At 39.2% G+C, this 60948-nt stretch overlaps 1 protein-coding gene across 3 annotated transcripts; it reads left to right on the top strand.

Moving 5' to 3' along the window:
• Positions 1-357: 357 nt before the first annotated feature.
• Positions 358-31797, top strand: C12H2orf73 (chromosome 12 C2orf73 homolog). Of its 3 annotated transcripts, none has more exons than XM_054476366.1 (6): positions 358-511; positions 4320-4527; positions 13191-13344; positions 28386-28501; positions 29616-29684; positions 31522-31797. In XM_054476366.1, the coding sequence occupies exons 1-6, from the start codon at positions 486-488 to the stop codon at positions 31684-31686; spliced, it is 738 nt and encodes a 245-aa protein (XP_054332341.1). In that variant the 5' UTR covers positions 358-485; the 3' UTR covers positions 31687-31797. The 3 variants fall into 3 exon arrangements, with proteins under 3 accessions (XP_054332341.1, XP_063505453.1, XP_054332342.1); XM_054476367.1 differs by having other exon boundaries at positions 400-511; positions 31274-31791; XM_063649383.1 differs by having other exon boundaries at positions 29616-31791.
• The last annotated feature ends 29151 nt before the right edge of the window (positions 31798-60948 follow it).

Here is a 60948-nt window from a genome sequence, read left to right as displayed (position 1 = left end):
GGGAAAACAAGTATCCTTCCCGCCGGCCCACACTTTTGCAGCCAGCTTGGGCGACCGTGGCAGCGCCTTGACGACGACCTGCCGGGCTCCGGAGGGCGAGCGCGGCGGAGACGCGAGCAGCCCTTCCCCTATCCTCAAGGACCAAATCGGTCCTGATAAATACCCCTCCTGGCCCTACAGTGGGAAGGGCAAGTTCAAACGCAGGGCGTCGAGCCCACACGCCTAGAGACCCGGCCAGCCACCCCCGCCCTCCTCGCCGCGCAGTCGCGCACGGTAAGCGACAGTCCAGCACCAACCCGGCTTACTGCACCTGCGCACTCCAAGAGTGCCCCCCGCCCCCGCTCCACGCCCCTTTCCGAGGCCGAGCCCCCGTCGCTTAGCAACGTGCGAGTTACAGTCGCCGAGCTTTGCGCGCCCTTTTCCTGGCGGGGCTGCGTCCCTGTTCTTCCCAGGAGGCTCCTCGCTGCCTGGTGCCGCAGAGGCCCATGGAGGGAAAGGAAGATAAGCATCAGTAAGTGCTGGGGTTTGGTGTCTTATTTCCCCTTCCAAAAACTATTTTCCTCCTTCAGGGGGAGGCCGGGGTCCAGCATGGACAGTCCAGGCCAAGCTCAGACAGCCCCCTTGCTTCTCTGATTTCCGGTTGGCTGAGAGCTTACAACAATAATTTTTAAAACGCACCGTTTACTGAGCACATACTGTGTGTCCGGGACTTGACTTACATTACCGGGTCTAAAATTCTTGAAGTCATCCACTCCTTCTCACAATTATTAGCAGATTCTGTAGGCTTTACCTTTAAAATTATCCAGAATCTACCACTGTTCATCACTTTCAGTAGTGTCCCCACCCAGTCCCAAGTACCAGCTTCTTTTGCCGGGATGCTGCAACAGCCCTCCAGTTGGTGGCTTGGCTTTTCCCTTACCCCTCTGCAGTCTCCTCGACACAGAAGTCAGAGCAGTCCGTTTCCAGCCCAGGTTAGATCGCCGTTCTCCATCCGACATCGTAGAGTAAAAGCCAAGGCACCTCCAATGGCCTATGGAGTCTACACAACACGCCCCTTCCCGTTTCTTGCCTCCCTCTGACAGGACTCTGCTATAGCAAACAGGCCTTTCTGCTATCATCTGCAGTGATAAAGACCGGCATCAGCAGCACCTGGTTGTTAGGAATGCAAATTTTGGGGACTTCCCACCCCTGAGACACACTGAATCAGAAACTGTGGCTGGGGCTCGATAATCTGGCCTCAACCAAGGCATCCAGGTGATTCTGACGTACCTTAAATTGAGACTATTAATCAAGGTAGTACATACAGCTAGTTAGGAATGATGTGGAGCCAGAGATACCTTCTTCCAAAGCCTGTATTTTTGTCCCTGGAACAATGGTTCTCACACTTGAATGTGCATAAGAATCAGCGAAACAGCTGATTAAAACACGTTCCTGGGAACCACCCCAGAGATTCTGAGTTTGCAGTGCTTACTAAAAACAAGTAAACAAAAAACTAGGTACATAAAGGAAATGGGACCCATAAATTTGTATTTCTAACAAGGTCACAGTTGATGCCAATGCTGTTACTCCAGTGCCCATACTTTTAGAAGCAGTGCACTAAGGATGGTTACACTTCTGCTGGGAAGCTTTGACAGTTACAGTTCACTCTGCTAGAATGCTTTTCCCACAAATATCCACTTAGCTCTCTCCTCCCCTCTTTTTTCATTGCCACCTTCACAATGCAGCCTCCACCCTACCTGAAAATGCAAACCTACCTCCCACATACATACACTACCTTTTCCCATTCTCTATTTTATTATTGTCCTTAGCACTTAACAGACTATGTAATTTACTTTTTCATCCGCCTTTCCCCATTAGAATGTAAGCTCTATGAGGGCAGGAATTTTTGTTTTGTCACTGCTTTATCATCAGTGCCTCTAACAGCACCTGGCACGCAACTCAATAAATATCTGTTGAAACAATGAATTATTCAATGTTATTCTCATATCTCTTACAATAGGTATTGTTCCTATCATGCAAATGAGACAAAGGCTTAGATATGGCAGAACTGGGATTTCAGTCCCTATCTGACTCACTTCAGAGCCCATCAGTGTTTTTATCTGTGCTTTTCTTCTGGCAAGAGATTGCTGGAGTCATATATTTCACACTTATTTATCAACCCATAGGCATTCATACCACAAGTGCTTAATCAAATGAATTTAACTATATGAGCAAATAGCCCCAGTCCTTTCCTTCAAGGACTTGATCACGACAAGTGTATATTGTTGGGTGATAACTATGAGAAACAGGTGGAAAAAACTGATGCCAGAAGCCTACAATAATAAATTAATTGACCCCAAAGACTCTACCTTTAAATAAATAATTGTATCTCTGGAAAAGTAATAGAAAAAGGTTTAGAAGTTTTTTACACTTTACCAGTAATCAGTTTTTCCAAATCCTTTGCAGAAAGTAATTTTTGGGAAGTAGGAAACTAGAATCCAGGGATTCTGAATGTTGTTTTTATGTGTACTGGAGGGGTGGTTGAGGGTATTCAAACAAAGCCGGAGTAAACAACTCCAGCAGATTCACCAGAAATATGTAAATATTATAATGGCAGTCCATTTACTTTGGATGAACAGGACACTTTTCCTGATGTTGGGCACATGGTGAATTCAACAATCTACACCTTTATGGAACTTATTGACTAGTAAAGGATATTTGTAGTGCTTACTAAAAACAAACAAAAAACTAGGTACATAAAAAACTGTGGTGTTAATAAAAGAAATGAACAAAGTACTAAAATAGTGAACACATGTGGTAGAGGAAGGAAATCTAGGAAAAGCTGCTGAGGAGATGGTTTTAAGCTGAGACCTAAATATCCTGAGCCAGCTGTGCTGGGAGCTGGGGAAGAGCTGTCCAGGCAGAGGGAACAGCATGTGCAGGTGCCGTGAGGGAAAAGAGATTGATGTGTCCCTGGAACTGACAGAAGGCAGTCTGGTTGGAGGGTCTTGAGGGAGGTCGAATAGATTCACTGGGGCAAGTCACACAGGACCTTAGAGCTACAATTAGGAGGCAGTATTTTATTGTAAATGAATGGAAAACTACTTGAGGGTTTTAATTGAAAAATGATGTGGGCCAGGCACAGTGGTTTACCCCTGTAATCCCACCACTTTGGGAGGCCAAGGCTGGCGGATCAACTGAGGTCAGGAGTTAAAGACCACCCTGGCCAACATGGCGAAACCCCATCTCTACTAAAAAAAAATACAAAAATTAGCCGGGCATGGTGGTGCATGCCTGTAACTCCAGCTACTCAGGAGGCCGAGGCAGGAGAATCACTTGAACCTGGGAGGCAGAGGTTGCAGTGAGCGGAGATAGCGCCACTGCACTCCTGCCTGGGACAGAGTAAGACTCCGTCTCAAAAAGGAAAAAAAGAAAAATGATGCGGTAGAAGAGATGGACCTGGCATTTGTTTGAAGGAAGGCAGGTGTTATACCTTAAGGGCTGTGTATAAGGTTAAACGGTGCTACCTGCTTTCTGTGAATTTGGAGTTTCATTGACTCACCTGCTGTGGGATCACGGCTTTGATTTTAAAAGCTTCTAGGTAAAAAGTATTCAAATTCATATGTTTCATTCTTTATTTTTCAAGTATGTGAATTTTAAAAATACTGCCTTTTATAATTTCAATTTCTCCTTATTTGAAAGGGGAAAAATCTGATAAGCTGTTCTTCCTATACATTTTTAAAATATTTTATTTTAGTAATTTTCATATTTGTAACAGAGTACTTATTAGAGGCAAAAAATGAAGAGATTTATTTTGACTGCCACATAGTGTTCTTTTCTTGAAAAGATAAATAATGGTGCTCCTTTGGTAGCTTTAAGTTTGCCAGACAAACTTTTAAAATTAATTGGTTTATCCTTGTCCAGATAGCTGTTTACTAGGTAAATGGGAGAATAAAGCCATTCTCTTGGTAATAAAACTTTTAAAGAAGATGAGTTAACTATAGCGTGTAACTTATCCACACACGTAAGTACTGCAAACATGATATGGAAGCATAATCCAATCACCACTCTTTCTTTACTCCAAGCAAATAAGAGTTGGTGCACTGCACTGGTATATTATAATGAGTAATCATTATTAACACAAAGCCCTTTATCGCTTATATGATTTAGAATTAGAAAATGGCCTCCTAAATTTTAATAGCACAAACGCTTATAACTATTAATACAGCCTAAATTGTCTTGACTGATGTTTGTAATATATTTAAATCTTATTTTACGTAATTTTGACTCAATATTTTAATGGTTACTGGGGTAAATGGTTTACTATTTATGTTTTTCAGACAGCATAAAATAGAGGATGCTGCTATAGCATATGTAACTGAAAATGAAGAAATTAAACACGAAAAAAAACCTGGAAAAAGCATACATCATTCAAAACCACGTGTTGGAAGAGGACGTATATATTATGCTAAATTCATTAACACAAATGCAAGAACATACAATGAACCAGTTCCCTACATAGATCCCAAAAAAGGGCCAGAAATACAGGTTGGACAGATGTTCATTGTATACAAATAGAGATTTAGATTCAGACGCTGTTTTGCAGAATAATTTGGTCACAGACTATAAAGGATGAGACATATCTCAGAGTAGTACTTATCATAATCCAATAGTTAAAAGCAGTAACCTGAAACTATTTTGGCAGCTGACTTTTACATATAAACAATACAGATACAGGGAGGGAATCTAAGTAATTGTTTCCCTAGATTGGGTCAGATTATTGCCACAAAGTAGTGCTTTGGGGTTACTAAAGAAATTTCATGTATTTATGATACATATTCTAATATAAAAATGTCCCATGATACTCAGTAATTCACATACCTTCTGTAAAATAATAATCATTTATTGAAATCATATGAAGTTCTAGGAATGAGCTAAGTGTTTTATATAAATTATATTCTTAATCTCTACAACAATTTCTATGAAGTCTTATTGGAAATAGTTTACAAATAACACATATTCCTTTGAGGTTAATTAAAATATCTGAGATTAAGTAATAAGCAAATGTCACAGTCATATTTCTGACCCAGAGCTGTTGGTTTAGCCAAACCACACTTCACTGACTATCCCATACTAAAAATATTCCATTATCTTTTTTATAAAGTCGGGTTTGTTGCGGTACAATTTATTGTATTAGTTTCCTATTGCTGATGTTACAAATTTTCACAAACTTGAAAGCTGATTTAAAGCAGCACATATTTATTATCTAGCTTAGAAGTCCAAAATCCGTCTCACTGGCTGTTGCCAGGCCTAGTTCTTTCTGTAGGCTCTAAGGGTGGATCGGTTTCCTTGCCTTTCCCAGCTTCTAGAGACTGCCCATGTTCCTTGGTTTATGGCACCTTTTTCTTTGAAGCCAGCAACACAGCATCTTCAAATCTTTCTCTGACCCACTCTCCTGACTCTCTCTCATAAGGACCCTTGTGATTAGATTGCACCCACCCAGATAATTCAGGATAATCTCCACATCTCAAGATCCTTAATCACATCTGCAAAGTCCCTTTGCTATGCAAGGTAACATTCACAGATTTGGGGCTTAAATCACAAACATCTTTAGGGATAGAGAGAGGGAGCATTATTCTACCTACCCTTACACAGTAAATTAGTTACCCTTGTAGTGCATAATTCTCTGAATTTTGGCAAAGGTGTAGTCATGTTACTCCATCACAATCAAGCTATGAATCATTTCTAACACCCTCAAAAGTTCCCATATGCCCTTTTGTGGTCATTCCCTTCCTCTACTCCAACAGCCACTGATCTGTTTTCCATAGTTTTGCCCTTTCCAGAAAGTCATGTTAATGGAATTACACAGTATGTAGCTTATTGAACCAGTCTTTCAGAATAAGGCATCTGGGATTTGTCCATGTTGCTGCAGCATGTCACTAGTTCATTCCATTTTGTTGCTGCTACACACTTGCCATGTGACTTTGGGCAAGTCACACTAAGCTTCAATTTCCTTTTTTATATAAGGATAGTAAATGTCCCTCTCATAGGGTTTTTATGAGAATTAAAATATTTTTGTCAGTTACTGTGCTAGACACTAGAGACACAGCAGTGAACAAAGTAAATGGGGGAAAAAATCCTGTCCTTACAGAGCTTACATTTTAGTGAGGGAATAGATCAAACAAGAAAGCTGTATTGGAATGTTACATGGTAGTAAGGGCGGCATGCAAGACAGGATAAGGACTGCTGCAGGCAGAGCTGCAATTTTAAATTGGTGGTCAGAGAAGGCTTCACTGAGTGACATTTGAGTGAAGACCTGAGGGAGAGTGAGGGAGTGAGCATGTAGGAACCTGGCAGAAGAGCATTCATAATGCACAAAGGAAGCACTCACTAAATATTAGCTCTTAGGAGCAGCAGAATCCTAGTCTACTGCTCTCTGCACAGTGATGGGGACTCATTTGCAGCTGAGAGCAGGATTCTATGAGAGAAGACCTAGTACAGTGCTGAGCCAGGCAAGTGTTCAACAGATGGGATTCAAAATATGTCACAACAAAGGTAATAATTTCTCATGTAGGTTTTTTTCCAGCATATTTGGAAAAGGAAATGTGTACCATCTAAATGGTCTCAGACCACTGTGCCAATGTCAGCCTCCTCCTACTCCACTTCTTTCCTCATCCCTCTGTGTATTAGGTATAGTGATTTAACATTTAGATGGAGATTGCTTTTTGTGAGCTCTCTTCGTACTGATAACATCTATTCTTGTCATGGACAGCACACCATGACTGAATGTGAGATCTTCTTGGGGCAGGAATTCCTGTGGTTAAATGTTCTTTAATTTCATGAACTAAACCCCTTTAAGGGCCATATTGAGGGTACTTCATTTTGTACACTTGCTTATGCTCTCATACCAATTATTTCAGAAAGAAATCAATTGTTATTGTTAGACCAGACCTACACTGGGGAAATTAATTTGGTACCAAAATCCAGATTAGTGAAGTTCTTATATTTCTTACAAAGGCTCATGGATGACTCTGAGCTCTAGTTCAGGGTTGAATTTAAAACTGTTCACTGAACTCATCCTTACATTGGCGATACTAAGAAAAAGAAGCTGGTTTGAGAATAGAAATATGAAACATAAAAGTTTAAAAACTTAATCCCAACTAATTTTCTGTTACTCTTACTCTGTAGGTATGTTGGAAAAAAAATGAACAAAGATGTTAAGAGCTGCTATCATCAAGACTAGGTGACAGAGTAGTAGCAGAATCATTATTAGCGCTGGACCTTTAAGAGATGGTGAAAGTGAGTTTGAGATGAAATAAGAGCTCAGATAAGGGAAGCTGTCAGTGAATATGAATGAGGAGAGTTACAGAGAAAGACTGAAGATACATCACTGAGTTACAAGCATGTCTGATTTGGGTGTGGCAGGAAGGGAGTGTGTATATTTTAAAAACATAGCCTGGGCAACATGGTGAGACCCCATTTATACAAAAAAATAAAAAAAAATAGCTGGGTATAATGGTGTACGCCTGTGGTCCCAGCTACTTGAGAGGCTGAGGCAGGAAGATTGCTTGCACCTGGGAGGTCAAGGCTGCAGTGAGCTATGTTCATGCCATTGCACTCCAGCCTGAGTGACAGAGTGAGACCCTGCTCAAAAAGAAATAAAATTGGCTGGGCACAGTGGCTCACACCTGTAATCTCAACACTTTGGAAGGCCAAGGCAGGTGGGTAACTTGAGCCCAGGAGTTTGAAACCTGCCTGGGCAACATAGTGAGCTCTACAAAAATAAATAAATAGCCAGGTGTGGTGGCAAGCCTCCATAGTCCCAGCTACTTAGGAGGCTGAGGCAGGAGGACGGCTTGAGCTCAGGAGTTCAAGGCTGCAGTGAGCAATGATCGTGCCACTGCACTCCAGCCTGAGCAACAGAGCAAGACCCCATCTCTAAAAACAAATTTTAAAATAATAAAATAAAAAACAAAAACAATGAACTTAAATGTACTCATTTCTAACTATCCAAGGAATAATGAAGAATGTATATTTCACATATTTGTAAACTGTTCCTTTAAGATGACAGGTTTCTTTTTAAAGGTTAGCTTGGTTAAGAAAAAAACTGGTTGACGGTAATGCTGTCTTTATAATAAGAGTAAAGAAAATAAACCTGCCTAAATATTTTAAATGACACCTGTTGTTTTATGTGTTTTGCTAAGATAATATCTTTAGGATGCAACACGAGATTGGTTGGTTTTATTTATTTACAAGATTTTTAAGATTTCGTACATTTCTACCTAGGAACATAAAATTGGGGATGCTAGAAAAAGAAGTTGTTTTAGCTCAGTCACTTCCAAAGAAAACTGGTTTGATTGTCTTATATTTTTGGCTGGGTGCGGTGGCTCATGCCTGCTATCCCAGCACTTTGGGAGGCTGAGGTGGGCGGATCATGAGGTCAGGAGTTCGAGACAAGCCTGGCTGGCATGGTGAGACCCCATCTCTACTAAAAATACAAAAAATTAGCTGGGCATGGTGGTGCGTGCCTATAGTCCTAGCTATCTGGGAGGCTGAGGCAGGAGAATTGCTTGAACCTGGCAGGCAGAGGTTTCAGTGAGCCAAGATCATGCCGCTGGACTCCAGCCTGGTGACAGAATGAGACTCTGTCTCAAGAAAAAATAAAATAAAATAAAATATTTTTAAATATTGGTACTTTAAAAGAGATTATACTAGGTTGGTATTCTCAAAAGTTTAATTTTCAGAGCACTGACCCTTGCCTACATGCTTAACAAAATAAATTTGCAAAGTCAAATATGTTTTGGAAAAGCTGTATTTTTATAAACCCTTCTCAGAGCTTCACAATTCACATTGGTATATAAAGGTTCTGAGAAATCTTGTGATAAACTTATTTAACTTTGCTTTTCTCACTATTTCCCAAAGTTATTTAACTGTGGACACCTCCTTTGTATAACACCTATTAATATGCTGGAGAACTATTGTTCCACAAAACACAATTTTGGAATTTTTTAATGGGGGGGTACATTATGAACTGCTTAAAAACAGATTTTTTTAAAGCACTCATAGCATCTATAGCAAAATAGAGATGAATTTAGGTGCAGTGTAACCAATGTGACCTTAACTGCCCTAGTGTTTGTGATAGTACTTCAATTTTTTAAAGCCACTGAGCTCTACCAACAAAATGCGATTGTTTATGTGCAGGTTTTGTCAAAAGCCCACATTTCCTTGGGAATCCACAAAGTATGATTTTATGTTCCACAGATGACCACCACCAGCCATCTTGGCTAGGCCACTGTGGCTGTGGAGCTTGGCTTATGACCTCTTGCATTCACTTAACTGGTTTCTCTAGGATACTTCACTTGTTTTTTACTACTTCTCCTCTGAGGATTCTCCCTTAATTTCTCAAAGAATGGAAAATAGGTAATCTTTACTAAAACATCTCTGAGAGCTTAGGGATACTAGGAGTATAACATAGAGACTGCCTTACACTGGCTTCCAAATGTGACTAAGGGACCCACAGTGCAACTGCCATTGGCCTTCCCAGAGCTGCAGGTTAGAAGGAGCCCCGTCATCTGGAATCTCCAGGCAACTCCTGACCATGGAGCCCAGTGACTATCATCCTGGGGCAGGAAAGAAGACAGTCCTTAAGACTGGTAGGGATAACTCCTCTCTGGGTCCAAAGTTTGAATTAGGCAAAACTCCCTCTACAATCTGCAAGATATGGTCTGTTCCCCAGAGCCTAGACAAAGCCATCACGCTAGGTAACTTCCCAGCTTATTTTGTCATAAATAACTGTGTTAACCCCCCACAATCCAATGTAAGTGATGGTACACAGAACAGTAAATTTTTTGTTAGTCTTTCCCTTCAGTATGATATAAAGACGAGCCTCCATCTATGTCTTTCCTTAATCTCATAATCTTTTATGAGTAAATGCTTGGACCAAAAAGGCATGCACATGTTGCATGGGCACAGAAGCACTTTCACTCTTCCAGGAACAAACCAAACTTTTTAGGCATAAGGAAGACTATCCAGAAACATGAAAGATAACCTTTTTTTTGGACTGTAAGATTTCACTCAGCTAAAGTGAAGATGTATCCAATTTATAACACTCATCAGAACACTTTCACAAACTGCAGAGCCTTAAAGTCACCAATTACATTTTAGGAAAAACTGTTCTCTATTTCCTTTATGTTTGTGAAACAAAGACTATTTTGGTAAAATTCTCAGGTTAAAAGAAGTTTGCTCAAAAGATGAAATTATCTCTCTGCTTTAAGGCTAGCTTTGCATTATGCTTTTAAGAAAAAAATATAGCCAGGCATGGTGGTGGCTCATGCCTATAGTCCCTGCTACTCAGGAGGCTAAGGTGGGAGAATCACCTGAGTCTGGGAATTTGAGGCTGCAGTGAGTTGTAATCGCACCACTACGCTCCAGCTTGGGTGATGGAGTGAGACCCTGGCTCAAAAAAATAATAATAACAAATAATAATAATTAAAGTCCATCAGCCATTTCATAGTGGTTCGCTTATCCCAGAGTCATTTTTCCGGTAACTTGGGTATTAGCAAAATAAGTTTTTGATCAACAAAAGTAGATGAAATGAAGTGTTTGTGTATGCTTTACAATCTTATCATAGAAGAACTTTCTCAGGATATTTACTGCTATGGTTTGAATGTTTGTCCCCTCCAAACTCATGTTGAAATGTAATTTCCATTGTAACTGTATTAAAAGGTGGGACCCTTAAGGGGTGATTAGGTCATGAAAGCTCCACCCTCATGAATGAAATGAATGCCATTATAAAAGGGCAAGTTTTGTCCCCTGTTGCCCCTTTTTGCTCTTCTGCCTTCCACCATGTGAAGATGCAGTGTTCAAGGTGCCATCTTAGAATCATAATTACCAAACCTGCCAGTGCCTTGATCTTGGACTTCCCAGCCTCCAGAACTGTGAGCCAGTAAATTTCTGATCCTTATAAATTACCCAGTCTAAGGTATTCTGTTATAGCAGCACAAAACAGACTAAGATGTGCACTTACAGCCTCTATTTTCACTTCTTAAATAATTTCATTTGGTTTGTACTTAGCTGGTTTTGCATTCCACAGCAGGTTTGATACAGCAGTGTGGCACAGAAATTAGAGGTGTGCACAAAGAGGTTGGGGTTTGAATTGTGGCAGTGCAGCAGTCTGCTGGTGATATATCTTGGGGAAGTTACTTCATCTCCTGGCAGTTTTCTCATCTGTAAAGTGGGTGTGCCTGCCTCATAGAATTGTGATGAGCATAAGTAAGACAAGACCTATAAATCCTGGACCTTGGGGCATAATAAGCACTCTTATAATTGTGAAGTGGAGTGGAGAAGAGCTGCCAGAAGCAGGCGCTCTGACAACAGTAAGATGTGACTATTTCCAGCCAGATAGTGAGAAGACACCATCTGTTTAGTAATCTGTTCTAGAATTTTCCTAGGATCTACATCAAGTAGTCTTAATTTTTTAAATTCACCTTTTAGCCCATTCTGAAAAATGAAGCATTAGCCAATCTATTCTCCAAAATCCCCTAGTTCCTAAATTTCTGTGATCTCTGCAGAAATTACCCCAGTTACAATTACCAATTATTCCATTACTCCTGCTTACAATTTGTCATTGGCCTAAAAACTGGCACTCTTATAAAGTGACAAAGTGAAGTCCAACTCTCTCATCAGCTCTTCAGGGCTTAGTTCTTTGGTACGTGTTCATCCCATCTTTTTCAAGTTAACTGTAATTTTCCTTAACAACCTCAAGTTGAATAGTTCTGACTTTCCTGAACAAGATTCTTCTCTCCAAACTGTTAGCCAGAACACAAAAGATAACCTGTTTTGGGGCTGTAGGATTTCACTCAGCTATGAACAATTTTTTCTAGAAAACATTATTTTTGCTGCCTTTGACAATTGTATAAATTATCAATTTGTAAAATTTTATAAATTTATAAATGTCTTCTAAGTTTCTTGACAATCTTCTGACAAGCTGACTCCATTAATTATTTTTTAAATCTAATGTTGTATATGTCTTTTATACATGCCTGTCTTTTTAAAAACTAAGCTAATTTGAGAGCTGACTCCCTATGCAGCCACATAGGTTTTTTTTTTTTTAAAGAAACATCTCCCTTTTTGCATCAGTGTAGCCTCAATTATATTGTCAGTATTTTACCTATTAGAATTGCATATTTATCCCCCTTGAATCATAGTTTAGAAGTCTTTGGCTATGGAACCATAGTTGATTTTCAAAAGGCAGACTTGCTTCCTTATAGCCCACGGTAGGTGTTTGATTATACCGAAAGTTACTTTCATACCCTCACTGTATTCCAGGAACTCTTAGGTGTCATAGGGTTTCTCAAGCGTTTTCTTACTACCACCTAATCAACCAGTTTTAAAATATTTGGTCAGAATTAATTTGAGTCACAGTTCCCCCTCTCTACTCTCTCAACTTCCAAGAAATCAAATTGTCATACAGCTAATGAAGAATCTCAGTTTTCCCTTTCTTGTGTACTTAGGTTTTAGTACCAAAATTCAGTAACATTAGAGAGATTTCCCCTTAGAACAAAGTTTATCAAACTGAGTCATTAGTGAATTAAAAATCAATGAGTTGCAGTCAGCAATGTGAAATGAAATAGGAAAGCAATAAAATAGAATAGAAAAATAGCTAAGCACACTGCATATAGTAAAAGTAAGTATTTTGTGAAACTTTTGTTTCAGTTTTATGTATGTGTAGCATTGTGTGCTCTTGTATGACATAAAATGTATTTCATGGTGCAGGCTAGGGACTAAAACCTCTGAAAACCACCATTTTTAGATGATAATACATTATTTGTATTGTCATAATGAAAAGTTTAGAACATAATTTTTTAAATTAAATATTTTATACATACACATGTACATATATAATAAAATCATAGTATAAAACAAATACAGCTATTTTGCTGATTTTTACCACTTCATTTGTTGATAGAAGGAAGGTAGCTTAAGAATTCAGCAGCTGTATTTTAGCTAAAAATTTATGACAACTCATTTTTCAGTGCCTTCAAAGAAATACATTTTTTGTGAAAAGATATTTCTAGATTTCAGAACTCCACATTAGTACTCGGATATCCACTAACTTGTTAAATTGAATTATGAATATCCGTAGACATCAAGCAATACATGAAAATACCCTACAGTATCCAACATTGTGTTTCCAATTATTTTCTATAAAGGGTGACTGGTGGTCACATGGTAAAGCACTGGAACCTGTCTTCCTACCACCTTATGACTCTAAGAGCACCCAGAGGAGTGACTTCCAAAAACCATCGTGTCCACTGGTTTTGCCAGTCAAACACAGCAAGACGCAAAAGCCTTCTTGTGGAATAGGTAAGGTTTTGCAGTGGTAAAAACCTTTTTTGTTATCTCAAATTATTGCTACCAAAACTAAGATGTATTAGATGTCCAGACATCTCCTGAAAATAATTACTTCTCTACAGAAGTTGAAAATACACATACAGCAAATACAGCCCTTGGGAAGTTTGTTATTTCTTCCTAGTGGACAGTTTGTCTCCAAACACAGTTAATATGACATAATGAAAATTGTACTGATCATTAATAACACCAGCCTCAAAGTCAGAAACTTAGTAGCATCCTGCTCATTGTTGTTGCCATCACATTTTAATAGTTATAACTATTGTCACTTCAAGGAAGATAGTTGATGAAGAGGGCTATTAGATAATCTGTAACAATGACCTGTCCTTTAGAAAGATAATAAAGTTTCCACTTCTGGTTCAGGATAGTAGACCGAGCACACATATCTAAATTCCCTGCCTTCCAAGACCCTATTACTATAAATAGTAGCAAAGCAATAAACTCTTAAGAGTGAAGAGAATAGAAGGAAGAACTTTCTGGAATGCAGCAAAGACTAGAAGCCTATTGATAGATAAAAGAGAATAAAGAAGCAATATCTATAAGGAGATGCAGCAAAGAAGAGACAATCTGCCTGGCCAAAGCCCTGACTGAGCTGCACGCCGAGCCAGCAGGCATAGTGGAAGGCAAAAATGAAAAGTGGGTAGGAGAGAGACAGAGAGTTACTTCAAAGCCTGTCCCTTAAATAAAGGCTCCACTCATGAGCACTCCACCCTATCCCAACATTAAGACTACTAGAGCCCAGTGTCTTAGCCAGATGTCAACTACCACACCAGTTATTTCGGTAAATCAAGCTGATCCCCCCGTCCCCTTCTTATGAATGGACAACCAAAGATTAGAATTATGCCAATTAAAAAAAAGATTTGGAGGATAAAGGCAGGGAAATATCACACAGCATAAAACAAAAGAACAAAAGCTTGGAAAATGAGAAGGAAAGCAAAACAGAAGATCTGTTTGGGAAATCCAACTTTTCTGGAGCTCCAGAAAAGAGTAAAAATGGAGGTAGATAATTAGCAAAACATAACATTTATTGAGCACATACTATTCGCCAGGCACTTTATGGAACTTTCTAAATATTAACTCATTTAATTCCCACATGAACTCTATGCAATATAATAGTGTAGTAATACTATTAATATTCTTATTTTTCAGATAAGAAAGTGTAGGGAGGCAAAATTTTACCTCTACCCTTTTAGTGTTTTTGGCTGGGGTTGAGAATTAAATTGACACAAAGATCAACAGGAGAAAAGCATACAAATTTATTTAATACAAGTTTTACATAGCAGGGGAGCCTTCATAAGGAAATGAAGACCCTAAGACACAGAAAGAACACATATACTAAATTGGACAAAGAGTGGTACATTGTAAAAATGAGACAAGGCAAAGGAGTTTGGGCTAGGGTAATTGGGTAGAGAAATGACTAGGCAGATAAGGGTGAGTTTAACAAGGTTTACTTGTCAGATTTCCCCTCACCTCAAATTCCTGTGCTTGGTAAGAATAATGCTTTCCTTCTGGTATAGGGAGGATATCTTTTACATAGGAATTTCATCTGCTTTTGAGAAAGAGAAGGAAGGTCAAACTGTTTTTCTTGCATCTGCTGTTTTTCAAGTGCCTTTAACTCAATATAGTCAATATGCCAGAGTGGCATTTTAGAGTAGCATGTTCTGAACTCCTTTGAAAGCAAGAATGGAGTTGAAATAACGTGCCCAAGGCTACAGTGAATAATTGGCATTTGCACCCAGCTAGCCTGACTCCAGTACATATACTCATAACCAGTACTGTATAGTACTCTACACAACATCTAAAATAATAACAAAGTTTCCCTACATAAAATGCATTAAAAGGGTCTACTGAGTGCTTCTAAGTATGAAGGAGAAAAAGATGCACACCCTACATATCATTACAAAATTGCAAAACAATTATCATCAACAGAAGATTCTAAAAGTTTCCATAAAGGGATAGAAAAATAAGTCACCATCTAAGAAATAAGTATCAACATGGAATCAGGCAGCACTGATGCAAGAGTACAATGGAGTTAATATCTTCAAAGTTCTCAGGGGAAATACTTTTTGACCTAGAAAAGGGAATTTATTTGGCACGGATACTAAACCATTTTTTTTCAAGTGGCACTGGGCATTACACCCACTGAGAAGGAAATGAAGTCCTGGCACAACATTTCACCCTTAAATGAACAAAATGTATATAATTATGTAATACTATGCATGCTGTTTAGTAGTTTTCAACTTTTAGGCTCAATCTATAGACACAAGTTTAAATATGGTTACAGAACAGAATGTATCTTAGCAGCTTTAATAAGAAAAGTAAGTGCACAACTGATAGAAGATGAGAAGCAGAAGAGAATAAGGGTGCTAACATCATTATTTGCGATATAGGTAATCAATTGATACTATCCAGTGGGGGTGAAACAAGGAATAGATGTTTAAGGTGGAAGGTCAAAGGAACCACTCTAAAAACCAAATTTCTCTAACCCTGGCTTATTTACTGAGCTTCAAGTTCACGTATCCAAACACCTACTTAACATCTCCTTTTGGATAGCTAGTCACCTTTTCAAACTTGATATGGCTGGAAGAGAATGTTTCATTTCCCCCATCCAAACATCCTCCACGAGTCTTCTCCATCTCAGTGAATGCCACCTCCACTCTCCCACCAGGTGCTCAAGTTTTGATAAGCTAGAAGGCATTATGAAACTCTCTCATTTCACTCCCCGCCCCCACATTCAGTCCATCAGCAAATTGTGACACCTCTATCTCCAAAATAGACCCCAAATCTATTCCTTTCCATCTTCACTGTAACCAATGCAGTACATTGGTTCCTTTCTTCCTTTCTTCTTTCTCCATATGTGTTTTCTGCATCATTGTCAAAGGATCTTTTTAAAAACACAAATGATAGTCTCCTCCTTTAGATTCTCCAGTTACTTCTCACTGTTCATAGAATAAATTTCAAATTCCTCACTATGGCCTACAAGGCCCTTTTTGATCTGTCAAATTTACCTACATCATCTTCTATTGCTCATAACATGAGGATTTAGAGACAGAGAATATAACTCAGACCAAGGAAGTAGAGATACTCTCTGAAAGTTAGGCTTGTTTCCAAACCAGATTTATGTCTATGTACTTGTTACTGTATTTCCATATTTTAATTACATATTCTCGTAAATTAAAATCTGAATAAGAAAACAAAACAGTTGTTTCTATAAAACATTCAAAATTGAATGTACAGACTTGATAAAAGGTCAATTGCTAACTTTAAAAAATGCTAATTAGGTATAGGCAAAATAACTAAGAGGTGTTGGACTGAATTTTTAAAATCTTGAAGGATTCTGCATTCATTTTGCTTGAAATTTGTCTTTACGTTTTCATTCTGTGTGAAAGAAATAGAAACTGGAAATGATGCATTAGAAGCGTGGTTTGTACAAGAAACACGAAGTGGAATTCCAGTCAGTGGACACCTCCTCAAAGAAAATGGCTTGGCGTGCCAATAAAAATGTGATGAACTGGTTAAAATATGTATCTACATATGGCATATGATTTTTTGCTTTAACTTTCTTTGGTAGCCAACCAGTCCCTTCCATATAACGAGCAGTTACGGTACTTCAGCTACTCAAGTTGAAGGGATGTAGAAGAGTAGTGAAAGATGATACTGGAGAGATGGGCTTTGTTCTGGGTTCATAAGGCAGTCATTTCATAAGGGATCCTCCAAACTCAGGGTCTGTACATCTACTTAATTTGCCCGGAGAGAAATCCTCCAAACCTCTGCCTAGGATGGAGGACAGAAAATGCAGGAGTCCCTTAAGCAGTCCTCTGCAACGTCACCTTGTCCCCCTGCCCCACGCTCCCTGCCTCAGAGGTATCTGATGCCTCCCGATTCTGAGGCACTCCTGGAATGCTGTGGCATTAGTTGGTTTAATTTTTACCCCATTCCCTTCCCCCATAGCACTTAACTTCCAGTTTTCTGCAGTTTACTTGAGTCTATTGCTACTTATCCATCTGTTTTCCATCTTCCAAATTTGTTAAAATCTTCACCCTCATTTAGTTCTTTTCTTCCTTAAGGACGTAAGCCCTCTTAAATTTCTGTAGTGTGATTGTACTGGGGCTTGGGGAAGGAATGGGGGAAATGCACATTGAATTTGCCATGTTTAACTGGAAATCACAGCAACTTTGTCACCATCAACACTTCTTTTATAATATTGGTTCAGTATTAAACTTAGTATTATGTGAACTTGAACCCATTAAATTTAATCATCCTGTTTTGCTCAATTTCTGAAGTGAGAATAATTCCTACTTTGCAGGATTGTTCTGAGAAACAACACATAAAGTGCCTAACACAGTGTTTGCTACATAGTAGACAATAAATGGTAACTGTTTCTGTTGTCAATTATTGCATTGTACTAGGTTATGTGTTGATTTGAAATTTAGCTTGAGAACCTGGCATGACTCTCTCTGTTCTTTTATTGGTATTTCTTTTTCTCCCTCTGTTCTTTTGTTGGTATTTCTCATGGCTAAGTTCATTATTGTATCCTAGGGTCTAGTACAATGCCCAGATTCAATAAATATTTATTAGTTAAATGATAATTATACATTCTTCAATAGATTAAAGTCATAATGTAATTTAAAGTAACATATACTACACAATATAGGCCTGCAATTTATTCATATTTCAGGTATTTGGATATTAGATGAAAATGATTTTTAAAAAACAAAATATTTTAATGTAACATTTAAAAATATGTATATAAACTAGTCTATATGTGCCAGGTTTTTTACTATAAGCATATGAACATGCACATAAATATGCACTAATACCAATTAAAAGTCATCTCATAGTCATTCTGTTCCATCAGCCCACTTAATTACGCCTGGACTTTGGCATTTCAGCAATGTTATCTTGTGCTGACAATTCAAAGTGCCCTTTATGTCTTCTACCACACACAATTTCCTGGCTGCCATCCACAGTCAGTTAACAAATGGCTATGCGCCATCATATTTGAGTCTCTGTAAGAATAAGTGTTCACATTTGGTTTTATATAATAAAACTTTATAAATTGGAAAGCCTAATCTAATATGTGAAGGGGGTATTTCGTACTTAAATAAAACCTTGCTGATTATCAACAACTTGATATTTCAATGTTCTTTTGAATTGCAAATTCAGATATAGTGGTAAAATTAATTTTCTAAAATAGGTTTTAGTTTGTGTTGCTTCTTTTGCACCAAAATGTAACAACAATTTTTTGCTACAGTTATGCTTTTTTCTTTTTACTGTATTTTGAAAATCTATACTATTATTTTTATACTAATAGTCTTTATATGTAAGATCAGAATACTGAGAAGAGTGGGATTTAAGAGAAAAATATTACTGATGAATGATCTTTAAGCAGACACAAAGAGTTAAGAAAAGAACATTTCTCAAAGTAAAACTGCTAAGTTCTCACCAATATAAGAAGCAAATTGTATGTTTGAATAAATCCTGGCTTTGTTGATAAAATATAAGGTTAGATAGCAACTTGTTTAGAAAATTCTAATTTTAATTAGATCAAGTTTCCAAGAAACAAGAGAGTGGATTTCAAACATTCTTCATGGACTTTGCCTTATTTTTTGCAGTTCTCATCTAACAAGGCTTCTTTCAAGTAATTACTTTGGGTACAATTTGAATTCTTAAGTAGAGTAACCACTAACAATCTGAATATCTTCTTTGATGTTTTCTTGTTTAGATATTCCTCACTATTATGGGCTTCTGTAAATGTCTCATATGCTTGTATAAATGAACATAGTTGTTATGTCTAATTTTAATAGGTGTAATGTCTGAATAAGGAATTTCCCTTTATAATTTATTAACTCAGATTCCTTTCTCCCCCCTTTATTTCCATGATGAAAAAGAATTTTTTTTTTTTTTTTTTTTTTTGAGACGGAGTCTCGCTCTGTTGCCCAGGCTGGAATGCAAGTGGCGTGATCTCGGCTCACTGCAACCTCTGCCTCCCAGGTTCAAGAGATTCTCCTGCCTCAGCCTCCTGAGTAGCTGGGATTACAGGCATCCACCACCATGCCCGGCTAATTTTTTAAAAATATTTTTTAGTAGAGACAGGGTTTCACCAAGTTGGCCAGGCTACTCTTGAACTCCTGACCTCAGGTGATCCACCTGCCTTGGCCTCCCAAAGTGCTAGGATTACAGGCGTGAGCCACCGTGCCCAGCCAGAGAATTATTTTTAAAGTTATTATTTGTGACACTGTGGGAGGTTTTAGATTACTATTTAAAAGATTCATTTTAATTGATTTAATTGACTTCCTTCTGAAATATGTGTTTTAGTTATTTGCATAACAAGCTACATCAAATTTAATTGCTTAAAACAACAATCATCTTATTAGCTTAATCTTCTGCAATCTTGGCTGAGTTCAGCTGGGTAGTTCTTGGTCTGGTCAGTGATGGTCACTTGTGTGGCCACATTCACTTGGCAGATGGACTGAGGACTGGACTCAGCTGGGATGCAGGAATGACTGGGCCTCCCCTTCTCCATGTGGTCACTCCACGTGGTTTCTCCAGCAGGGTAGCTGGACTTCTTACTCCCAAGAATGCAAAAACAGAAGCTATAACGCTTTCTTGAAGTTTATGGCTAGTACTGGCATAGTGTTACCTCTGTCATATCCTGTTGGTTAAAGCTAATCATAAGACCAGCCCACATTTACGGAGGCGGGGACTATTCAAGGATTTGAATACTGGGAGGCCAGATTCATTGGGGCCACCAATTTAACAGACTACCACAATACCCTTCAAAAGTCATTTAAATGAGAGTTTAGGAGTAGCCAACTCTTCACCTTTCATTGTCTGAAAATGTCTTTAAGTTGCCCACACTCTTTAATGAATGAAAGCATAGCTAAATGCAGAATTCTGGGTTCACAATTAATTACCCTTTACACACTTTGAAGATATTACTCCACTGTCTCCTGGATTTTATTGTTATGTCAAGTCTGCAGGCAGTTCAAATTCTTTGAGGGTCATCTGTTTCAGTATAAGATTTTTAATTTCAAAGAAAGCCTTTCTATATAAAAGGAATTCATAGTTACTTATGATTTGAATATTCCAGTTTGAACATTATAAATTTGAAAAATATGTTTCCTTAAGTCTTTAATTTTTAAATATTGTATAAAATAAGAATAGCATCTTTCACTTGTTTGACATTTAACTCAAGTTGAACAAACGAAATATACCTTAACAATGACTCATTTACGAAACATAGTCAATTAACTTCTGTTAGCATTTTAAATTGTAAGTTTGTTGATTTAATTATGTTCTGTTTTCCAGAACTACCATTCAACCAGCTATCCCATTACTGGGTATATACCCAAAGGAATATAAATAAAGACACATGCATGCATATGTTCATTGCAGCACTATTCACAATAGCAAAGACATGGAATCAACCTAAATGCCCATCAACTGTAGACTGCTTAAAGAAAATGTGGCACATATACACCGTGGAACACTATGCAGCCATAAAAAGGAATGAGATCTGGTCCTTTGCAGGAACATGGGTGGAGCTGGAGGCCATTATCCTTAGCAAACTAATGCAGGAACAAAAAACCAAATACCACTTGTTCTTATAAATGGGAGCTAAATGAGGAAAACACATGAACACAAGGTAACAACAGACACTAGGGCCTGTTGGATGGTGGAGGGAGGGAGGAGGGAGAGAATCAGGAAAAATAACTAATGGGTACTAGGCTTAACACCTGGGTGATAGAATAATCTGTACAACAAACCCCCATGAGACAAGCTTACCTATATATAACAAACTTGCACATGTACCCCTGAACTTAAAATGAAACTTTAAAAAATAATAGTTATTATATTGTTTTCTTCTCAAATATTTAAACATCTTTACAAGAAAAACTTAAAGCTTTGACAATCAAAACATTTCCAAATCCTTAAATAATTTCTATAAATTCAATAAATTAAACCTAATAAATCTTATAAAACCTAATAAACCTTGTGGCTACTGTGGGCTTACTACCTATGGGGCAGCCCTGTTCCACAAGGAGAAGAAAAAAAAACCTAATAAATCTTGCAAAACCTTGTAAATCTAATAAATTCAGATATCTTAAATATTTTAATACTGTTTATAAACTTAATCAGATTTCCCTAAAATTGTCAGCACAACACTAGTATTTGATCAAAATTTTTTTGACAATGTACTAAATAACAAATTACAGGTTTAATTTTCTTTGCTTTCTCATCTCTATATTTAATCCCAAAGCTTCCCAGAATTCAAAAGATTTACCAACCATCTACTTTAGTAGTGTGTAAATCCCAGAATATTGGTTTTGAGTATTAGTAAAGCATTAAATTTGTTTTATATTGGTTTTGAAAAGAAGCTACTCTGTAACCAGTCTTTACTTGTTACACTATAAGAAAAATTGTCTGATATGCTATTTGTATTTAATCTGATCCATGGCTAGGTATTATTGTGATTATTACAGACAGTGTTAACTGACAAACAAAAATTGTATGTATCTATACAAAACATCATTACATGATGTTTTGAAATACACATTGTGAAGTGGTTAATTAAGATGTTTATTACCTTACATACATTATTTTTGTGGTGAGAACACTTAAAATCTATTATTTTAGCAATTTTCAAGAGTACAATACATTAACTATAGTTACCTTGTTGCACATTCATCCCTCAGTATCCAGGGGATTGGTTTCAGGACCCCTGTGGATACCAAAATCCACAGATGTTCAAGTTCCTTATATAAAGTAGTGTAGTATTTGCATATAACCTATGCACATCTTCCCATATACTTTAATCTGTAGATTACTTAGAATACTTACTACAGTGTAAATGCCATGCAAATAGTTGTTATTGTGTTTTTTATTTGTATTATTTTTGTTGTTTATTTTTCTGAAAAGTTTCAATCCATAGTTGGTTGAATATGTGGATACAGAACCTATGGATAGAGAGCACCAACTGTACTTTATATCTTTTAAACTTACTGTTCCTTTCTAACTGAAATTTCGACTCCTTTGACCAACAAAATCTCCCCAGTTCTGCTCCCTCCAGAGGGCTTTTAATGATGACAGATTTTGCTTTATGCAGTTCACTTACTAAAACATCAGTATAACTTAAATTCATCTTATGTAGATCTGCTTGCAGTAGGTAGATGTAAACTCTGTTGTCTGAGGATTTTTCAGGTGTGGAAATTGCTGTCATCTGATTTTAACCCAATAGAAAGCGTAGCATATACATTTCCAGTTTGGGGCAGCTTATTTGCCCCAACTGTTACTGTCACCTTAGGCAGCTGTAATGTTAAACAACTGTCCCTGATTGTTATGGATGAATACGTGGTCGTGGGGTGAGGCAGGGCCAGGGTGGCAGGGGTGCATAATTCACTTTTAGGGCTCTGAGTCATGTCTATAAAGACGAATCCTGCAAGCCAGGTTAAATAATGACAGTTCTGTGAGTTGGTATTTGTGAGACACTCCAAACCCCTTCCGCTTCTTCCAGTAGTTGATAGGCTTCTGGTTTTCATCATAATTGCAGGGTTCTTGGTTTTCAAGGCTTCTGCAGAGGAGAGATTGGGAGTGGGGGGAGGGGGAAACTGCATGAGTTAAAATGTCATCAAACTTGCTTTTATTTTGAAGATTAAGCCATTTTTCTTGAATAAATGCTCCTTAGATTATTGCATGCCTTTGGTTAATTTCCAGAGTTCTAAAGAAGTTGATTTTGATGACTTTTGCCAGTGTATTCATTGCTTTTGTGGAGGAGCAGCTTTTTCAAAGGTCCTTAACTCTGAAATTACCACTGATGTTCTGTCCCATTAGTTTCCATGTTACAAATATCTCCTTCCAATCTGCCATCTCTATTAGCTTTGCCCATGGTGTCTTTCATCGAGCAGTTCTCCTATGTTTTTTAATATAATCAAGTTTTTACCTTATGGGTTGTGTACTGGCCATTTTAAGAAGGGTTTTTCCTACCCTTAGGTAAAGAACGTTTTCTCCTACACTTTCTTATCTTGATTTTATACTTTTACCTTCCATAACTAAGTCTTTAATCTTAGAGTCCACCATGCGCGCACTATTAAATAGGGAATCAATTCCCCTTTCCAGCATGGAGTGAACCGCTTTTCTGAATACCATTTATAAAATAATCTGCACTTTTCCCGTTTACTTATAGGACCTCCTTAATTTTATGTTAAGTTTCCATATATAAATGAGTTTGTCTGCAAGCTCTCTGTTATGTTACTTAGGTTAATTTTCAGTTCTTGGATCAGTACCAAAATATTGTAATTATATGGATTTTTAGCTGGTCTTAATATCTGATATGGAAAGTCTCAATTATTCACCCTTCCTTCAGAGCTGATTTATGGGATTTATTTTTCTATTTAAACATTGAAAGGTATGACATTCCTGAAAATATCCAGCTAGAATTTTGATTGGATTGTGGTGACATTATATATTAAGAAAAAGTCACCATTATAATAAAATACTATCATCCTATTCAAGAGCATAGAATGTCTATTCAGTTCTACTTTTAGGTCTTTAACAGAATTTAAATTTTTTCTCTATAGAGATCTTGTGAATGCTTTTTTAATTTCTCGAAACTTCATACTATATAGTTTCTGTTTCTACTAAGAATATATGTTATTTTTCATTATATCTTCTAGTAGGTTATCACTGTTGTAGAGAAATGCTCTTGATTTTTGATTTTTATACATTTATCCAATGTCTGTTTACTTTGCCATACTCTTATTCTCATAATTAATGGACTCTTGTTGTTTTTCTATTCAGGTAATTATATTACCTACAATTACTTTTTTTTTGCTCCTTTGTAATCATTGTACTACTCTTTTATATAGTACTCACCAGAGTCTCCATTAATGTTAAACAATAGAATTTTAGTTCTGAGTTTTTATGGGTATAATACTTAGAATTTTCTGTTCTTTAATCCTTATCTTTTTCAGGTAACAAAAATTTTTGTTATTTTCTTCCTTATATCTCAGACATCCTCTTTGATTTATTTCTAGTCTTGAATTGTTCGTCTAGTTTTTCAAAGTAGGTCTGTTTTGGGGGGAAATCATCTGAGGCCTTCCTTTCCTTCCCGTATTTTTGAAATTTTGGCTTCACAGTTAAATGAAAATTTGGTTGGATATAAAAACTCTAGGCTTAAAGTGCTTTTCCTTTTAATATTAAAAAAAAATTATCTTGTGTCCAATGTTGCTATTGAGAAATTTGATATTAACCTGTTGTTACTCCTTCATAATTTACCTCTTTGAAAGCATTTATAATTTTTCTTTATCCCAGATGATGTTAAATTTCTCTATTAAATGTCTTAGATGCGAGTTTTTCCTTTATCTGTACTGCAAGATCGAGAGGAGAGAAGCCCAGCTAGGGTGTAAAATTTAAGGAGGCACTCCCAGGGTCATCCAAGTGCCTCCTTAAAGTTTTGCATCCTTTGTGCCTCATTGCCTCATTTTTCTCCTGCCCCTGCTACCTGTTTGGTATTCTGTGAGCTCTTTCAATCTGAGGTGTTTGATCTTTCTTTAATTCTTGGATACATATCATCGTCATTTTCTCAAATATTTCCTTCCCTTCCCTCTATTTCTTCTTAGTTCTGGTGTTGATACTTCCACCTTCCATGTCTCTGAGCTTTTCTTTATTTCTTTATCCTTTCCTGCTGCCTTCTGGGACAGCTTCTCAGTCTGATTTTCTAGTTCATGATTCTTGTTGTCTAGACCATGTATTTTTTTGTTTCAACTGTTATATTTTTTATTTCTAACATTTTTTGTTATTCCTTTTTATGACCTGTTCTTGTTCATATTAACAATACCTTGTTCTGGATCTTTGAGGATATTTGTTATGCTTATTTTAAATTCTTGGTATATTGGTTCTGATAATTCTGCTTCACACAGTATATGTTTTAAAATTTTCTTTTATGGTCAAATTTATGGTAGATCATATTCCCCTAGGGGAATCAGTAGGCCTGTGCAGGCAAAGGCTGAAGACCAGGGTCTGGTTTGTGTGTCTCCCACTAAATTTAAGGAAAGAAAATGAGGCTCAGGCTGGAGAGCTTCTCGTACCACAAAACCTATTTTGACCATTGTTAATTACTGTCACTCTACTAGGCTGGTCATGTAGTCAGGAATCCACCCTACCACCCTTAAACTGTTAAAAAAAAAAAAAAGGCATCATTGAGATAAGTCAGTATCTTGATGTTTTTAATTCACCAGCATTGACAGTTGCTGGGGGAATGTTGGAGGAAGAAATGCCCAAGGGGGCAACATGTACCCATTTTCATCAGCTCGTTATCCTGGAGGAACTTCTGTGCTCTTCTGATATTACTGTGTTGACAACAACTGGCTAGGCAGTTGCTGCCAGTTTCTGTGGCCCTGGGCAAGCATGATCTTCCCAAGGCAATGTGAGGGAAAGTCAAGAGCAGATTTTAAAAGCTCTCCCCCAACTTATTCTCTCTTGGCTACATCTGACCTTCCTACCCTCCAGTCCAAATTGCCACCAACCCTTCGTACCAGTTCACTAAAGCCTTTGGGTTTCTCACAGTTTTTTTGATAGCTCCGTTTCCTGCTTCCTTTTCCCTTCCATGGTTTCCGCTTTTGTCAGGATACAAAAGAACTGGCCCTTTGCTAACTTTGAAGACTCCATAATTTGACCCTAGCATCCTAGAGACTTCACAAACACTGCCCTTAATTTTCACAATTCCAAAAGCAAATTATTGTTTTCTTCATTTTAGAGAGGAGGAAACAGAATTTCAATGAAGTTCAGTGATTTTTTTCAAAGTCACACAACTAGGAAATGTGGTAAAGCCAGAATTTGAAAACATGTCTATTTTATTCCCAAATGCATGCTTTGAATACTTCATTAGCACCACCTAATTAATGCCTAAATTTAGAGCCGCTTCATTCTGTCTATCCACAAAGTTATGAAACTGTGTCCGAACATACTAATGTTCTGTGAGCTGGACGATGGTATTCATAAAAAAAATGGTCATCTTTTCCCACTTGTTAGAAAAAAAATATAAATTACGGATAGAATTTTCTCAGTGTCATGCTTATTAAATCTTTGCGCTACTGTTTTCTGTTTTCTAGCGAGTTCTAAAAGAAAGGTAATGATTAAGTAGAAAATGAGTTTTGAGCAGTTGATTGCAATTAGAAATCAAGAAAATGTTAACAGTTAACTTTTTTTATACTGCTAACTGGGAAAAGATTGCCATTTTGTATCATGTAATGTATAAGTATTTGAATATTAATCATTCTTGCTAATAAAATTAGTTTATAACAATGTCTGAATATCAAAGTGAATTCATGAATCCTTAATAAGTGTAAATTTACTAACATTTTTTCTTATGTATTCCTCTAATTTTAAAGGTGTGATTTTTAAAAGTTAAATTTTATTTTTTAATAGTTAATATATGCATATGGCACAAAATTCAAATGGTACAAAAAGATATACAGTGAAAACTGAATCCACTTCTCCCCACCTCTGTCCTCCAGTCACCCAGTTCTCTTTCCCTACAGTCACCACTGTTACCAGTTTGTTACATAGCATTTCATAGATATGTTAGTTGTACATAAACTCTTACGTACTTTTTTTTCTTTTTTTTGAGACAGAGTCTTGCTCTATCACCCAGGCTGGGGTGCAGTGGCGTGATTTTGGCTCACTGGAACCTCCGCCTCCCAGGTTCAAGTGATTCTCCAGCCTCACCCTCCTGAGTAGCTGGGACTATAGGCGTTCACCACCACGCCCGGCTAATTTTTTTTTTTTTTTTTTGTATTTTTAGTAGAGACGGGGTTTTCACCATGTTGGCCAGGATGGTCTCGATCTCTTGACCTTGTGATCTGCCCGCCTTGGCCTCCCAAAGTGCTGGGATTGCAGGCGTGGGCCACTGCGCCCGGACACATACATATTTTTTAAGGGAGAAATTTTTGTCCTTGATAGAATTTTACTTCACTCAACTTTTTTTATTGCCAGCAACAGTACTGAAAGTTGCTCTGATTCTTTAAATAAGCTTCTCTGCTGAAAGTAAAACTGAGTTTTAAAAATTATTTAAGATGTTAAACATACATGGAGCAGAGACCAATATAATGAACTCATATACTCATCACCCAGATTGAAAAATTATTTAAAAGTGATTTTTAAAGGATTTCATACTCTTGCTAATTTTTCAGAACTCCTGTTATCGGGCAAAATGAAAAGAATTATGTGTTCAACTACAACTGCAGCAGCCCTAGAGTCTTCCAGTGGATTCCATTAGTGCTAGCTTCGGCATACAATTTCCACTCCGTGGCCATAGCCACTGGCCAAACTATAGATTCAACATAGAATTTCTCATACTCTTTCTAGTAGTGAAAAGTTAACAAATTATAGTTATGCTTTCCCTAAAACGTATTGGTATCTGTGTAAAAAGCATATCTAACAATTTTTTTTTTTTCTTAATGAGACAAGATCTCTCTTTCGCCTAGGCTGAAGCACAGTGGTGCAGTCATGGCTCACTGCAGCCTTGAACTTTTGAGCTCAAGCGATCCTCCCACCTTAGCCTTCCGAATAGCTGGGATTATAGGCACATGCCACCATGCCTGGCTTATTTTTTGTAGAGATGGAGTTTCACCATGTTCCCCAGGCTAGTCCTCAAACTCCTGGGCTCAAGCAATCCTCCTGTCTTGGCCTCCCAGGGCATGCTGGGATTACAGGAATGAGCCACCATGCCTGACCATATTGTTGTATTAATATTAATTTTAGTTTTAAAAATTACTAATAATTCCACACATGGGGCTAATTTGGTTATTTTGATTTGGCTCTTTTCATGAAGAAAGAATGGTGAATCCATTCTATTTATTATTTAGATGTGTGTAAATAATCTTGCATACTTCAAGAATTTAGTTTTGTTACCATATTTTAGATTATTAATACTGATTATATGTCCATAAACAAATCTAATTTTTTGACCTGACTTCACAAAATCTTTTTTTTAGTACCACTTGCCTCTCCTGGTACATCAGCAGAACTTCAAAACAATTTTATAGAATACATCTCTTTTACACATCAATATGACGCCAGAAAAACTCCGAATGAGCCTCTCCAGGGAAAGGTGAGGCAGTATTTAGAATTATTTAATACTTTAAGAAAGAGTAGATTTGTAGAACTTTAAGCCTTTTCAAGTCATAATTATCTTTCTAAATGTCTATTTAAACAAACTACTTCAGTTATTAATAGGATAGAATCTTAGCCACATACCATAGTAAAATGTAAGGAATAATACTATCCTGGTATGGTGGTGCCACCTGTAGTCCCAGCTACTCAGGTGGGTGAGGCGGGAGGGTTGCTTGAGCCCAGGAGTTCGAGGCTGCAGTGAGCCGTAATTGCACCACTGCATTCCAGCCTGGGTGACACAATGAAACCTCATCTCAATCAATCAATCCAAACATAATAATTTGAATCAGTCTTTGGAATTTGGTCTACTTAAATTATTGAAATAATTTGTGTAAAATAATATCAAAGCATACTGGGTACAGTGACTTGACGCCTGTAGTTCCAGCTACTCTGGAAGCTGAGGTTGGAGGATCACTTGAGTTTGAGACCAGCCTGGGCAACATAGCAAGGCCCATTTCTAATAATAATAATAATAGTAATAATATCAAAGCAGTTTGACAAATGTTTTGATATGCTTAATACATGTGTGTGGCAGGGAGATGCATATAAGGTTTATGAAGAGAAATAGAAATCTAATTGTCAATTATTGGATTTTTTTCCAACTATAGATGTTTGCTTTCATATTTTATTATCACTTAGCTTTTCATTAGCATTAATAGGCATTTGGGATGCAATCATAAATTCTTAGGTCTATGAACTGTAGTTTTTGTTGTATCCATAGCAATCTTTAGAGCAAGAAATGAAGTTTGATGTGAATAGTCTTAAACAGTCCAAATGATAAAAAAGTTGAGAATGGGAGATGAGCTGCTACTTCTTTGACTTTCTGCTTTTTTCCTTCCTGTTCATTTTCTGATGCACCCTATTTTATAATTTAAAAGGTTCACCCATATATGGTGGTGTCTAGTTTGGGACTGAGGTGACACCAATGAAGAGGCAGAGAAGCGCCTGCATCACTGACTAGGACTTGAGCTAACCCACAAACTCAGTTCACAGCTGCATCTTCCAGCAATCTGCATTCTCCTGGTTAATGTCGACTTTGTTTTCTTTTCCAGAGACACGGAGCTTTTGTACAGAGAGAGATAAAACCAGGGAGTAGGCCAACAGTTCCTAAAGGAACAGAGGTATTACTGAATGCTCCAGGGTCACATTCATCAGAACAGTCCAAAAAAACAGAGAAAGGAAACTCAGCGGAAAGCAGAATGATCTCACCAGGTCTCTGCCAACAAAATTCCCAAGAGCTGTTAGAGCCTAAAACTCACTTATCAGAAACAGACGTCAGACAGGCAGCCAAGGCATGCCCCAGCAGTCCTGAGAGCAGAGAAAAGACGGCAGGCGCCACTCAAACAACTGTAGGAGATGCTCTTTTCACTAGGCACAAGCCTTTAAATCCACCAGTTAAAAAATCAGAATAAATTACCTTCTTCAGGTAAAAATCTAATCCCTGGAATATAGGGAAATTTCACAATCATCATCTTGGCCCTTACATTTACTTTTCTGTTATCAGTAACTTCAGAACATACAATTTATGTAAATAGAAAAAGAGAAAAAAGACAATTAAAATACAACCAAATGTTATTAATAAGAGTGGTCTCCAATAAGTGGAGTGAGACATTATTTCTATGTCACATTCTTTATAAACACAACTTTGTTTTGCACAACAAATGATCGTAATTAACAAATATAATAAGACTTAGAAGACAGGCCCTGTTCGACATGAGTGACAGCTTTGGAATCAAACAAACTAGAGTTGGAATGTTGGCTTCACTTCATTCCTTGAGCTGTGTGACCTTGGGTAAGTAACTTAACCTCTCTAGACTTCAGTTTTCTCAACTGTAAAATTAGGAAAATAGCAACTTCGTAAGATTATTGAGGATGTGATTATGCACATTGATCAGTAAGTGGTCAATGTAATCATATCATCACTGCTACTATAATTCAATTTTCAATTTAAGGATAATGTTCTCTTATATATTTAATTTTTCCTCATTATTCTAAAACTTAGAACTCCTCCATATAAAATTAAAAGTGTGAAAATCTAAAAATACCTCTGCCAGTACAAGATGCACAGACACATACACACTTAATTCAAAGACGTAAGGGTACTTAGAATATTGAAGTATTTTCTAAATTGTTTTCTATTTTACTCAGATCATTTCTAGCACCAACTCAACCTTTGCTTTTTGGATGAGTTTGGTAAGGATTAATTCTACTTCCAATTTGGTGTGTTTGGTGTGCCACAATATATCTATTACAAGATATGTTATATTGCATACAAGTGGAAGTAGGTGGAGTATTCCTCTGTGATAAAGAGTATTTACAAATTTCCATGGGGAAATATCAGCTGCTCACTATTATCTGCAGTATTGATAAGACTACAGCTATATCTTTATCCCTTTATTCTCCATTAAAGAAATTGTGATAAACTGCAAAATAATGAATGTCATTATATTTTTTTGTGTTGGGGACTTCTAGTTCTTGCCACATGTATATCTCCAATATATATCTTGGAGATCTTTCCTTGTCAACACATGTAGGCAACCTTGTTATTTTAATAGCTCCATAGTCTTCAATAGCATAGGTATACTACTATAAAATTGGAAAAATAAGAATGCAAGTTTTGGTATGAGGGCAGGGAAGGGAGAGGTTGTTAGCATGTTTGGAAAAAGATCTTAAAGCCTAGGGTCTTGAATTTTTATCCTCATTGGAACAGGGATGGAACCTTATGTCCTCCAAAGTAGAAAGATAGAATTGAAATCTGCATAAAGCTAGAACTCTCGAATGGCTGGCCTGTCAGTGCAAGGCAGACTCCACTCCACTCATATAACCAGAAGATAGCAAGAAAATTTGCCTCTGCCTGGAGCTATGGATAGTGAATAAACTCCTTGTGAAAAAGTAAAACCCCAAGCTTGTACCACGCTCCAGTTAGGAATATGAATTTACATGTAAGACTTCTCTTAGGACACAAAACGAAAAAATCCTCTAGTGATGCCACCGAAGGGCCTGACAAAAGCAAATGCAAACCCTCCCTGGAGAGAGTTTCATGATCAACACAAAAAAGGAATCCCTGCTAAAGATAGTCACCAACAAAAATTACAAATCACACCAAGAAGAAAACCAAACTGAGCAAGAGTCTGCAGTACAAAAGAATGACTATAATTTCAGAACTGGAGATAAAAGAATTAAAACATGTAACTTCAAAACTGGAGATAAAAGAATTAAAATACTTTCAATTTGAAGATCCTTGGTTTTTTTCCACCTTAGAAAATTTTATTATGTTGCCTTTTCTGTTATTTCCATCCCTTCCATTCTTTCTCTTCCCTCTTTCTGGAACAGCTATTAGCTAAATGTTTGAACACTTGGATCTATTGTCTATGTCTCTCATTATCTGTCTGTGTGTGTATGTGTGGTTTTTTGTTTTGAGACAGTCTCTCCAGAGCCAGGCTGGAGTGCAGTGGCTTGATCTCGGCTCACTGCAATTTCCACCTCCCAGGTTCAAGCGATCCTCCAGCCTCAGCCTCCCACGTGCTGGGATTACAGGTGTGCACCACCACACCTGGATAATTTTTGTATTTTTAGTATAGGCAGGGTTTTGCCATGTTAGCCAGGCTGTTCTCAAACTCCTGAGCTCAATCGATCTGCCTACCTCAGCCTCCCACAGTGCTGAGATTACAGGCATGAGCCACTGTGCATGGCTCTCATCTTTCTCATGGTACTTCGCCACTAAGTAATGCAAGAATTCCCTGACACTTTCTACTAATTTGCTTTTCAGCCTTGTCCATTGGTATGCCAGTCCATTTATTGAAACTTAATATGTGACCATCTATTAAACTTAGTATATATTTAATGTCCAATCGATACATGTTTCATCAATACATAAGACTCTTGCTCTCTTATGGATATGATCATCTCTCCTAGGATATTGTAGTTATGCTTAAAATGTTTTGTTTGCTCTCTCAATTCTATTAACTTTTGTTTGTTGAGTGTGAAACTCGCACCTGGGTATTGTACTTTTTCCCAAATGCTTCATGTCTCTTAATTGTCTACTCTTCTTTCATTATATGGTTTCCAGGTTACTATCAGTTTCCGTTGACTATAGCCTGACTTTGGGACAGGTTTGGGATGTAGACAGGAGCTGAACATGATTTGTCTGATGAGCGCTTTGGTCTTCCTGGGGGTCAGTAGCTACTTGGGCATTACCCTGCTTCTCCAGCCCCAGTGTATGATTTGATTCATGCCACAGTTACCCTGGCTTAACATAGCAGGGAAACAGAAAGGGAATGACTGGTTTGCTGCTCCACATGTAGTTCCCTAATTTTTCAAATTGATAAATGGCCCAGGGCCTCTTCTACCTCTTCATATTCATTGACTCTAGGCTTGTAGTCCTATCAGACCTACCATCAGGTCATCTCTACACAGGTTAGGCTTTTGTTTCCTTTAGTTTTGTTCTTCTAAACTTGATTTCTTTGGTAATCTCTTTCAAAATTTATTTTAAAATTTTGTTTTCTGATCATAAGTTTTCCTGTTTTCTAACTCTATTAAAATGGATTTCATTATCTATATTTACCTACATTTTATGGACTTTAGAGGGCAACAGGGAGTGGCTGTGTATGATCAGTCCACCATCTTGAGTCAATCTCTAATTTTCTTTCTAAATCATTTGCAAACTTAGTACTTTAACCATTAGGAAATAACACATTATCTGCAACAGACCTCATAGTTGACTGACAAATGTCACTGAGGATTGACACAGTCCTTGTGCCCCACATAATTTAGAGGAGAATGGTCTGGGATCATAAGCCCAGTGAGTGGTTCCTACCACAGGCTAGGTTGGTTCTCAATGTTTTCAAACATAAGGGCATCTTTTCTGCATTAAGATAAAAAGTTTATGGTTCCTCACAATGACTGAAAGTCATTGAAATTTCAGTATCCATTGTGTGGGAAATGTATAATAAAATGCAATGATGATTTCCAGGTTTAAGTCTCTATTTTTTTAACTGCAAAGGGTGTGTCTCTCCAAAATGAATTCCATAGTCTATTAAAGTCATAACTGCCTGTCAGTACAAATAGTGCTCTTAAATTTCACAAGAATATTTGAATGTTTCCAAGTAGTTCCCTTATTATTTCCAAAGAATGCTAGCCTTTACCAGGATACAAGATCATTTTTCAAATTACAAAAAATAAAAAAGAAAACCAAACAAAAACAAAAACCATCATTTATTATTAAAGTCAAAAATACTTTAATGAAGGTGCTAATGGTTTCTAACATTGCTATTAATAGCATAAATTTGTATATGTTAAGTATTGAAGCATTTTAAAATCTATTATCTTATGTGACTCTTACAATAATCCTATGAAGCAGGGCAAATAATAATTGCATTTCACAGCTATTTATAGAGAACATAAATGATTTCTCCAAGTCTGCAGTTAGCAAGCAACTAGGACCAGATCCAGAGTTTCTCAATAACCGGTCCATTAATTCCCAGATGTTAACCAACAGGGCAATGCTGGCCCATAACAAATGAAAAAACAAGGATAGTATAAATAAGTATCAAGACAAATAACTTCAATTCTTTTATTGAAGAGACTGCAACTTTATGGCATTTTGGGATTTAAAATACTCTTTTTTAGACTCCTTACTGCCTTAATGGACTATGTTGATGTTGGAAGCACCCATCATCCCGAACACAGATAAATGTAGGATAAAATATAACAGGAACATTTGAAATATACAACTAAGCACTAAAACAAGAAATTAAAATCCTCAGGTGCCAGAAATGGAGAGAACACAAACAAGCAATGAGCAAGAGGTGAGACTAAAGCAATTGCAGAGTCGGAATCAGAGGATGAACTTATGGGCTGAGATTTTAATGCCTGAGCTGGAATGGGAATGGAAGCCCCAGGTGCAGTGGAGTTGGAGCTGTGCAAAGAGCCAGGATCCTAGAAGAGCTTTACTGCTGTGAAAATAATTCTGGGCTATCTCTTCCCATTAGCCTGGGAATTAGGGGAGGTAGTAGATTCATTACCACCTAGATGACACACCTACCAAATCGAGCTATGCACAGGAGTGGGGTCCAGTGTGTATTCATGAGGAGGAAATGCAAACCAAGAAAGCAACAGAAATACTGGTTTGAACCAGGAAACTTGAAGAACCCTGTTAAAAACAAATAAGAAATCACTCCATAGTGACAATTAATAAGCCTGCACACATGAGACAATGTGGAAAAAAATCCCAAGATGAGATGGTTAAAAACAAAAAACAAAAACACAAGAGGCAAGAACAAAAACTTCCCAGGAAAGGAGTTAGCAGAACTCATATGCCAAGAATTACAGACAATAGAACAAATAGACTATATAAAGTAAGTATACCTAAAATGACTCAAGACATAAGAGAATACAAAGTATACAGAAACCTCTTGCTTCTGCTCTCACCATGTGATATGCTGGCTCTGCCTTTGCCTTCTGCCATAATTGTAAACTTCCTGAGGCCTCACCAAAGCCAAGCAGATGCCAGTGCTGTGCTTCCTGAACAGCCTGCAGAACCATGAGCCAATTAAACCTCATTTCTTTATAAATTAAACAAAAAGTATACAGAAAGACCAGAACACCATTAAAATAGGCACATTTGGGAGTGAAGCTATAGAGATTCTACAGTTTAAAATGTCTAATTTTTAAAAAACTTAATTCAGTAGATTAAACATAGCTTAAGAGAAAATCAGTAAATTGGAAGATAGGACTGAAGAACACTCACAAAATGCAACACAAAAAGATTTTTAAAATATTAATAGGAAGACAGAGAATAGAATGTTATTAAGAGTTCCAGAAGGATATAATACAAGGAACATGAGAGAAAATTTGAAACGAAAATGGCTATGATAGAGACTACTACTTGTTTCCCAATAGCCAGTCATCCCCTCTTTCTTACTAATAAAATCACCCATTTTTAGCTGGAAATTTGGCTGACCAGAATAAAGACAGTATTTCCCAGCTTCCCTTGTAGCTGGGTTGACTATATGACTATGTTCTGGGATATAACCAGAGCAGCATGTGCAGCTTCTAAAAATGTCCTTGAAGGGAGGTTGTAGGCACTATTTTCTTTCTAGTAGCTGGAATTCAGCTGTGATAGTGTAAGGTTTTAGCCATCTTGCTGAAAATGGAGAAGCAATAAAATACAAGGATCCTTGAGCCTCTGACATCATCAAACACACCTGGATGGCCTAATCTGTATGAGAAAGAAATAAACTTCTATCTTGTATAAACTACTGTGATTTAGGATTGTTTTCTTTAATCACTTGTAGCAAATTCTACTCCTAACTTATACAATGATTGAGCATTTTCTAGGATTAAAGAAAGATGTGAGTTTTCAATCTGAAGGGGAAAAATCAATTGTGAACTAGAAAAATGAAATCCAGACATAGACGCATAATAGTGAAACTGCAGAATATCAAATCTAAAGAGAAAAACCTTAAAAACAAATCAGAGATAAAAGAGCTCTTACAAAGCTCTTATAAAGGAAAGACAACCATAATGTCAGCAGACTTCTCATCCACAATAATGGATGCAAGGCAGCAATGGAGTAATATCTCAAAAATACTGAAAGTAATAATGGTCAACACAGAACTCCGTGCTAAAATAAACTATAAGTCAAGAATGAGGGTAAAATATGGACATCGTCTGACATACACAGATTAACAGTAATTGCAAGCACTTATATAATACTTATATAACTGTACAAGGTACTATTCTTAGTGCTATATAAATATTTTAACTCAGTAATCTCCACAACCTCTGAGGTAGATACTGTTAATATAACCATCTTAGAGATGATGAAACTAAGATACAGGGAGGTTAACGTAACTTACCCAAGGTCACAAAGCTAGTAAATAGCCAAATTGGGATTTAAGCCCAGGCATTCTAAACTAGACTCCATGGTTTGATTAATCACTGTGCTTCATCATTTCCATGACTAATCGAGTTAGCTACTCACAGATCTTCACTGAAATATTAAAAGATGTCATTTAAAACATTTATATTAAATCTAGACAGAAAAAGTTAGGATGTAAGCAGAAAAGCAAGGCAAATAAATCAGTAAGTCATACTGATTAACCTATGTATTAACTATGAGGATGTTCTTTTATGAAATTATTCTGATAAAAGATTCTAGGGGACTTTTTCTGTTATAGTTTCTTCATTTGGCAAAATATATATTTGACAATCCTATGTCAGTTCCCCCCACCTCCAAAAAAAATTGGTAATTTTCCTGGTCTGTGAAATTCCAAAATCTGGAAACTATTGGTTTGATCTATTGTGAAACAGGATTTTTTTTGAAAAGGCAAATTTGCAAGGTTTATTACTGTATCATACAAAAATATATATATTTATTGGTAATTGGGTATTTGTATTCATGATGTAGGGAGGACAGGCTGCATGAAACCATTAGTCAGAATTGCTGTTCCCTAAGCAACATGGCCCTAGGAAAGGGATCCTATAAATCAAATGTAAAAAAGGAGAAGAAAAACCCTTTCCACCACAGGACTTCATTGCCAACTTAAGATTTATGGAGAAAATGCTTTTGGTCAGTAAAATATGTCAAGATACTCTATAATATTTCAGCCAGGAAGGCAGAGTCCAGTGCTATTCTATGGCCACAAAGTCAAAGATGGATTTCAAGAGATAGAAAAAACATGTTACTTTTTACTTACTTGCAATATTTTCTTTATTACAAAAATTTCTTCAAATTACTCTGTAAACTTTTTAAAGTCTGTAGATTGAGAAAACATTAGTTTTAATCTTTAATAACCTTATAGGTCACATAATTTCCTCATTATCTAGTCAACTTTACACTAGGAGACATCCCCAAAAAAATGGTCCCCAGAGTTCTAGCTCTTTGTTTCACAATCATAAGCAAAAAGAGTTGAAGAAACTTATGACCTAACACAATTTTCATGACTAGAATATTAATTGTAGCACTAACAGAAACTGAATTTCCACATTTGGTTCTTCTGTAAAAACAATTTCATTTGTTTGCTTTTGCTTTTGTTTCTTTACAGTAGTTTCATCAGCAGCTTATGTATTTTGTTGTGGTGGGAGTTGGGGATAGTGGGAAGGTACTTTTAAACATCAGTCAATAAAGTTGAAATTTCTTTGAAAGCCGTTACATAGCCTGTGATGTTTGGTATACATTGCTTTGTGTACAGTAATTCTTATATGTACTAGAAAATAACACTGAGCTAGAAGGACAAAAGGAAAAGCCCTGTCAGATGTCTGCTTGCAGTCTCCTCCATTGGGTTTCAATATGAGATTTCCATAACCCCAGTGCATGCCTATGCAATAAAGGATTAATCTGCCCAAAGACAGGTCTGGCCTTTGCCCTTGGATCCTGTGAGGTAACTTCTAAGACCTTGGAATGTCCTGCATGAGAAGAGTGTCTTTGTTTACTTGGTGGCATTGAGCCATGCCAGATAGTCAATGTGATTTATGGTGAGGGGTCTTGGGCCACATGGCATCAGCTTGACCTCCAGAGGGACCAGAGACTGAAGTCAGCCACACAGCTGTCAACCATGTCTTATATGACAAAGTCCAATAAAAACTCTGGACACCAAGGCTCAGGTAATTTCCCTGATTGGCATTACTCCATGCCATGTATCATCACACATTGTTGCTGACAGAAGTCAGCACTGTCCACAATTCTTCTGGGAGAGTACAACTGGAAGCTCATGCTTGGAATTCTCTTGGACCCTGCCCTATATGCCTATTTGCTGATTTTTAATCTGATTCTTTTACTGTAATAAACCATAATAATATATACAAGAGCTCTGGAGTGAGTGAGTGAATTCTGGGGTCCTTCTAGCAAATTATCAAACATGAGGGTGGTCTTGGGGACCTCACACTTGAATTGGTACTGCATACATCATATACACAAAGCATACCAGGCCACAGGAGCCTGCAACCATCACACTGGGTCACAGAACAATTTTCCTCTCATGACAAGCACTTAAATCCTCAGTTACCAAAACACCGGGATAGGCAAAATGTGTCAGGAATTTGTGTGTGGGGGTGTGTGTGTGTTTGGTGTGTAAGTGTGTCTGTCTGATGTGAAATGAACCTGGACTTACAGACATTTTGACTCATACCATCTAACAATAATCTTAGGAGGCTAAAAAAAAATCCTTTACATCACTGAGGAGACAGCTTAGACCAAACACTGAAAAATCTGGTTTCTAACCCTAAGGCAGGTCTTGGAGCAGTTCATCTCATCTACATGAACATTAGTTTTCTAGTCCACAAAGCAAGAACAATTAGAGCAACTCTACTTAGGTTGTGGGTCATCTTAAGGATCACATTAAGAAAGAAAATTGATTTGAAAGTACTTTAGAATTTGTAAAGCAACCAGACAGATGTACATTTTCATTATCTCTTCACGAGCCCATGAAAATTTTCACTGGCAAATCAAAATGGTTGTTTAAATAACCAGGACAATTCCTTGATTGCAGCAAAGCACTGTTTTGAAAGGAGGAAAAAAATACTAATGAGTGCATTTGTTTTCTAATATATAATTTCCCAGGCCACAAGGTAGTTTGTAAACCAATGCCATGCTGACATTTTTCATCACACCAATCACACCAAAGTTGCTAGAGTTATTAAAAGAATTCAGTGAGGGGAATGAAGGGCATCCCCACTGCAGAACAGCCAAGTGAGATGTTCCTTCCTTCACCTTGCTTCTAACGTTATTGCTGGTGAATTCACACAGTACAAAAACATAGAGTAATTCCATATTACTTTAGTCCTATGTTTTGGTCTTGCCAACTATTAAGAAAAAGAAGTCAGCCAGGTGCAGTGGCTCACACCTGTAATTCCAGCACTTTGGGAGGGCGAGACAGGTGGATCACCTGAGGTCAGTTCAAGACCAGCCTGACCAACATGTTGAAACCCTATCTCTACTAAAAATATAAAAATTAGCCAGTTGTGGTGGCTTGTGCTTGTAATCTTGGCTACTCGGGAGGCTGAGGCAGGAGAATCACTTGAACTCAGGAGGTGGAGGTTGCAGTGAGTCAAGATTATGCCACTGCACTCCGGCCTGGGCAGCAGAGTAAGACTCTGTCTCAAAAAAAGAGAAAGGAAAAAGACAAGAGAAAGAAAGAAAGAAAGTCAAAATTACATTTTCAGAGAAGGAAGCAGGGAAGAAGTTAAAGCTCCCTGCCACCTTTACAAAAGTGTTGTGGAAATTATAAAATGTTACTCATAAAAAGTACTTTGCAAATCCACTCAAAGGTGGATTACAATTATTTTTAGTACTAAAAAAAAAAAAAAAAAAAACATGTAAAGACGACTAGTAAACTCGGAAATATAGAACTTGCCGTACAGTTGACATGTTTTTTGGTTTTGCCATCCTGAGTTCTCTCAAGAGTCTGAATTGGGCAAGAAACGAAATAACTTCAAACACCACAAATCTGAGTAGTTCTGCCTAGTGACTCCTAAGCTGACACTGGTTAGTTTGAACTGTGGGAAAAGTTGAAGCAGCCCGTTGGTCTTTAGGAGAAAGTTCTGTTGCAGGGGCCTGCTTCCCTTGTGACATGCGTGGAGAGGAAGCCTGAATTGAGGGGTGGGCTGTGACCCACCAACGCCAGGATAGCAGAGTTCCTGACGTTCTCCTGAACTTCCTGGAAGTCTTGAGAGGTGAGACAGTCCCTGGAGGGGTAGTCTGCCCCCGTCAACTTTGACCATACCCAGGGTCGCCTGCCAAGTGAACTGTTTTTATTGTTAGCAAATGTCACTCCACCCAGGGCAGGATTTTCAAAGATTCCTTAGATGAATGGGAACTTCTGGTTGCTCCTTGTTTTCTGAAGTGTGTTATGACAGGCATTTGATCTGTTCCTTCTTTGTAATTCAGGAAAAATTCCTCAGGGCCTAGAGGGTGACCTTTAACAGAAAGCAGCAGACACTGTTATTCCTTTCCAGGCAGTTGCAGGGCCCGATGGGTTGATAGATTAGTTTTCTCACAGATGTGTCCATGTTTTTAGGCTGTTTAAGAAGTAAGAGGAAACATGTCACTGCTCTACTTCCTTGCTTGATTTTTGAACCCCCTACATGGGAAGATGGGGAGGGTTGAGAGAGGGAGGTGAGGTGCAGAGCTCAGTCATAGAGGAGACCCCAGGAAGCAAGAGGGTGTACCCTGCAGGTGCCACCACCGGGGCTGACACCCTTCACCAGGGTGCTGGCTCCTACTGGGTCTTTAGGGAGAAGGCGGGCCCGTCCTTATTCCACATTCACCCACAGTCATCTTGGGCAGGCACATCTAGGCCTGGCTTCTGTTTTGGTGCGGTCCCAAGAGAATGGTCATGCATTGATGAGTTTGGTCCTCGGTTCTGAGTGGCCCTGGGGAAAGGGCTATACCCCACCCCCACTCCACACCAAAGGCAACTGTCTGGAGTTTTCCAGCAGGGAGGCTGGGTGCCTGCAGGCATCACACCTGCTGTTGCAGTTGTCCACATCTTGCTTCTAGTAAATTTCAGACATGCCAGTGGTGGGCGAAGGCAGGGGCAGCCCAGGCGGCATCTCCTGGGAGGACAGCTTCAGTGCCAGAAACACAGTGGGTTGGCCAGGAAGCTAATCCCACAATGTGGGTGGGCATAGGAGTGGTTCCAGGCTTGCTCCTGTTTGGGGAGCAGCTGCGCAGCTGTGGGAAGAACTGAGTCTATGGAAGCAGGAAAGCAGGTTTCCGAAGTCACGGCTCTGTCACTTGCCGGCTGTGTGACCTTGAGAATGCTACCTAACCTCTCAGGGTCTGGGTCCTTTATCTGTTAAATGATAATGCGAACAGCTACATCAGATGTCCTAGGAAGGAATAAATGAGATAGTGCATGTGGTGGTGCTCTGACAATAGCTGCTAACATTCATGGAACTGTTCTGTGAACTGTGTATGTTTTAGCTAGCATTCTCAGCAACCTTTTAAAGTAGGTCACTATTATTATACCCATTAAAATGGGATAGCAGATAAAGAATGTGGAGGGGGAACAGAGAGATTAAGAAACTTGCCTGTGGTCAAACTGTAACTATGCAGTGGAGCCGATCTTCAAGCCAGGTCGTCAGATTCCATACCTACCTTCTTCATCACCAGCAATGATATTATGACGCAGGAAATGACAGTGTTCGTATTTATCATAAGGCTTCCTTCCTCCTTAGCCTCATCTTCAGTCGGTTGCTGGCATCTGCAGAGTGTACCTGCAGCCGTATTTGTTCACTTGTTTTTATTATGTCACTCATCGTGGTGGCTGTAAAACATGGCCTCAGGCTTTTTGAGGCTCCTCCTATTGAGATGTGGAGTCTGTGTCCCCTCTTCGAATCTGGGCAAACTTGTGACTGCTTAGACCAACAGAGCAAGGCAGGAGTGATGACAGGAGACTTCTAAGGAGAGGTCATAAAAGTCCACCATGTAAGAAGGTTGACAACTCTGGGGCTGCTGTGCTGTGTGGTCATGCCAACCAGCAGTCCTGGCAGAGCCCAGCCTGCACTCTTCCCCAGGGTGCCAGGCACATGAGTGGAAAAGTCGTCTTGGAAGTGGCTCCTGCAGCTCCAGCTCTTCTTCAGCCCCAGCCACTTGAGCCCAGTATTTTTAGCTAAGGCCCCCGATTAAGGAGGAGGGACAAGTCATACCTACTGCATAACAAAGTGGTGGTGTTTGCTGCTCTGTTTGGGGTCCTTTATTGTACCGCAATAGCTAACTGGCACTCTTGGTATGTTTCAAACCAGGGTCATCTCTACCTCCTACATTTCCCCTTGTATATTTCTGCTTTCCAGTTAATGGTGTCTTAGGTCACCAATGGGTCTCTCTGAGTCCTCTTTTCCATTCCCACTGCCCCTGCCTTCCATAGTTCAGGACCTTACCACTGCCTTCATCCACAGGCAGTGGTCTCCTACTGACCTGACTTCACCTTCTCACACCCTGTCCCTTCTCTGTACTGCAGCTGGAACTGGTCTTTCCAGATGCACCTGAGTTGTATCCATCTCAGCCTTGCTTAAAATTGTGTAAGGGCTCCCCATGGCTGCCTGAAGGAGTGACACAACCTTCACAGTTGGGCAGCCCCTCTCCAGCCAGCCACGCTCCAAGCCCAGCGCTGGCTGCTCAGTCTTCCCGGAACCTGCCTCGCATGCTCGTGCTTCTGTCCTTCCTCATGCTGCTGCCTGGGCTGCCCAGGCCTTCACACCTCCCATGGCTGTAACTTTTTATTCTTTGTCCAAGGCCTAGTGCCGATATCACCCTCTCAGAAGCTCCCCCTCCACCAAACCCACAGCACAAATAAATGCTCCTTCACGGCCATCCTATCCTTCCCTAGTTCGTGTGTCGCTTTTGCAACACTTCTCGTCTCTATACTCGGTAGTTCCAGGGCTTGCCAGGTAGCCTTCATGGGATATAATACATGCCCTACAAATGCTTCTAGGAGCTCCTCTGCTGCTCTCCTCAGAGAGTTATCTTCACCCTAGTATAATTAGTCTTCTTAAAATACAGCCCCAATACTTTGCCTCCTCCTCAAAAACTCTAGGTGGCTGCCTATTCAATAAAGACACAACTCCTTGGCATGGCATCAGTGACCTCCACCTATGTCCTTGGGCTGAAGGAGGCTTGAGTAATGGCCAAACAGTGGAAGTCTCCCAAAAAGTCAGGTGAGTTAATGCCTTGCCTGTTTCTGTGCTGCTTCCAGCCCTCCCTTCTCTTCTCTGCACCTGTTATTCTCCAGCAGGGCACAATCCTTGGTACATGAATTTCTGCTCACGTAATTATCTTCCTAATAGTCTGTTTCTCTTAGAGTCTATTCTTCCATTCCTTTATTCTGCCATTGAGTCTCCACATCAAGTCCCATGAATGCCCATGAGGTCATATTTATTCCTGGCTATTAAAATGACAAGTTCACTTTCGTTATTATGTACTGCCTAGCCAGTGGCACCCAGACCCCTGAGGTCAGCAGTGCTGTTACTTACCTCCTTAGCCTGTACCGTACTGTGCAGCATGCCTGCCATGTTCCTTTCTCTGTTCTACTCCATACTCTCCATAGTAACTGATTTTCCCATTTTATCTGAGCATGTCTTGCCCTACTCTTTAATTCTTACAGATGGAATCCTAACATGCTGAAAATGGAAGTCTTTTTTTCTTTTCTTTTGTTCTAAGATATGTTAAGTACTGGAAAAGTGCTGGAAGTCCTTTTCAAAACAAGGTATTCTGAGTAATTAAATTTGAGTGATCTGATTGAGAGATGAGATTATAAAACTTGTTTGGACTTTCCTTTAGTCATGGATGGCATTTTAAAGTATAAAGAACAAACTATCTCAGGGGAAAGGAGAATTAGGATTTTAAAATTTTAAGTAAAGGTAAAATAATGCTTACAGAGCCAATAATGAATCTTTCCAAATTAACAGGATAGTTTGACTCCATTTAAAGAACTTAAATATCAACCAGGTGTTCACATTTTGTTCCCTTCATAGGAATTTTATGCACATTATCCAAAATGGGTGTTGGAAAGAAAAGGCTGGGATAAGCCTGAACTTGGATGTAACACAGAGGACTTAACAGAGTTCTAATTCTCTCTTGTGTCTTTTTTCTTGGAAAAATAAAAGCAGAATCAGCCAGTGCTAAATTTTGCTTCTAGAGCAAATGATGAAATACACATGTCAAGGCCCCCTTTCAGTTTTCCCACTGGCCCCTCACCCCACTCCCCTGCGTGTTTGCAGTGCACAGAAGGCTCTGCGCAGCCTTCCCCACTGCATTTTCTTCCCTGATCTGCAAAAAGCATTTATTAATCTTATTGGAGAATTATTTTTCTGTTTTGCTTCACACATAATAGAATATCTAGTGAAGTATTAATAAATGCTGGGTACATTTCTACGACATTAATTCTTCAAACTTTTAAGGCTTCTTTTTCTCAAGGGTTTCCAGCTACCTTACCAGCATTTAAAAATATCCCAAACAAGACCCCAAACCCAGAAGCTGTGAAGGAACAGAACAGCAGGTTTATCTACAAAAGAATGTAAAGTGTTGACACAGCAAAAAATGTAACTTTAATAAAGTTAAAAGATAAAGGGAAGAATGGGAGAAAATATTTGTAAGATAACAAAGTATTAATATTCCTAATGTATAAAGATATTAAAAGTTTTATATAAAGAGCTCATACAAATCAGTAACAAAGTCATCAAATTAATAAGGAAAATAGCAAAGGGGCTAAACAGGCAATTCACAGAAGAAATACAGAGTAAATACTGTCAAGTAATTGCAAAGGACAAACAAAATACAAGTTTTCCCCTATAGTTGGGCAAAAACTGAAAAGATTGTTTATATACAATGTTGGTAAGGGTGAGGGGGGAAGTAGGTACTTCAATGTGAGAGCATAAATAGGTACAACCTCTTAGAAGGGCAATTTGACAAAAGTTATCAAAATTGTACACGGGTATACATTTTTACTTTATGATTTTACTCCTTGGTGTCTATGCTACAGAAATTACAAGAAAACAAGAGCATATTTACAAAGACATTTATTTGCTATATTAAGTGTAAACAATTGAAGAAAACTTCAGTGTTCACCAGGGAACTTTTAAAATACATTATGATACATCTGTATAATGGAATTCTCTACTGTGCATTTGAAGCATGGGCTAGATCTTCTCCAAGATATATGTGAACTAACAGCAAGTCACAAAGCTATTGATATAGGTAGTATGTTCCAATTTTTTGTTTTAAAATTTTCAAATCATGTAGGGTGTGTGTGTGTGTGTGAAGTTTTGGAAGGTTACTCACCATAATGTGACTATCCCTGGAAAGTAGAGATAAAGAAGCAATTCCCTTTTTTAGCTTTATACTCTTCAATATTGTTTAAAATTTTTACAGTGACAAAAATTGTTTAACTTTTTTGGTTTTGTTCTTGAGACAGTTTCTCACTCTGTTGCCAAGTCTGGAATGCATTAGCATGAACACAGCTTATTATAGCCTCAACCTCCCCAACTCAAGCAATCCTCCTGACTCAGCCTCCTGAGTAGCTGGGACCACATGTGCATGCCACCACGCCTGGCTGATTTCTACCTTTTTTTGGGGGGGTAGAGACAGGCTGTCACCATGTTGCCCGAGCAGGTCTGCAACTCCTGGGCTCAAGTGATCCTCCTGCCTCACACTCCCTAAGTTCTGAGATCACAGGCATGAGCCACAGTGCTCAGCCTGTTTTTCAATTTTTTCATGCAAACAGTTGAAGAAAAATAAAATCCAAAGACACCCTTAACTATATTCCTGTCGTCATAAGTACCAACTCACTAAGTCTTAAGGAGCCCTAAAATATCATAGTTACCTCAAAATCTCAAGTTTGCTTTGTGGCCCCTCTCTTGGGGTAGAAATTCCTTCACTGGAATAGACATGATTTTACATTTGAGGCCATCAATTTCATTTCTGACCCTCATCCCAATTACTCCATCTGACTCATTTCCAGGCAATTATTCCCATGGACATAAATCTGAGCTTTGGTGACAGTCACCCAGGATAACGCACTATACACTCATTGGTGCAGTGGGCTGGCAGTGCCCAGGATTAGGAGTGACATGGAGTGAGTTAAAGAAAGCCTGCCAGACACCACATGCCACCAACTGCTGTGAATGGTGTCCACGCACCTCAACAGCCAGGGCCACCACTGCTTGGCCACTTGCACTGAGGCCCAGGAAGCTGAAGTATTTGGAAAAAGTATTAGCTACACACCAGGGCTTCTCCCAGCTGGGCACTGTTAGCACAAGAAATTAGTCTTGGTTTTCCTCGAGGGCAAAGGCACTACCTTCCAGGATCACTGTGAAGTTCACACATGAGTTTGCGTGCCAGAATTTTGTGAATGACCTAGTGTCCTTCTGAAGAACAGAGTCTTTACTTCTCACCTTAGCAGTCCGTTTTCCTGACTTCGGTTCTCTTGGCCAAGTCTCAAAGGAGAGGCTAGCACTCTTGGGCTTACAAAAGCTATTCATCAGCCCTTGTGGACTGTTTATTTCCTTACAAAGGGAATTTACGACTCCTGTCTGCATACTGTCCATGGCGTGCTGATAAATGTTGAACCCACGCTCCCTGGAAAACAACAGCCTGATTCGTAATATTGACCAATTTCCATCGTGTAGCTACAACTCCCATGGCTGATGTCAAACTACCAACAAAACTTTACTGAATATCAATTGGGAAGAGATGTGTACAGTGTATAGCACCATTATATAGTATTTCTACCTCAAGAGCAGAGGCAATAATAAAGGGCAGTAAAATGATTAGGAAATAACTTGTGAATATCTATGACATTTATTTTTAACATAATTTTATTTATATAATTTATATAGTTTACATAATTTACATAAATTTATATAATTTAACTTCTAATAACAGATTTTCAGGAATTCTCAGCTGGTTGTGAAACCTAACAATTGGCTCTTGCAAGCCAATACAAGTTGGCTCCAGCACACCCCTGAGATTGCTACACTGCAAGATACTACAGATACTATTTTTCCCAGGAAAATCACAGTCAGTATTTCCTTAATGAAAACCCAGCTCTGTGTTTTCAGCAGTCCATAGGTATGTTTGTGTGACAACAGTAGGTGTCTGTATTCACAGCTCCTTGGGCTTGGTGTCGGGGCTGGAGAGTGTGTAGTAGATGAAGAAAGGCACAGATGTCGGGGTCATATAGACCAGTGACTGTTCTGTGTCAACGTGTAATTTCATTAACCTTTAAGCCTTCATTGAATAATATTTATTAGCTGTGGGATTGTTGTAAAAAGAAAAAGATAAAGCTGGTAGCAAATACACTTAAAAATAGAGCACATGTGAAGTATAAGGATTGACATACGTGAAACACCCAGCCCAGAACAGAAGCTTAGTACATGTTAGCGCTTCTCTTTAACATGCGCCAATAGATTCCCCCGTTAATTGGTGGGAGCTATTTAGAGAGCCCTGCAGAGCCGGGAGCATCAGGACACAGCAGGCTGAACCCAGTTCTCCTTTCCTTTTTATCAGATTTGGGAATCCAGCTGGGAAAAACATTGACTTTATCATCCTGTTACCTGGGAACAGTCAGTAGTTTAATCTTCTTAATTAGAGTTGCCATTGTGGGGCAGAAGGTGAACAAAACTGACCTGGGTTTGTGGTGATAATATTCCCCTGGGTTACCAAGGCAGGATAACCAGTGCTAGTCTTTCTTGCGAAAAATCCGAGCCTCACACGGCTTTGCGGCCTCCGGACTTATCCAGGTGCAGGCCTGCACCTAAGCTCAACCAACAAGAGTTTAAAACAACATTTTTAAACAGGAAATCTATTGCAGCAACTTAAATTCTTCCCTAATTGATTGGCCAAATCATATGTTTTATACATGTTAATGCATTTTTTTTTAGAACATCAAAATTTTGTTTTGAAAGGTATTTGGGAAAATATGCATGTCAAATTACCAAAAAACAGTCTAGAAAGGAAGAAACAGAAATGCCCAGCTTTCTCAGGAAACAGAGTATATTATAGTTAACAATAAAATGCAGAGGTACTGGTTCTAACAAAAATAACTAAAGCATATATAACAATTCACAAAACAATACAGAAAAAGAAGTATTCAACCAAAGGAGAAAACTGGAATGTTGTCCCCTCTACTCTATTTAAATCAAACTCCCTTTTCAAGTCCCAGCTCAGTTCCCAAAAGCTCAAATAAGCCTCTTTGGACCCACATGTCCTGAATTCTTAGAGCTATAGAACTTGTTATCTCTACTCCTAAGTTTGTGCTTTCGTGATGAAAGTGCTGTACTACTGTCTTTTGCAGAGATTTAAAATGTCTTATTTTCACATCTTTGGTTTTTGAGGGTAGAGAGCATGTACTGTAAGCCTCATGTGACAGGCATGCAAGCCTCTACTACTTAAGCTTCACATGCAGCAGGCACCCAAACCTATGAATGAATAACAAACCAACGAAGAAACAAATGAACAATGCAATAAATTAATGATATAGATATCAGCAAAACATAGCTTCTAGGGCTCCCAGTTTCCTAGCCTGGCTTCAAACAAGGAAATTACACTGATTCAACTTCAAAACAAGGCTTTTGCTATAAATGTGGTTTATTAGCCTGATCTGCTGTGACTGACATCTCTGGAAAGTGACCTGGCTGCCCCTAACAATGCCTCCTCATCCACGTGGATCATAAAACAGCCAAGAAAGGACGTCTGGGAAGCATTTTACATTTTATCCTTTGGCTTCTATTTTTTCTCCAGTTCTCACTCTTCTAGTGTTTCATAATGTGTGGTTATTAGATCACCTCATCAGATCACCTGTGGCCCTAGTTCATATGCAGACTCCTGGGCCACACTTGCAGGCTTTTGAATGAGATTCTTGGGGATGAGGTGAGATCTGCATCTCCTAGGTGATTCTTACGTAGTCTAAGTTTTGAGAATCCCTTATTTAGGAGGGCAAGGAAAGGCCAGGCATGGTGGCTCATGCCTGTAATCCCAGCACTTTGGGAGGCCAAGGCGGGATTCCTTGAGCCCAGGAGTTTGAGACCAGTCTGGGCAACACAGGGAGACCCTGTCTCTACAAAACTTCAAAAAATTAAGTTGGCCAGGCATGGTGACTCATGCCTATAATCCCAGCACTTTGGAGGCCAAGGTGGGTGGGTCACCTGAGGTCAGGAGTTTCAGACCATCCTGACCAACATGGTGAAACCCCATCTCTACTTTAAAAAAAAAAAAGAAGAAGAAGCCGAGCATAGTGTCGTGCGCCTGTAATCCCAGCTACTCAGGAGGCTGAGGCAGGAGACTCACTTGAACCCAGGAGGGGGAGGTTGCAGTGAGCCGAGATAGCGCCATTGCACCCCAGCCTGGGTGACAAGAGTGAAACTCCTTCTCAAAAAAAAAAAAAAAATCAGCTTGGTGTGGTGTGTGCACCTCTAGTCCTAGCTACTCAGGAGGCTGAGGTGGGAGGATCGCTTGAGCCTGGGAGGTTGAGGCTGCAGTGGTGACAAGATCATGCCACTGCCCTCCAGCTTAGGCAGCAGAGCAAGACCCCATCTCAAAAAAATAAAATAAAAAAGAAGGAAGGAAAATAAATGTGTTCTGCGCCTCCTATATGCTCAGTACTTGTATTTATGATACCTCCTTTGACATTTACAATACAACTAAATGTAGACTTTATTGTTCTCTTTCAGTGATGACTCCTAGAGACTAACGCATTGATGAGACAAACTGCCAAAAGCTGTTCATTAAGTTAGTACAAGCCTAGATTCCAAAGCAAATACATCTGACGGCCTCCCCGTGCTGCATCCCCCAACCCCCCTGCACTGCCTCAGTTCTTCCCATGACATCACACTGCCTTCTCCCACCTGGAATGTCTTCTCATTTGCATGTACTCAAGGTTCCAGGTTCCAGCTGATTGATAACTTTCTATATTGACCCAAAGTGACCTCTGAGATGCTACTCCACAGTTCATTTAGCACAAGAGTTAAAACACTCAAAAAGCTCCTGGGAATTCCTTATCTACCTGTGAACATTACAGGGAGACCTTGTGCTGACATGCTGTCCCCTAACTGCAGGGCCACATGAGCCAGGGCTATGTGTCCTCCACACCTAGTTCCCACACCTGCCTCTGACATACACAATGTGTGCACGCACACACATGCACACACAGACATACACATACGCATGATTACACCCATGCCTTACCAAGCATTCTGTACAGACACGTGCTACCATGGGAACATGGGCACAAAATACGTAGTTGGTTCTCCTCTTTCCTTTATAGATATTTTCAAAACAGTGTTTCTGTGGTGATATCTTTTTTAGTCTTCTTGTTTCCTTGACTACAGGTTAAGAATGCTGAAACGCCTTGGGTGCCTTTTAGTAGGTCTTTCTCCACTAGGTTTTGTGGCTGAATGACTATATTCCTATTTCTGAGTCAAAGTCTATTGTATTAATTATATCATTCATCTCTTTGCAGTGAAGTCTCAGAATATGCTTACAAAAAACATCTCTCTGCCCAGGAATTTGAGATCACATTTCCCTCTTTCCTGCATCAAGCTCAAGCTGCTCTCCTCCTTTCAAGGCCTGGTCCTGCCCCACCATTCTCTGCCCAAACCTTCCCCTGCCATCTCTGTTCCAGACCCATGTGATACGATGTTACCAACCTCTATGCCTTTGTTCATGCTGGTTCTAGTCTGAGATTCTACTCCAATTCCTAACTGACCCCCTAAATGATGTTGAGCAAGTTGTTACAACTCTCTAGGCCTGTTTCTTTACATACCATAAAAAGGCTCCACAAATCAAAGGCTACCATTTACTAAGGCTTACTTTGTACATTGCCCTAAGTAGTTTACCTATGTTTTCTCATGTCTTCTTAATATCCCTTACAGGGAACGTTACTCTTCCCATTTTCCAGATAAGGAAACTGAGACTCAGAGATGAAATAAATTGCCCAAAGGTATACAGCTAGCGAGGAACAAAGAAAGGATTAGAACCTGGCTTTGCCTAATTTCAAACCCCATCCTTTCAACTACTTGCTATGCTGTTCTTCAAAGACCTTTCCAATCCCGAAGTCTATGATTTTATGAGCCTATTCTGCTTTCCTCATCCTTTCGCTCCTGTGCCATCTGCCCCTTCGAGGCTTGAATGACTTTTCCATAATGGGCCCATTTCAGAATTCCATCTGATTTAACACTTGATTATAAACCATCAGACTTTTTCCCATAATTTTTCAGTGGGTGTTCTTGTCTTCCTTCCAGATGAAACCTTGAGAAAAGGAGCCAAGACTATAATAGTGGTCCTGTGCCACAATGCAGGAAGAGAAGGAACAGAGAGGTCACTGGCATTTTTTTTTTAGGTGGTTTCATGCCATCTTATTTTCTCCTTGAAATATTTTCACAGTAAGTATTAGCAGTTTCATTTTTATAAAGAGGAAGCTAAGGCCCAGAGAGGTTAAGTAGCTTACTCCTTAAGTTGCTGAAGAGAACTTAATAAAGTCAGTCTGATTACAAAGCACAAATTTCCTGCTATAGAAATGTGAACAATGAAAGACAACAAACATTCTAATTTCCTTTCTCTTTTAGCCATTTCTCTAAATATCGGTACCATTTAGGTACTCAATACCACACAATATTCTAAATCACTATATTGTTATCAATGTCCAAAGAGCTCTAAGAGTAAATATTCAAGAGAAATTGAAAACAATAAAATGGAGCCAGTGCAGTAACATGTTTACTTATGAAAATCATTGATAATGTGGCCATTATAGATATGCCCTGAAAAGCAATATAAATAATGAAGAAGTAATTATAAAACATTGCAACTACTCGAAAGACTCCATTTTTACAGTTTCTGGTGGTCCCAGCATGCCTTTCCAACCTGATCTTTAGCTACTTCATTTCACCCATGCTACAGCCATCTCGTTTCCTGCCTCCATGCCCTTTTATTTTTCCATTTGAAATATCCTCTCCAGTATCTCTATCTCTTCAAATCCTACCTATATTCAAATATCACTTCTTCCCTTCAGTCTTAACCTCCTCCTTCGCATCTACTAGCTAGACCCTCCACATGCTAATAAACACAGATGTTTGCTACCCCATATTCCATTCTCCTCTCCTTCCTGTGCTCACAAATAAACCACATTTCACATTCAATTAATTGGACCATGTGGCGGATTTATGCCAACAGAATGCAGACAGAAGTGATATTCATCATTTCTAGACTGTAGTGGTTTGAAAATATGTTCACAAATTCTTTGATACTACTTCTTTCAAGAAGTGGAACTTGATTCCCCTTCTTCTGAGTGGGAGTTGGACATAGTGATTCTCTTCTAATGAACAAATATGGCAGAGGTGGCAGTATATGACTTCTGAGACTAGATCATAAAAGCCATTAAGCTTCTGCTTTATGTGTTCTCTCTCTCCCCTCCCTCTGCCCTCCCTCTCCCCTCCCTCCCTCTCAGATGAGGTGACTGGCTCTGTGGGAAGCCTATGGCCATGTTGTAAGGACACTCAATCAGCCTAGTGGAGAGGGCCACATGGCAAGGAACTAAGGCCTCCTGCCAGCAGCCAGCAAAGAACTGAGACCTTCTGCCTACAGCCATGAGTCCTCTTGAAAGAGAATCTTCCAATCTCATTCAAGCCTTCAGATGACCGTGGCATGGGCCAACTTTGATTGCAGTCTCATGTCAGACCCAGAGCCGGAACCATCCAGTTAAGCTGCTGTCGAATTCCTGACCCCATCTAAATCATGTTAATATCTGTCATAAACAGATAACTATCAGATTAATAAGCAGCTTATATACAGGCTTAGCTACAAATCATTCCATACAGTATTTTATACAAACTGTTTTTTCCTAGTTTTGCGTTGAAGTGAATGAAGCTCTAGAAAGCCAAAGGACAGAGGGAGCCAGGACCTCGGAGTCATTTGGAGGAGTGCTACCCTAGAAAGCCACCCCTATCTTGTTAAACCACAAATTTGGGACTTGTTTGCTATAGTAGATAGTGCTACTAATTCTATGTAATATACTGTCATTTTTACTTCTCATAGCATTTATTGTTCTCTACCATATATAATTATTTGCATAAATATATTTTTTCATTTTAGCCTATTAGTTGCTTTAAAAAAAAAACTACATTGCCATGGTTTGACTGTGTCCTCCAAAAGCATGTGTTGGAAACTTAATTGCCATTGTAACAGTATTAAGAGGTGGGACCTTTCCGAGGTGAGTAGGCCATGAGGGCTCTGCCTGCATGAATGGATTAATGCTGTTATTTCAGGAGCGAGTTTCTTATAAAAGGACAAGGTAGGCCCCCTTCACACTCTCTCTGTTGCACACTCTCTTGGCTGTTTGCTTTCTGACATGAGATGACACAGCAAGAAGGTCCTCCCCAGGTGCAACCCCTCCATCTTGGACTTCTCGGCTTCTAGAACTATGAGCCAAATACATTTCATTTCTTTATAAATTACCCAGTCTTTGGTATTCTGTTATAGCAGCACAAACCGGACTAAGACAAACATGAAATGAGAAATTACGAGATGCTTGGTGGTATGTGCTTTGCCAATGTATCTCAATTAATTCTCGCAATAAACCTCTCAAGTAAATACTATTATTACTCTGATTTTTCAGATGTGAAATATGGGCCTGGGAGAGGTAAAGTGATTTGCTCATAGCCCAGAAGAGGCCAAGCTGACAAATCTGATGATTCCTAAAGTCACGTCCTTAGCCGCTCTGACATGCTCCCTCCCGGTTAGCCTTGCATCTCACATGGTGCCTAACAAAGTGTCTTACATACAGTTGTTGGTTAATTTATGTCAGTGACTGCATGAATAAGTGAATGAAGAAACAGCAATATGTTAAAAGGGGAAATGTCGTAAAAGTTCACAAAGAATCAAAAAATCCTGTTGCTCTCAAATATTTTTTCCCTCATACAAATGGCCCTTTTTACTTGTATGTCTCTAAACTTCAGGGTGCTAGTGGCTAGAACACATAAAGAGACTCATTCACTGGATGGAAAGCATGCTTAGAGAATACCAAGAAATTCTTCATAATGTCTACTTTTAGATCAAGAGCCTCAAGTGCTTCAGGACATCAAACAAATTTAGAACTTTTCTGAAAAGCCGATTCATAAGGAAAGCTGCTGAAATCCACAGGCACCTTTTAAGGAGAGGACAGGGACATAGCGATGGGTGCCGTTTCACTAGAAACCTGTGTCCATTCACAGCCAGGCTGGGGAGACTCAGAGCATGACAAAGGCTTAATTGTTCTCGCCAGAACAACGTGGTAATGGAGTGAAAGAGTGGGTGCCCTGTGTACCGAGGAAAAAAGGCAGTAAATGAGTCCCTGGCAGCACCACAACAGGTCAGCCTTAACAAAGATGGGGACGGCACTCTGCCAGAAAACCAGTCTCAGTAAACTTACTGAGTTAAAACTATCAAATTTAAGCTAAAAACAACTATATTTCCAAAATATGCAGCCTGTGCACCATGGGAAAAGGAAGACTATCCCTACCTAGGGAGTAGATAAGTAATAAATAGTCTCATACTCTTAAGGAGAGCAATGCCCCAGGCTTCCTTTCTGATTTGCTCGGAATTGGCATTAGCCTCAAGTCATCACTCTGTCTCCACTTCAGGTTCACATTCATGTCTGTTCCAATTCTCCCCAAAGAAAGCTTAAACTTTTCTTACTGTAAACTTTTTTTTTCTGAAATGAAAAATATTGTACTTTAACATTTAACTTTGGGGACTGAAGCAGAAGGAAGGAGACATTTGTTTCCCATGCTCAGTTTTTTTGTTTGTTTGTTTTTGACAGGGTCTTGCTCTGTTGCCTAGGCTGGAATGCAGTGATGCAAACATAGCTCACTGTAGCCTTGACCTCCTGGGCTCAAGCAATCCTCCTGCCTCAGCCTCCTGTGTAGCTGGAACCACAGGCGTGGGCCACCATGACTGGCTAATTTTTTTTTTTTTCTGGTAGACATAGGGTTTCACCATATTGCTCAAACTGGTCTTGAACTCCTGAGCTCAAGTGCCTTGGCCTCCCTAAGTGCTGAGATTACAGGTGTGAGCCACCATGCCTGGCTAATTTTACTTTTTTAATGTTAGAGGAGTTCATCAAGGTGATGATTATGACCACTTGGATCTTTGGGGTTTTTTTTCTATTATTGTTTCAAATAAGTTAAATATTTTTTAAAACTTTTTTAACTATAAATTTCCACCCCCAAACAACAGTTATTTTTCCCATAAACAAAACCCTTACTTCTCAGGGGAAAGCCCATTCAGTGTGTGTTCCTTGGGGTAGAATATTATAGCACACCTTCACAAAATAAGAAAAGACCCCTGATTATTGGAGTTTTTTAAATTTTAGTATTGCTTAAAGTGGCATAACCATGTAATATTATTTTAAATAGATCACTGATTTCCAACTGAGGGTGATTGCCCCCCAGAGGACATTTGGCAATGTGTAGAAACATTTTTGGTTCTCATCACTGGTCGGGGATTGGGGAGGGTCGTGCCTAGTGGATAGAGGACGGGGAACCTGCTGCTAAGTATCCTACAGTGCATAGGACAGTCCCCACAACAAAGAATTACCTGGCCCAAAATGTCAGTGGCGCCCAGGTTGAGAAACCCTGACATAGATATAATGACTCTGTTATAGAATATACAGAAGTTCACACTAAAGTTATGCTCAATAAGATGTTGGCAGGGGCAATCATTTCTTCACTGGTTGGATGACATACCAAGTGTGAGGTTGACAATGGCCAGATTTGGGGGCACAAGTTTGTGCCCTTTCTTCCTGGACGTGCAAGGTACTTGATAAACACTGAAATAGAACTGAATCGATCCTTGATCCTTTTTTCCTTTATCTAATAAATATTTGTTGAATCTCTGCTATGCTATCAGATACATAAGGTTTTTGGGTTTTGTTGTTTTGTTTTCATAGCTCACTGCACCCCTGAACTCCTGGGCTCAAGCAATTCTCCCCCTTTACCTCCTGAGTAAGTGGGACTACAGGCCTGTACCATAATGCCTGGCTACTTGTTTTTTTGGGGGTTTTTTTGTATTATTTTTAGAGATGGGGTCTTGCTATGTTACCCAGGCTGGTCTTGAACTCCTGAACCCAAGCAGTCCTCCTGCCTCAGCCTCCCAAAGTGCTGGGATTACAAGTGTGAGCCATCGCAATGACTAAACACAGCTTTTAAGACAGATGGTGCCTCAACCATGAGCACACCTGTTCTTTATCAGAAAGAAAAGGGCCCAGGCCATGTCTAAATACTGCAATCAATATTTTGGTTAGGATATGTCTCTGGAGAGCTAAAATGAAATGAGAACGAAACTGAAATGTTAAGGTACTTTTATACTAAATGTACATAAAATTAATTTCCAGTGTGGCTGATTTTGTTGTGCTGTAATTATAAATAAATGTCTTTCCCTTTAGGAAAGCCAAAGCCTAAAAAGGCACCAATTCAGGGGACTTACTGAAGATAAACAAGCCAAGCAAGTTAGATTTTAGGCCTGGGACATGGGTGGGAGGGCTTCTGTTACTTTCACTTTATAATATAATGTCTAACTTGTCCCCACCCTAACCAGTTGTCTCAGGACAGGAGGTGCTCTGGGACTTCCCTTCACATCTAAAATAGCCGGAAGGATGTGAGTGTGTGGTCCCAGGGGCTGGACTTGGCTCATCACTCGGAAAGGAGTCATCGGGAAAGTTCCCAAACTATCCCTCCCTGAGCAGTCATGAATCCACACTTAATTCGCCCCATCAAAGTAGGCCTCATGAAAATATTTTCCCTGAAACTTAAAAAACCTCAGCAGGATGAATTCTCTCAGAAGTTATAATAGTTGTAGCATTATTGATCCATGAACAATTGAATTCTTTGAATTCGTGCCTAAGAACACAAAAGAAGCCCCTGCACTTTTTTCACAAGTCTCTGTGGAATTTCCCATTCCAAAGAAAGCAAGTTAGACTTTTTTATTTAGCAACAGTACCATTTCCAACCACCAATGCAACCACTTAATAGAGTTTTGTTTATGGTTTAGCAAGATGTTTTTTTCTAATAACAAAAAAAAATGCAGCTACAAAGCACTAAGCTCAGAAAAATACATTTGCAAAAACATATTGCAAATTTAATTCTCTTCTATTTTTTAGTTGCCTTTAAGGAAAGTCTTAATTGGAAGAGCAGCATTGTCACCAACTACTGTGCCAAAACCAAAGCTGGTTCAGGGATGGCTGAACTCACCGAGCTGAGGTCAGGGCAGATGCAGCCTGTCCTCCGTGCTGGGCAGGAGTCTGTGTAGGATTCTGTCTGTGTCGGTCCATCCTGGTTGTGAGTGCTCCTAGTTCACCCTGCCACCCACTCCTAACAGTCTTAGCTTAGAGCCCACCTCCAGTCCTAGAGGTGCCCAAAGCCCTAGTCAGGGTCCAGACCCTACAGCCTGTCTCAAGGTTTGAGGTGCTCTGATCTGACCCAGAAATACCCCAGACCCTTTGGAGCCGTGGGAGTAGTTGCAGGGTCCAGGACCCATTAAACAGTCTCCGATCGATCCACTAGCTACTCACATCCAAGGGCTTTGACTAGAACCAGAAAAATTACAGGAATGCAGCAAACCATCTGCCTGGATGCATTCAGCCCTGGGTCAGTCACGATAGGTGTTCGAACCCCTGGTTCTATTTAATCAATCAAAGACAGACATCTTCCACTAAGAACTGAAATCTCGGCAGGCTCACTGGCTTTAAATCACGCCTGTGTCACTCTGGAGCTATGGAATGAGTTAAACCTCAGCATGCTCCTTGACTTTAACTCATTCCAGTTTCTCAAATGAGAACAAAGAAAACATCAGAAAGTATCCATCAACCGTGGAATACTCTCCACACTTGGCTAAGCATTGTACCTTCACACTTAACTCAGAATTTCCCTTCGCTTTCAGGTTTAATGCAAATCCTTTGTTTGGTTAAATGATGGCACACATATTTGGTTTTTTATTTATAATGTACTGGGTCTACTGTGGGGGAGGCAGTGTCTGAAGTTCTTTATAAATACTAATGTATTTATATGTGTATTTATGTGTATATTTATGAAATATACATCTAGTATGTACATTTACAACAAAATGTACACATTAAGGGGTTGCATACATTCAAACACTTTAGATTCTTTGTGACTGAATTTATTTTGTAATATTTTTAATTACTGAATATGTGCCCATTTTAAGAAAGTAAAGAAAACAAAGTTTTATAAAGAAAAAGTGAATAATCTTGTTGTTCCTTTCCAACATCCTCCTGAGGTAACAGCAATGTTTTCTAGTGTTTACCAATGTGTGGGATAAGCCTTCTGAAAGGAGTTATTTTTTAAAAGTTTTTAAAAAGAGGCCGGGCACAGAGGCTCACATCTGTAATCCTAGCACTTTGGGAGGCCAAGGAGGGCAGATCACAAGGTCAGGAGATCAAGATCATCCTGGCTAACAAGGTGAAACCCCGTCTCTACTAAAAATACAAAAAATTAGCCAGGCATGGTGGCGGGTGCCTGTAGCCCCAGCTACTCGGGAGGCTGAGGCACGAGAATGGCGTGAACCTGGGAGGCAGAGCTTGCAGTGAGCCGAGATTACGCCACTGCACTCCTGCCTGGGAGACAGATCCAGACTCTGTCTCAAAAAAAAAAAAAAGTTTTAAGAAGAAAAATGTCAAAGCAAACTGAATACAACACGATAAAAAATAACATTATTTCAAGTAAAAAGAGAAAGAAATAAAGTGGGAAACAAAAGATTCATTTCCTCAACATAGAAAAGGGGTAAATAGCATGGCTGCGGTTGAATTTTTACATTAATGCAGTTGAGGAAGGAAAGAAGAACAAACTGCAAGTCAATGTAGATCTGGGAGGATGGCAGAGAGAACAATTTGAAATTTTAGGACTTTCATAATTGATTGGTGACTTTTCATTATTATCTAGAGATAGCAAGCACCTCAGAGGTCCTTTCAAAAGACATTTCCTCTCAAGAGTTTTTATTCCATGCCCTTTTGAAATTAGATCAATGACCTTCTGTTCATATACCATAAGGACCCCCGAGATTGCATTTGAACATTCTGCCAAAGCAAAAAGGACATCTCGTCCCTCTTTCCTGGAGAAAGGAACTGAGTGTCCTAAAGGGAATTCTGGAAACTGTTTGTCCACTAAAACCCAGCATCTTCCAAGAGCCTGTGTTCTCCCCTGTGATGCGTGCAGGCAACATTTGGCTCAACCTTCAAGAAGGCTTCAAAGCTGAGGGAAGCTCACAGGTGCACTGGAGAATGGCTCTAGAGTGACCAAAGAGTCCCTTGTGGGACTTAATATAGCACAACATAGAGAAGATTCTGCATGGAGGGCTGCACCCCAAAATAAAGAAGGGATCAATGAGGACTAAAAAATACTCTAAACCCTGCAGGGTCACACTGTAGGCCTCAGAATAAAGTGAAGGCTTCGGACTCCAGGGACCATCCTTCCAGCTGCAAAAATGTTGCAGACTGAGCATCTTTGTCTTCCACAGAGACCAAAACAAAGATCAAATAACCAAGAGGTGGAAAGGGGGAATAGTGAACTCCCCAGCTTGCTGACCTTAATTTAGCACGTGATTTTGAAGTTTTGTTGCATCATATGGTAATCAGTCTCTTGACCTTTTAAAAATATATGCGTTAATAGTTATCTCATATCTGCATAGAGCTCTCTTAACCTCTCCCCATAGCTAATTAATGATTCTTAAAGAGGGCAGATGCTTGACTTAAACTTGTGTCGGAAATAATATTGGGATGTGATTAAGATGGTGTTTGCCTAAGGCGGTGGTCTGACACTCTGGTTGCACATTCAAATCACTAGGAGAGTTTTAAAACACTGATACCTAGAATCCGTCCTCAGACATTCTGATTTGATTGTTCTGAGTTAGGGGCGGGCTATCCATATTATTTTTAGAAGTCCCCCAGGTGATTTGAATATACAGGCAGACATGAGAAACACAGGTCTAAGTGATTCAGGCTCACTGGGATCCTAATCCCTTCCTAAATAACCAACCTTTCAACAACACAAGCAACACTTTATTACAAGCCTGGGTTCCAAATCTCACTGCAGCACTGTGGTGAGTCAGGCTGGTCCTAACGAATGCCTTTGCATGCATCTAAAGAGCCAAAACCAGCTGAAGGGCTAACCCTTCCTCTCCATCCCCACATCCAAACCCAAGCCTCTGTTCTTCACCACCCCAACAAGATGAACAGCCACACCTGTCAGCAAGAAGCAGCACGAACACCAGAGAAACCAGAGAATCACTCTTGAGGCCTGGAGGAATGCTGGCCTGGGCCTCTGTCAGGTCGAGAGAGAGAAGGATGTGGAAAGGGGAGAGGGATGCTGGTCCTCAAGGAGGCTCCTTCTCGACCTGTTTTGCTTTATCCTGGAAGAAGAAAAATGTGAAGACACAGCTGGGGCTTCCCTGAGGAACCTGAACTGTCTAGGTTCCTAAAGGAAGAAAGAATGAGGTTGAGGGCAGTGGTGAATAAAGGGCAGCCCAAGCCTTCTCCAAAGAGGGCAATGCCTCCGACCTCTCAGTCCTCTGGCTGAATCAACAGTCAGCAGACGCCCCTGAGCAAGCAGGGAATGGAGAGAGATGGAGACCTCCAGCTCTGCAGCACACTGAACTGAAGTCGACCTCAACATGGCTCCAGACACATAGGAACACTGGGCAGCATACAACCTGAAGGAGATTCTGATACACAGCCACGCTCAAAAGAAAAAATATTGGAACTAGAAAACAAGAATGTTCTGAAGCCGGAGGAGCAGGCCCATGAACTGGCACCAGGGTGACCCTGGGGAACGACTCTGGCAAACCAAGAGATGGCACTGGCAATACGTGAAGGGTCAGGAGACGTGGCGCCAGGCCTCAGAGGGGTG

This window comes from Pongo pygmaeus, chromosome 12 (genome assembly GCF_028885625.2).
Source record: "Pongo pygmaeus isolate AG05252 chromosome 12, NHGRI_mPonPyg2-v2.0_pri, whole genome shotgun sequence".
Classification (NCBI taxonomy): Eukaryota; Metazoa; Chordata; class Mammalia; order Primates; family Hominidae; genus Pongo; species Pongo pygmaeus.
This window is presented reverse-complemented; position numbering and strand designations above follow the sequence as displayed.

Bases quoted from the DNA above. Each gene is read 5' to 3' on its own strand.
- C12H2orf73 (XM_063649383.1), top strand. From the start codon at position 486: ATGGAGGGAAAGGAAGATAAGCATCA. The intron at 4,528-13,190 runs GTTGGACAGATG...TTTTCTATAAAG, and splicing joins AAAAAGGGCCAGAAATACAG to GGTGACTGGTGGTCACATGG. The intron at 28,502-29,615 runs GTGAGGCAGTAT...TTTCTTTTCCAG, and splicing joins ATGAGCCTCTCCAGGGAAAG to AGACACGGAGCTTTTGTACA.